This window comes from Dromaius novaehollandiae, chromosome 3 (assembly GCF_036370855.1).
Source record: "Dromaius novaehollandiae isolate bDroNov1 chromosome 3, bDroNov1.hap1, whole genome shotgun sequence".
In the NCBI taxonomy this organism is placed as follows: domain Eukaryota; kingdom Metazoa; phylum Chordata; class Aves; order Casuariiformes; family Dromaiidae; genus Dromaius; species Dromaius novaehollandiae.
Genome location: NC_088100.1, coordinates 62,960,331 through 63,031,932, shown reverse-complemented (window position 1 = coordinate 63,031,932; position 71,602 = coordinate 62,960,331). Strand labels below are relative to the sequence as shown.

The following is a 71,602-nucleotide window of genomic DNA, read 5'->3' as shown; positions in this document are numbered from 1 at the left end:
GCGGCCGTCTGGGGCTGCGGGAGGAGGCAGCAGCGGCGGTGCAGAAATTAAAAAAAAAGAAAAAAAAGGGGGGCTCCAGGCAGGGGGAGGATGGGGGCACATTGCAGCTGGAGCCGCTGGCCGCAGCCCAGTGCACTTCGCTCAGATCGCGGGGCGAAATAAATGCCGAAATCACTCCCCGTCGCGTGGAAAGTTCCGGCCGGCTGCGGCGCGCCGGGGCCCGGCGCCGCCGGGGCCTCCAGCCTGGCGGGGAGCGGGGACGGGCGCGACGCGGCGGCGCTGGGGGCCCCCACGGCCGCCTGCGCCCCCGTCACACACCGGCCGCCTCACGTGTCTGCCGCAAGGAAGCGAATTGGTAATTAAGTGCTGGGTACATGGTGTACCCGAGTGAGCGTGCAAAGTGGAAACAAAAATTGGGGGAAGGGTTGGTAGTTCGCTTTTTCTCTTTTTTTTTTTTTTTTTTTTCCTGTTTGCACTTGTGCCGTCCTGGGTCAGCTTCTCACCTTTTCTGGAAGCAGAACTCTCCTCCTCCCCCGCCACCCTCCTCCAAGTTCAGGGAACTGCATTTTTTGTTCCTTGTTTTCCTTTTCGGCATTAAAAGGAACTTTTTTTTTCTTTTTTCCCTTTTCCCTTTCTATAATGTCCCAGACGGGATCAAGGCAGTGCGCTGAAGGGACGTTTGTTTAAGGTCGTTATTGAAAACCAGGCAGGAAATCTTGTTCTCCTGAGTCACTGAGGTTCCTTCACGCAAACGTCAGCGGCCCTTATCGCTGCTCCCCGGGGCGGGCGGCCCCGCCGGCTGCGGCCCCGGGAGCGGCCGCGGCCGTAGCCGGGCTGCGGGGGGCACTTGAGAAAGAGGTGCACGTCCGGCCGGAGCGAGATAAGAGCTTTATATAACCGCATCTTTAGGCCGGAAAAAGAAGGGGGGAGGGCGAGGAGAGCGAGCTGAGGCCGCAGGGGTTCGCTGTGCCAAAGAGAGGGGTTTGGTGCTTCTCGCTGGGCTTGTTAAGAAACTCTGGGCAGCTGTTGGCTTTGGTGCTTTGCCTTCGTGCTTGCGCCGCTGTCGGGGGTGGGGGCGGTGGAGGGGGGCTTGTGCCCCAGGCCGCAGCGGTTCCCTTTGAAGCTGCGGGCTTTGCGCGACGGAGTGCCAGCATTTGCAAGCAATTAAGGGGGAACGCTGGCTGGTCATGCCTTCGCCTCCCGCTATTGAAATGCGCCGAGCTCCGGGCGAGAAAGCAGAGGCAGATAGCGGGGGCCGCTCGTAGCTCGGGGGGGCGACGGGGGAGCGTCGCCGCGGGGGCCCGGGGGCACAGAAAGCCGTCTGCGGGGGAGGCGCGGCCGCCCTGCCCGCTGCAACCCGCCGGCGGGTGGCGGGCGCTCCGCACTGCCCCGGCGCCGGGGGGGCTCCCACGGGCGGCGGGGCGGTGACAGGCGCCGGGCGGCCGCCCCCGAGCGCGGCGGGGGCGCGGCGCCGCCCCGGCCCGCCCCGCGCCGCCGCCACTTAAGCGGCGCCAGTGGCGGCGCGGGGCACTGCGGCGCCGGGAGCCGGGCAGCGCCGAGGAGCGCCGCCCTCCGCGATGACGGTGAAGGCCGCGGCCGCGGGCCCCGCGCTGAGCTACGCGAAGATGAGGGGCATGGTGGCGATACTCATCGGTGAGCGGCGGGCGAGGGGCGGCCGGCCTCCGCGGACCCGCTTTTCGGAGGATGCTGGGGTGTCCGTTGAGGGGGGGGGATTGTGGTTTTTTTCTTTTTTTTCTTTTTTTAACAGAGCAGCCTGACTCCGGTTGCTCTTAACGCTTTTACCGCTGGCGTAACGATTTCCCCCCCCCGTCTTTATTTTTAGCTTTCATGAAGCAGAGAAGAATGGGGCTGAATGACTTCATTCAGAAGATAGCCACCAACTCCTATGCATGCAAGCAGTAAGTATCAACAATTTCAGCCAGATTTCACTAACAAATATCGCTATATATTGTGAGACCTAGCAACAAAATGTTTGTTAACTGTGATGCCTCCAGCGTGACTATTACAGAAGAGGTAATTGCTCTTCTTAGGATATTACTCACTTCCTAACAAATCTTCATGGGCTGGCTGTGGGACAAATCAGTTGGACTGGATTCCCACAGCCCAGTCCCTAATCTGAGCTGTACTTACAGTACAAAAAATTTTGCTGTATGGTGGAATTTACCTTCTCCAGGTTCATTTTACTCCTTAAGTCGAATACGTTGTTTCAGTCGCCTTCTGTAATACTCCAAACTGAAATTCATTTTTCGCAACCAAAATTCATTTTTTGCAAGTGCGATACTTGCTTGCCCTCTAGTGGGAAGATCTGCATGTCTGAAGCTTACGGTAACTGTTCTAATAATGGGTGCTCTTATCCTTGCAGCCCTGAAGTGCAGTCTATCTTGAAAATCTCCCAGCCTCAAGAGCCTGAACTTATGAATGCTAATCCTTCTCCTCCAGTAAGTAGATTTTACTGTGTGAAGCATTTTTAGAATGAACCAGCAATGGAAACATGGTTAAACTGGCATCACCAGGGTTACTTTAGTTCATGTTGTAGTGCACAAATGTAAAAAAAGAAAAAAAACAATCAAGTTAGAGTAAATATTTTCCCCCCATACTGAGAAGAATACTCACGTAAGTTTAATTAGTTGTAACTTCATTATGGAATGTGACTAAGAGTCAACAAGATTTTTAAGAATGTAACAGCATGGAGTTTATTTTAGGCAGTACAAAACAGTTTAATGCAACTGGCAGAGGTCTAGATTACATTTTTAGTGGTATGGAGCATTCCCATCTTCACTTTCAAGATCACTTGATTTATGTTTAGAAAGAAGTCTGTCCTATGGTCAAGAGTCTCACTGCCAAGCTGTTTTAGTAAATGTAGTGGTTTTTGTCTGTTTGCTTCTCTAGCCCAGTCCTTCACAGCAGATCAATCTTGGTCCATCATCCAACCCACATGCCAAACCATCAGACTTTCATTTCTTAAAAGTGATCGGAAAAGGCAGCTTTGGGAAGGTAAACCTTTTTTTTCCCTTTCTTTTCTTTTTTTCCCCTGTAATTTAATTACTCTTCAGCTCCTGTACACAATGCTTGAGCGTTGGGTTTGTACTGGCTTTGGTAAATGAAATTTAAAACATATAAAACAGAGCCAAAGCATGCCCTCCTCCCCAGCGCCTGGCTCCCTTTGTAGCTGTGAGGTGTTTGCCCTGGGGTGGTCAGCAGAGCAGGGTGCCCGTTTAAGGAAATGGTCATGAAAGAGCAAGTGAGCATGAAGGCAGTGGTGCTTATTCAGGTTGGAAGAATACATGATTTGCTTTTGGAAGAGAAGGGCCTGCTAAATCTAAATAAACCTCCTGCTAAATCTAAATCTGCAAGGGTGGTAGTAGTGTCAGGCATTTCCAGCCAAGTGTTTGCACATTCAACCAGAGGGCCCTAGTGGGGCTCAGCAGTTAACATCAAGGATTGTTTCTAGTTGTGTTTACAATTTGGCCTGCATTTCAGTGTGTTCAGTTGTGGGATTTTAACCTCTTCCAGGTTCTTCTTGCACGGCATAAGGCAGAAGAACAGTTCTATGCTGTTAAAGTCCTGCAGAAAAAAGCAATCCTGAAAAAGAAGGAGGTAAGCTGCTCCTGAGTGATGCTGTTGCGATGTCCATGAAATATACTTTTGCTGCTGTTGGTAAGCAAATATTGTCACTAAACATTTATTTCTTATGTTTTCAGGAGAAACACATTATGTCAGAGCGCAATGTCCTGCTGAAGAATGTGAAACATCCCTTCCTGGTTGGGCTTCACTTTTCCTTCCAAACGGCAGACAAGTTGTATTTTGTCCTAGACTACATCAATGGTGGAGAGGTAAGCATCAAGAAAATGAGGTAGTATTTCCTATAATGTGCTCATGATGGTAGTGTAGACTTTTTCTCCCTGCCTTTTAAATAAAGCGTTCCAAGGGGAAAAGTCGTGGGGGAAAAGTTATTAAGAGTTGCCGTCTCCAGCCTGCCAAGCTTTGAACGACCAAAGGATCGTTAGGCCACTTCCTGCTATTGTTCTCTCTAGCTATATATGTTGAGTCTAATTAAATGCATTGTTAACAGGCTTTGGCGCCGTTTACAGAACTTTGTTCTTTCTGTCTCCTGTAGTTGTTCTACCATCTCCAGAGGGAACGTTGCTTCCTGGAACCGAGAGCCCGTTTTTATGCTGCTGAAATAGCCAGTGCACTGGGCTACCTGCACTCCCTGAACATAGTTTATCGGTAAGCAATGCCATTCAGTTTGAACTAAAAAAACCCCACATACTTTGTTTAACGTGCATTAAAAAGTTGATCTTACTTAAAAGCAATTCTGAGCTAAAACTATTTTTTGCAACTTTATGAAGATATGGGAACAATTGCACCTCACATATTCTCACTGTAGCTCTTTAACAGTTGTGTTCTTTCATCTGTTACCACAGCGACTTGAAGCCAGAGAATATCTTGCTTGACTCTCAGGGGCACATTGTCTTGACCGACTTTGGACTCTGCAAGGAGAACATAGAGCACAATGGCACGACCTCCACCTTCTGTGGCACGCCGGAGGTATGCTCAGCATTAGGCACACACAGCGGTAACAAGCCTTGCCCTCGTTAGCAAAAACTGCCATTTCCAATGTAGATTTACAGCAGGTTAGATCAGGGGGAGGTATTATGGGTCTCAATGTCAAAACTGTCCATGAAGACATGTAGGATGCATGCAGAACAGGCAGAGTGAGAGAGAACAGCTTTCAAGCTGTCTCCCTGCTTATGGAGAACATAACATTTGTCAGTAGCTCTTGTCCAGTTAAGTGTCTGCTTTAATTCAAGAATATAGGGGCTTTCCTAATTACAAAGATCCTTTTGGCTAACAGGGCTCTCTTCCTTCTCTTACACAGTATCTTGCTCCTGAAGTTCTTCACAAGCAGCCCTACGACAGGACTGTCGACTGGTGGTGCCTTGGAGCAGTTTTATATGAGATGCTTTATGGCCTGGTAAGTAATGAATGGCCCTGGTGGCAGATGAAATTAGCTTCCTCTTGCTTATTGTGCCGTTGGGAAACATGTGCCCACATGTCAACCTTATGAACTTCAATCTCTCCTCTGCCTTTCCCACAGCCGCCTTTCTACAGCAGAAACACAGCAGAAATGTATGATAACATCTTGAATAAACCGTTGCAGTTGAAGCCAAATATTACCAACTCTGCTAGGCATCTCCTGGAAGGCCTTTTGCAAAAGGATAGGACCAAGAGGCTTGGTGCCAAGGAGGACTTTGTAAGTGCAAACTGTCCAGTTCCTGTACGCAGCACAGGAATATGACATGTTACTTACATTAAAGTGCTTTGTTCTGAATTAGTCTATTTTTCTGTCCATTACAGATGGAGATTAAGAATCACATCTTCTTCTCTCCAATTAACTGGGATGATCTTATTAATAAGAAGATTACACCCCCTTTTAACCCAAATGTGGTATGTATCACTTCTAATTATGGAATGTATAAAGGATGTCTTTTCTCCCCTTGTCTTTGTGGAGTGCCCAGAAGTCAAAGGGAATATTGCATATTGCTGTGTTTAAGGAATACAGTTTTTCCTTTCCTTGTTGCTGTCCAGACAAGGTTAAAATAAGCAGTAGCTGACTCTTTGTTAATAGATAGTCTCAATTTAGCTGTTCTTTTGGCCTCACACAAATGCTTCATTTGCATGGCTATTTTAAAATAATCTCTGCCACCCCCATTTTACCAAAGAGGGGAAGAGAAGGTGTGGAAAATGGCTTCCCAAGCATAGAGTTACATTGGGCTTGTCAAATCTAACATGCAGGAACAGGGGTCTGTTGCAGAGGTTTCTCCCTTCTTTCTGAGCACTTCTTAAAACTACATGTAACTTGCTCAGAGATCAAAGTCCTCCCTGTAAACTGCTGCATGGGAGAGTGACGTATTTGCATTTGGCTTTTGTTGCATGAGCTTAGTTGGAGGGTAGTGTATTAAATTGAATCATCATCTTTTTAGTAAGACAATATGCAGCAGGATACAAAAAAGGTCAAACTATAACTGGCAAAGGCTGTTAAACAGTGAGCCCAAGGTGACAACACTTTGAGTCTCCACACGAGGGTTTTCGTCCTCATTTTGGATTGAACTGTGAACTCATGCAAGTTAGGCAGATTTGGTCTAAACACTTTGTCTTTCCTTTTCTCGTTCCACAGAGTGGCCCCAGTGACCTGCGACACTTTGATCCTGAATTTACAGATGAGCCAGTCCCCAACTCCATTGGCCAGTCTCCAGACAGCATCCTCATTACTGCCAGCGTCAAAGAAGCTGCTGAGGCTTTTTTGGGCTTCTCGTATGCCCCACCTGTTGACTCTTTCTTGTGAACACTTTGTGTGGTATTTTTTCTCCTTTAAATAATAATAACTATTATTTTTTATTTTTGTTTGGCCTTCTGGTTGAACTGCCAGTTGACCAGTCATCTTGAAAGAGAATTTGCACATTTCCACCATGGCAGCTTTGCAGCCTTAATTTCAACTACACTGTTTGCTGGAAGCTTTTTTGAAGAAGACATCACTCCCTAAATGAGCTTCACAGGCTTTTCATTTCCATTCGTTCTTCCCCCAAAGTGGTGCTGTCTCCTTGGGAAAGAAAAACAAACAGAAGTGACTGCTGCCATAGACTGCTATGGCAGACTGTAGGAGTAAGAACAAGCTGTTTTGAAATCATGTTCTGAAAAGCCTTGCCTGAAGATCTGTCTGAATGTGATAAGGATTTATGAAATGTGCCTTTTTCTGATGAGATCTTGTTAGCTCCAAAGCTTTCCCTGTTGCAGTGTGTTTTTCAGTTCATTTATGTGGGTTTACTATGTGAACAAATGGCATGTGTGTGGTCTGAGTACTACAGATGGACATAGATTAAAGCATCAATGTGACACTTGCAGGATACCACAATGTGGGGCATTGTTTGTTTCTTCCATATTTGGAAGATAAATGTAATTTTGAAATTTTTTTTTGTAAATCTATACAGTCAACTAAAATTATTGAAATGGGCTCACAATTACTTCTGTCCAAATGCTTGAAGAAAGCATTGCTGCTATGAAAAGATTTCTATTTTTAGAAAGGGTTTTTATGGACCAAAATGCCCCAGCTGCAGTCGGTCAAAGCTGTTGGTCTTTTTCTTTTCTTTTTTCTCTTTTTAATTTTAAAAGATGTCATCTGTAAAATGGGCATTATTTATGGTTTTGGGGTTTGGGGTTTTTCATTCCTGATTGTATGTATTGTAAAATATATATATATATATCTGTACATTCAGTTGTAACTCTAGATGTATATTTAAACTTACAAACTTGTAATGTATACCATCATTGTAATGTAATATAATTAACATGGTTATATGTATCATATTTTTTTTGTGACCAAACCCATTGGTTTGCAGTAAAATCTTGAAAAATATTTGCATGAACTGTAGTTATCCTTTTTTCCATGAAGAGTTTCAGCCAGCATTTTCAGAGAAAATGCCTGTGTAATTTTACTTAGGTAGGTGATCGTTATTCTGTCGAGGCACACCCATACGTGTCCTACCACAGATACACCTTGCCAGAATACTTGGTTTTCCAAATGTGAGTATCAGGGTGAGTATATGCTCTCCTATAAAGTAGAATAGCGTTCCCACTTCCTTAAAGTGGGTGTCTCTACCTCTAACAAAACAATGGTACTGCTCTCTGATGTAGACAAAATATAATTACAGTTGCAGAATCAACTCCTTAAGTCAGCTATCGTGTAACAAAGGCTTGAGCAATTTTACCGCTATGCTGCAGGCATACGATAAAAGCAGGTTTTCATAAGGCTGACGGAAACAGCTTGCCCCTGTCCACACTGGAGCACAGGCCATTGCTATAGCTGTTGCAGCAACAGTAGTGTGCTGCATCCTGAATTTCTAGTGGTAACAAAACTTGTATCAGGAAGGCAAATTTCACCAAATGATACTATACTTACTTGGATAGGGTACACACTTGTCTGAAGTTGAGCTGTTAAACCTAAGTTTTTATTACTGAATACTACTGAGTGGTCTGTAAGAGGGACTTGGGATCAACTTTTGGCCAGGAATTGGAACTATCACTTCTTTTGGGGTGATCCCACTTTATTTATTTATTTATTTATTTATTTTTCCTGCATGGTGATGGATGATTTCTTTCTGTGAGGGACTGAGCATCTTATTTACAGGTCCCACCACCCACTAGTTAGTGCAGTTGGTGGTCTCAGCAATTTGGAGAATCAAAATGGTAATTCGTTCAGAAAAACCTGGGCACAGAATCGACTGCAACTCAGGCCACTGCAATGAGTACAAGTCAAGTTCTCGAATGGGCTATTTTTCTGTTCACTGTATTTCTGAGATACAAGTGTGCAGTAACTTCCCATCTTTTATTATCTGTTGGAGATATGAACAAAAAAAATGTATGCCTTCAGCTATAAACCATGTCTCTGGAAGACCACATTTTTAGCTGAAAATGCTAACTTATAGCAGCTGAGAAACTCCTCTGCTTTTGGATCATGTTAGTATATTAAAGAGATGTAGCCACCTCATCCTCAAACTCTAACAGCCCCAAATTCATTCATTCTTTTAATACTGTACTGACAAGCCCTGCAAAGTCTTTCATTATTATCATGTACCCAAAACATCTTTTGTCATGATGATTTCTAGGCCAGAGATGTTAAAATGCGTAGTACTCATTTGCACCTACAGAAAATGAAACTGCACTTGCTAAGTGACTAAATTTTGTGATATGCATTATCTTTGCCTCACAGCATTTCCCAGGCATTAGCAAGGTGCTATGTGTAGATACACAAAAGGAGAACTGCAGCCTCAAGGTAACAAAAATTAATACTTTCTAACATATTTTTAAGAAAAAAAAAACATGGAAGGCATGGAACGTGGAACTTCAGTGACCCAGAGATCTACCTTGGAGAATTTCATCTGTGCCAAGTAAATGGTGTAATTGTAATGAGTTACTTTTAAAAGCAATTGCTCCCATTGTAATCTTAACTGTTTTACCATGCATTAGCTAATTGTACAGTTGCTGTTTTGTGCACAAGTCTGCAACCATTAGCAATGAATATTCAGCACGTGACACCACCATGTCTGAGTGTGTTTGAAGAAAGGTGAATAATCTGTCAACATATCTCTGAATCTAACGTAGTACAGTCACACAGAAAGGCGCTTGTTGTTGAGGGGGTTGTGTGTTTGCATATGTGTGCACACGTGTGTGTTTCTTTTTTAACAGCTTGCCTTGTGGAAGGTCTAGGTTGCCTTTGGAGAAGAGTCTCTGGACTTGGAAGCAAAGGTCCAGGAGTCTTGAAACGCTAGCTGTCACAAGCTTTATGTGTCTTTTGACTAAGTGCTGCATCTGAGGTTCAGTTGTACCCATTTGTAAGATGGAAGTAATGCTCCAAATTTTCTGCTGGTGGCAGTGTTGTAACAGAGCTTGGGTAGTTTCAGTCAGCAGAACAGCTGACCCAACGAGACTTAAACTAACATTATGCTGTATGTTGTATGGTGAATGACCCTGGGCCCTCATATACACCTTTGATGGAGTGTATTGATACACACACAAACATTCAAAAGCACAAATTCAGGCATTTCATGTAGTTTAGTCTGTACTACTTATCTCTGTGTACCACAAGTCACATTCATTTCATGATCCTTAGGAAGTTAAGTGAGACTTCTAAGTAAGGACTGCATTTTTCTCATATTCCCTCTAAAATCAACAGAGTGGCAAGTATTTCTGGAAGGCAGTTTAGATCTTAAGCAGGAGTAAACAGGAGGTGCCTGTTTCTCCCCCAAAAGGTTTTCAGACCTTAGTCTGTGCCCCTCTTCTGTACACTTCCCATAAGAAGCCTATCGAAATAATAAAAGCGAGACTCTTGTACAGCTTTGCACCTCCAGTGAAAAATATCTAAAATGAAGGACACTGCTCAGAAAAGAGCTTTGGATGATGATCCTAATTAAGCATCTCACCTGAGGTACCAAAAGTTAGCTGAGATGAATCTTGGCCCCTGGCCCATCTGCACTCAGCTAAGAAGTGAACTCAAATATTCCACTGCATTACTCTCCTATTTTCCTGTAGCACCAGCTCTACAGATGTTTATGTGATACCACACAGCTATAGTTAACCCTTGCAGAGCTAGTAGGATGGCTTAAAGATGGTTCCTGACACACCCCACATTTACAGTTTCTGATACAAAGATCAACATATAAAGACTGGGATAAAATTTTACATGCTGGCTGGAACTGTCCGTGGAAAGTTTCTGCAAAATGCTTCTAAAATGAGAGTAGACAAAAAAAAAAAAATGTTGTTTTGCCATTTGAAAAAGAAAACTTTAAACAGTACAGAAGATGCATTGCATTTATGTTTTGATTCAGAGACAATCTGGCCAGTGGATCACTTTATTGTCAGGTAAAGCATCAGATGACAGCTTTCTTCAAGTAACCAAATTTTAATAGTTTGTGGCTTTTCTGTAAAGATATAGGTACTACAGTAACGTTACATAATCACTGCATATTTCCATTTGGTCATCTGCAGTTTTGTGAAGTAAGCTTTCCAACTTTTGATATTTACAAGCCCTGAAGAGACCAGGGGTCTTTTGTTTATTCAAGAGTTTCCTTCTCATGTGGCCAAATAAAATAAAATAGAAAAAAAAAAAAGTACACCTCTCCACTTATCTATAGTATAGGTACAGTACACACAGCCTGAGTGCAAAACTTGCCTTTCACTGACTTGCCACAGGGCCTTTGCTCTGCTCTCAAAGGGCTGCAGCAAGGGATGAAGAAGGTAAGCAGCATTCATGTCCTTGCAGTCCCTGGTCATTATACTGGGGACCCTTGCCTTAGAGTTGCAGTGGTGGCACTTTTCTGTGTGACGGTTCACCTGGAACTGAACAGGAAATACCTTTGAGCTCTCACTGCTAGTGACAATATTTTATAATTACTGATCTTTGAACTATAGCTAGCTACAGGTGAAAGACTGCCTTTTGCTCTGCTGCCCAACTCAGAACCCTCTGATCACCCAGGGTTTATTCCCCTTGGAGGCATCCAGGGATCCAGTGCAAGGAGGTGGCATGCGCTCATGAAATCCAATTTAGACCAAGAGTGACATCATGTGGTCACAGCAGTGCAGAGTTCAGCTTCTTTCTGAAGGAGGAAGACAGAGTGACTGAGTACTTGGTGACACGAAGGTCTGGTAGCTCATACATCTGGGAAATGATGCCCTTCTGCATCTGGTATATGGATTGCTTTAAGCTGCTATTAATTAAGAGGCGGCAATGATCTCATAACTCCAATTCCTCTTCCACTCAGACTTTACCTCCCACAGAGTGAGAGTTTTCCTTCCTGAAGCTGTGTGGACCTTCACCAACCTTTCATCAACTCATCAAGGGTTCATCAACTCTTCTGTCAGATGCATTCTCCTCTATAACGTCTCTCACTGGATCCACCGACTTTTCAGATGCACCAAGCTGACAGAACAGTTTCAGTAGCTTATGACAGTATTGTTTATTCATTGCATAGATCGCTCAATTACTACCAAAATACTGTTTACTTGTGGTCTCTTTCCAGCAGGTGGGGATAGCCATCTCAGAGCTGCACCAGACGAGCACCAGTAGGCAAGAAAAACATGCACCCCCTATCCATGGCCTTCTTCAGTGCTACCTTGTCTGGGAAGGTCTGTTTAGTAAATGGGCTATAGCCTTAATCAATTTATTCATTAATGATCTGTTCACTAGGAGGATCTGAGAAACTCAGTATACACTGAATGGTTTCTCACACATTTACAAAGAGAAGATATCCCAGCAAACAAATCACTCCTTATGAATGTAGTATATGAAGCACACAATTAAGTGGTTTATAGGATAAAGCCTAAGCCTTCTTAGACTTCATCCTTCTTTTTCAGCACTCGTAAACATCCTTCCTTCTGCTCTTTAGAGTCCATATTCGTGACTGTTTTCCAGTAGTTTGAAATCCTGAGATTTTCTATATTGGTCTTCTGTAGGCTAGAAAACATAATATGCCTTACAGTGTATTTCAATAGAGATATAGTACATAGTCATACATTCTTTAAAAAATATATGGCAGGTCAGTTACCATTTTTGCTCTTCCCAGGGAAACCAACTCATTAGTTCAGGTTAGTTCATGCACAAACAACTCTGAAGACAGCTCTGCGGCTAATCTCTCTCCAGTTAAAATGTATAGGCTATACAGAGGAGTCTCCTGCTGAGACCTGTACTGTATCTGTTCAGTTATGTATGCTAAAAATGGCCTTTGAGTAGATTTACACAGAAGTAACTGCAGTTAATGACTGACTGTGCTGAGCTACACCGAAGTAAGAAATGGAGATGATATGTGGATATAAATGCCTTTTCTGAAGGGACAAAATAACCCATTTGCTTCTTTTAAGTGATGGCCACCCACAAGCTACGGGACATGCTTCATTGACTAATGGTGAAAAAGGATCTCAGCTGTGACTTTTGTTTCCAGATTTGGCTCTGAAGTTTCTCAGTGCTCCAGAACTACGCAGCTTCAGGGGTCTGGCCGTATTGCATAGCCTGGGCGAGAGGCTATCCTTAAATTCAAGAACCAGAGGTTGGTGCTGTGGATACAAGCAATTGTATCCATCAAGCACAGCTGACAGGTTGGTTATTTGCAGATGTATTTTAAAAATGAATTTGTAGGCTTGGGTTAAACCTTGTAAGAACCATTTCTGCTGAATAAATGATTATCCAGCCACTATTATATTCAACTCTGAATATGGAATATCATCTCACTGAGACCTATCAAGCCACACTTCAGTTAACAGTCTATGGCTAAGTTAATTAAATCGTATCACTTTCTAAATATAGGTCAGACATGAGCTAGTCATCCAGTGTCCCTTTTTAGTGAATGGAAAGAAACAGGCACCCCTGGAGGGCAATAGATCTCACCTGCATTAAACAGGTGGTGCGTCCTCTGGAGGGAATGGTTTCTTCCCATCACTATAAAAGGAATTTTAACCAGCTAGTAAATGCTGAAGTTGAAGCAGACTCATCCCTCCTAAGTGATCACTTACCATGCATGTATTTTGCTCAGTATAGATGTATATTTAGCAGTTTACATCATAGGCATGTGGAATTGATATCAAAGGGTGCAGAACCAATTGAAAATCACACAGCTAACTAATAGTTGAAGTATTTCACCTTTGCAGGTGCTGATAAGCCTCGTAAGCAACCAAAAAAATCAGCAAAGAAAAAAAAAATTTGTTTAAAACATCACTGCAAGTCAGTTGAAGGCTTATCGGATGTGACTAGTAAGATATTTTCAAAGCACAGAGTTTTAAATTACAGTTTACACATGACTAGTGATATATTGCTCCTTGTTCTGTGGTCATTAAAATGAAATATTTCAGTAACTGAGAACAAGGAGAGAAGAAGAGCAAGCAGCCTATAGAATGAAAAGTGCTGGAGAACAAGATGAATAGGAAGTGAAAGAAAAAAAAATTGTATTTATTAAGCACCTATCATCTTGGCTGTCTGCCCTGAAATATAGACAATATATTAAAAATGGTTATCATGACATTGTATCTCTTGGCATGTTGCCATCATGCAAAATACTGTGACAGATAATGTCAGAGTGCTGGAAATGGATAAGATATCAGGACACTCCGTTAGATAATTATTTGCAGAACTTTTAATGGAGGAGTAGTTCTTGTGTGAAATAATGCCAAAATCTACAGAGAGTTATATTAAATCATGTAAACCTCTTCCTGGCATTTTTTCATACGACATGAAAGCATAGTCAGTAGAGCTATTCAGCTAACATGAGTCAAGCCAAACATTTGATGAGGGTATGTTACTATCTGGGTCAAAAATAATTTACCAACTGTTCATACTAAAATACATTTGTATTCATTCTAAGCCAGCTTATAGAGGTTTCCAACACATTTGTGGCACATATTCACTCCAGTTCTCCCTTTGTTTTCAGTGGGACTATTTATATGAATAAGAGTTAACTTGAACGCATATCTGCTCTACCACTGAGTCTACTACAGACTTTGCCAAAGCATTCAGATGAGCATTTTTTTATGCCGTTGATTGTTTGCCTTCAGTCCACTTCAGCTTTTGTTACCTTGGGTAGTTCAGAAGTATAATTTCTGTTGTTTTCTATGTTCTCTTGATCAGAGCTGCTGGTAAGAAATAGTGACAGCAGACCTTACAAGTTGCCTCACCTTAATGAGTTATTATTACTCATGAGCAGAGCAGTAGTAATGAACTGCATGCACACCATGTATCCTTGCTGGGGCTGCAAAGTAAAACTTTCATGTTTAAGCTACTTATGTGGAGGTTTACTCCACAGCTGTGCTGGGCCAATAGTGATGATGTATTTTCAGTGGCAGCTGGGCCCAAAAAGCAGTTCATTTAACCAAAATGGGAGGGCGTCCCACTTCTGCCCCTTTCTATCCTGCCTTTGGACTGGCACTGAGCAAGTGGCCAGCAGGGAGCTGGAGAAGGGAAGCTGTGAGGGGGGCAGGGCCCCACTGTTTGGGCAAAAGTGAGATTTTAATTCAGCTCACTGTATCTTATAGATATGGCAGAGCCACTGATGGTCACTCATTTGGGCTATGGTAAATTGATCATTTTCAGTCATATAACCATAACTGGAGGTTACAGGTGGTGATTACGAGATGTATGTGGGCTGCTAGCTGTGGGCAATGAGGCCTTTTTTGTTATTTTGCCTGTACATAACCCTGCATGTCAGGGTCCAGGACTATGGACCACGACAGCAATGTTCCAGCACACGCTTGTGATGTTCGTGAGCTGTGCAACATTTTCAAAGGGGTCCTGTGTTTGAGCCATTGTGTTCACACAACTTAAACTTCCAAATAAATAAGCCTCAACTGAATCCAGGTAATCTCCCCTTAAGTACATTCATACAGCTGGTTTTTTTTTTTCTTCTTCTTCTTCTTCTCATTATGTAGTGAGGTCTCAAGTCCCCACTTCCCTGGATGAGAATTCAGGAACTCAATTTTCAGTGCTCTTTCTACTCCTGACAAAGTGTGGTTGCTGATGGATGACACTTACGTATACCATATTAGTCATACATGCACATGGAGTACCCAAGCCCATTAGATGCGGAGATAAAATGTACGCTGCTTATCATCATTTAATATCCAACACTTATCCATGTAACTGCATATTAAAAATAGGATTTGTTATACCTCTGTATTTATCCACCACTGAGTAGCAATTGTAATTGTAATTGTAATTCAGTTCCGCAAAGATGACAATTGAAAACCTGTTGATCCAGCTGTCCATGACCCTGTCTATTTGTCTGCCCTTTGTCACATCCCTGTCTCTGTGCAGATTCAGACCAGGATATTTTCTCTGCAGCCAGGAAATCTCATGCCTTCTCTTTTCCCATCATAGATAGTGCCTTAGCTTCCTATACAAGGTACTAAAGCATACAGTATGCAGCTTTCTTTGTGAATCTTTTGATTCAAGTCCTGTACTGATCATGTCATAGCAGGCCTCAACAGCCTGACCCCAAATTTTTAACACTGCAGACAACCTCTCTAATAATACGCTATCAGATGTAAAAAGTAGAGATATCTCCACGGTCATGTCAGCCTTTTCTGCATCGATCATCCACTTTTTATTTACAGGAAAGTTTTTATGCTATCTGAGATTTTGAATTTACGGAATCACAAGATACTTGTTGCAGAAGCATTAGGTTACACGTTAGTCCTGGATGCTCTAAACTCTGTCTCTAATTATTCCTATTTGAAAGACTGCAAACTTTGTTTCAGCCCTTTTAACGCTGGCAGGTTTTCAAAAGGAGGGGAGACACAAAAAATGTGGCAAAATCTGCTCTTGTTTCTGTCAACATAAATTACTGTAATGCCAGTCAGTCATGAGAGCTTACCTGGGTTTACGTAGGTAAAACTGAAAGCAAGATTTGGCCATCATATTTATTACTAGGTGAGCCCTGCTAAAGAACCAGATAGCCTGACACTAATCGGTCCCTACAGTGCTATCTGCTTTCATTTTTAGCTCTAAGCACAATGCTTTTCATTATCCTTCCTAAATTTAGAGTGTCTATCTTTACAGGTTTAGAGTCTCCACTTACGTTCTCCATAAATCTGAAGTCTTTTGCAACAGTCCTAAATAAGGTGAGTCACTAATGCTAAATTACTCTGTGGCTAAGGACAAAGAATACAGTGATTACATGATCAGGATTTAAAAAGGATACAAAGAATCTTGTGAGTGCAAATGTGGTGTTTCCAGGAAGCTTAATTCTCTATAGAGTGCCTTCTTTTTGATTTATTATTGAAATCCTCACTCTGAAAAAAGCAGCTGGAAAAGCACATTTACTAAAATGAAGAGTCACTTCAGAAGCTAGTTCATTACGTCAAATGCAAATCTTACTCCCCTTTCCCTCCTTTGAGTATAGTATCAGCTTGCCAATATATTCCAGAGCTATGATTATAGATCTTTCATGCTATAAATTCTTCAGGAGGAAAACCTTTTAATTCCATTTGTTTTAAATATTCTGTACTGATTTCCTCAAATTAAGCGAATTAATGACAGCTTCTTAATGACTTGAACGACAAGTTCATTTGCGTTCCAAGTGTAACAAAAGTGAATTTATAGACACACAAAACCAAACATTTGGTAGCAGGTGCATCTTGAAATTTGCAGAGGTATACTCTGATATTTTCTCGTTCTTAGTATACTCCTTCTATCTTCAACCTCTGCTGCATTCAAAACTCTAAGGTTTTTCTTACTCCAGGTAACTGAGATAATATATTCTTCCCTTTTGGGTTCAACCAAAACTGAATGACAAAACCACCAGTTATTCTTTTAGGAGGAGGCACAGTATTTGGTCTCAGAGGCAATTAATCCTGATTCCTAAACCATACTGACATCTAACTCTGGGCGTATCTACACCCTTCAACCAGCCTGTGACTGCACAAATGCACAGGTAGCCTCAGACGAGGTATAAAGTATCTGCAGGCTGCTCTCACTGAAGGACCTCATGTAGACCTCCCACATTCTATGCTGGGGACTGCTAGCAGGTCAGTTACCTGGTCAAATGCTTATTCTGCTTTTTAGGGGGTGGCAACCTGCGTTAAATTCTGCTACAGCAGCGCTGCCAGCTTGATCAATGCTTGGCCTAGTTAACTCTGACAGTGACAGCAAGCAAGACGTGACAACTCGGCTCTCAGGCCAGGCTCTGCAAACCTGCAGGGGATATAAGGTATTTGCTTTAGCAATGAGCCTATGCAGAAACCACGTGCTGTGTTCTTCACTACCCTGACACTCATACTAGCTAGATTATGTTTAGTCCAGGTGTATTTCCCTATCCTATCAACACACCTTCTGCTGGCAGCAGACTTTTCACCTTCTTTTCTGATATGTAAGAAAAAATGGTGTCAGGTCATACGTCACTGGTCACATCTAGCTTGTCAGTTCCTGTCATAGGAGTACAGCACTGGTCTCTGACTGTGCCAATGTCTGACTATTTCTTCTCTTAGATCTCTTGTTTCTCTTACCTCTCCTTGATGTCCTAGAATTATTAATGTATTACAGGGGACAGTGAATTATCAGTCCCTATTCACCCTGTCCATGCTACTTGTGATTTTTGAACAGGAAGCTAGAGGTGAGCAAAAGCAAATTACCAAAGGGGTGAAAAAGTGGAATTTTGGAAAAGGTCCATCCTAGCATCTTGCTTAAGCCATGCTCATTGCTTTTGTCTCTGAACAAGAAAGAGCCAAAAAGATGCTGGCAATACCTGAGAGAACTGGAGGACACCACGCTCTTTGGCAGGTTCTTCCATAAGTATATAGGCTTCTTTGCAGATGATAATGCTGCTGAGAGGTGCTAGCTGTCACGAATCAAAGGTAATTGATTCCTGTTAAGTGCTGTGAAAAGTAAAATTATTCACATTTACAGTGGCTCAGCTGTTCCTTCTAAAAGCATGGTGCACATGCAGCCCTGGGAAGAGACTGGCTGTAATTTCTGCTCCAGCCATTCCAGACGTTAGTGACTCTGCTAAACAGGTGTGGGATTTCACTGTCTCTGACACCACTGCAATGCGATTTGCTTCCAGAAACATTTGGAAGTTTTGCAGCCACCTTCTCTAGCTCTCTGCCACACACCCCTCACAGCTGAACATTGCAAGGGGTGACCTTTGTTACATTTTGGCAAACACTCTGTTTACCCACGCAATATATTCAACACACTTGGTGCCCTGTCATGAATCTCCTGCTGCCTGACACATCCTGCTCTCTGGCAGGCAGAAGCTGAATTCCTCCATAGCTGATGGGGACTGTGATGGCACCTAGTTTTAGGTAGGCTCAGATGGCCCCTTGTCTCCTAATGTCCTTTGGTGGAGCGTAGTCAGCATGATGCCAATAGAGAGGGTGCTGTTAGGGAGGTGGGTAGGCCCAAAAATGAAAAATGGACTGAAGAAAAAGGACATAACTGGGGGAGGGCTTTGCAAAGAGTTGGGGGCAGAACATGGAAGAGGGAAATGTCTGCAAAGATGCACATTAACTCATTAAATGGTTTACGTAAGACATCGCTCATGGAGCTGTACAGTGCCTGGCAGCTCCATTTGCCTTTGATATCAGGTGACTCATGAGCAACGTATGACTTTCTGGGAAAAGACTCATTTTGTTTCCTGTTCACTGGCCCCTGACCTGGTCTGGCAGCAAAGGTCCATTCCCTGTCATGTGCGAGGGGCTGTGCACCACTGGCTCTGGGCTATTGTTGCGTGCCGTTATCTCATGGAGCAGCAGGATGTGTGATGGCCCTACTCCCCTCTGGAAAAGCATACCAAAGCCTGAAATTTCATTATTCATGGAAAAATACAACCTTCTAGGAAATGAACCAACATACAAAGCCTGTAGTTCTGCACTACAAACCGATCCTTTTATAGAACAAGGTGTCAAGGCGAGCCCATGTAAAGAACTAGGGATAATGGGTTAAATAGAGTTTGACATGGAGAGATAACTGCATGGGGCATCTCTGGGAGATGAAAAATGGGCTGCAACATTGCTGCAGGGAAATGTGAAGGGGAGCTGTGAGGAGACCTCAGATTGCTGCCAGTGAAAGGTAGGTGGGGTGCTGTCTTCAGGATACTTCTGTCACTAGAAATGGTGGAGAGACAGGGCCAATTTAACCACTGCTGCTGCCATGGCAACATCTGTATGTACACAGTATATCACAGCGAATTTGATATTAGCCAGCTGAGGTACCACTGGCAAAGGAGATGTGACAACAAATAGCTGAGCCTCCAAAACCCGCTAAAGAAGTGGGTAACAGAGGGCACGGCACTACAGCGAAAGTGAGGCCCGACTGAGTTTGTCCCTAATGAACTGAAGCTACTGCTGAGATGATGGGCTAGATACCCACACTGCAGCGAGGATGGCAGTAGAAGTGCCTGGAGACAGAGGTATCCTGCCAGGGTACTGTGAAGTGTTATAGCAAGTCCAACCTTGTTCCACGTACTAATTAGTGACCTCGATGAAGTGCACCCTCAACAAGTTTGCTGATGATACAAAACTGGAAGGAGTGGCTGATCCACCAGAGGGCTGTGCTGCCATTCAGAGGGACCTCAACATGCTGGAGAGATGGACAGAGAGGAATCTCATTAACTTCAATAAAGGCAAGTACAGAGTCCTGCACCGCGGGAGGAATAACCGCATACACAGGTACAGGCTGGGGGCTGACCTGCTGGAAAGCAGCTCTGCAGAGAAGGACCTGGGAGTGCTGGTGAACAAGTTGGCCATGAGCCAGCAATGTGCCCTTGTGGCCAAGAAGGCCTGTGGTATCCTGAGCTGCATTAGGAAGAGCATTGCCAGCAGGTCAAGGGAGGTAATGCTCCCCCTCTACTCAGCCCTGGTGAGGCCGCATCTGGAGGACTGTGTCCAGTGCTGGGCTCCCCAATACAGGCGACATGTGGAGCTCCTCAGGCGAGTCCAGCAAAGGGCTCCTGAGATGAGGAAGGGCCTGGAGCATGTCTCCTACTTGGAAAGGCTGCAAGAGCAGGGCATGTTCAGCCGGGAGAAGAGAAGACGGAGGGCGGGTCTTAGCACTGTGTGTAAGTATCTGAAGGGAGGATGTAAAGACGATGAGGCCAGACTATTTTCAGTGGTGCCCAGCAATAGAACGAGAGGCAACAGGCACAAACCGAATCACAGGCAGTTCTGTCTGAATATGAAGAAAAACTTATTTACTGTGAGGGTGACTGAGCACTGGAACAGGTTGCCCAAAGTGGCTGCGTGGTCTCCATCCTCGGAGATATTGAAAAGCTGTCTGGACAGGGTTGTGGGCAATGTGTTCTAGATGACCCTGTCTGAGCGGAGGGGTGGGACTGAATGATCTCCAGAGGTCCCTTCCAACCTCAGTCATTCTTTGATCCTGTGATAGCCTTCAAAATAGCCAGCAGGCTTGTTCTACAGCCAGGTTAATGCATCCTGTCACAAAACACCCTCTCTGGTCCTTGTTTGCTGTGCTGACAGCAGGAAAGTAGGAGTACAGAATCTACATTCAAATCCTCATTTTAATACTCTCTCTTATTAGTGAATATTTCTTTTTTTTAATTGTGGCCTAGCTACTCCAAAATAACTGCTCAGTGTACTTATTTTGGTATGATTTATCTTTTCTAAACTATTATTTATGGTGAGAACACTCTACTCCAGAATTAAAGGGATTTTTTTTTTCAAAAGAATACTCAGCTTCCAGAGCAGAAATCCACGTGAGAAGTTTCTCCAAAGTGGCTCTCAATAAACAGTAGTTCCGGAATGACTAGTTGGCCAGATTCACCAAAAATGATGTGCTAGTGACATCTAGTGGAATACAAAGACAAATTTTATTCTTTATTCTTTAAAGGCATCTCCAAATATGAGTCAAAAATCCCCATTGAAAGCAGTGGAATTTTTTTCCAATTATGCTAATCTGAACCACCATAAAATGGAAGCTTATTTTGCTTATCTGTGCTTAAGAACCCCAAAACAACAATACAAAAACCTGAGTCTCTGAGCTCATAGTTCTGATGTATTTATGTTATCATTAAGATTATAATATCATTAGTAACAGAAAGGAGGTATGTGTTACTTATATAATACATCTAACTGTGGAATCTGAGGAAAAGGAAAGAAAAATATGCACAAAGCCTATTTTGATTCCTAATGTTTGCTGCTGTTCTGCAATCTGACCAGAGGGTGGAGAGCTTAAGGACAGTGTGTCTCTCAAGGAGACACTCTGAATCGGTACACAATAAATGGTGGTATGTATTGATAAAATCCAGTGCTTTATGTTAGGTACCTTATTTCTGACTGCTTGTAGTCTTAACAAACTTTATCAGATTTGGTCAAAATGAAAAAAAAATGTAAAAAAGACTTGTCCTGAGGTGAATTGTCAATACCTGCTTTGAAGATCCACGCTGCAGCTGGCTACAGGCTTTTGATGACTAAATATATAACAACCTGACTAATATGCTTAATGAAGGATTTAGGGATTGGCTATTTTTGCCCCATTCATAAATACATGAGGCAATCTCAATAGTTGCCCACAGCTATAACAAATGCTATTTGGCTGTAACTGAACTACTACACCTTGCTTTTAAGACCACTTGAGCACTGACTTCTTGCTACTGCCAACCTTCCTTCTTTCTGAACACCCTATCCTGGACACTCTGGTTTCCTGCCCTGGCTTTTTAATATTTTCAGAGTAGGCCATCAGCCCCATAGAACACCTGAATACTCCAGTCCCTGACCTCAGTTTGCCCTGGCTTTGAAAACCCTGCTCCAGACATAGTCATTGGGATCAGTAGGTGCACTGCATTTAAGACCTGCTTGCAGTAAATGTCAGTTGAAACAGTGCTATCTGCACAAACAATGGTGGGAAAAAATATCAAATTTGCCAGTGCTAAAAAATACATTTACTTTCAAAAACATTACTGCTGGGTCCTCCTCCCCTATTCTGCCTCATACCAATTGCTTGAAATTTAGCAAGGGTAACCTTTGTGTCAAGAATGTGTGTTTTCCTGTTCTTTGAAAAACTGTCTAGGTTTGGCTAAATCAGGAGTTAAGGCATGTAGAGGCATGTTAGAGCTTAAAAGCTGAAGTCTCTAAAGGCACTACCCTCAGCAAATGTGGTCCTTCCCTTGCCAGCATCTGATGCCGACCTGGCTGCACCTTGCCCTTCTCTCTCCTGAGGGGGAGAGAGCCTTCTCCACTCAAAGGCCCCAGGAGGCAGTGAACTGAAGGAAGTGACATAAGCCATGGCCGAGGTGCATGAAAGCCAAGGTCCAACCCCAGCGTGTGACACAGAGCTGCTGCGCGATTCTGGGCAAGCTACTTACGCCAGACTCTCCACAGGAGTTTGTTCATTTGCATGTGCCTTATTTCTTAGATGTGTGAAAAATAATTATAGTAGGCAATCGACTTAAAGAGTTACTAACAAAGCGTTGTCAAAATGGAAGAAAATATTCTGTCACTTCCATGGTGATCTGTTCCAGGGCTGCTTCTCTTCCATGTGTTCAGCTCCATCATGCCTGTCATTAATGGATATGCATATTAAATTTGTGTGGGATACCACAGCAACACCTGGCTGGGAGGGGAGCTGCAGGCACACAGGAGGGCAGGAGACTAACGACCTTGTGCAGCGAGTTGAAAAAAAAGCGAGAAATAATTCACTTAGGAAGACCACCAAGGTCTATATTCAAATAAGAGTAATCAATTACAAAATTGCAAAATGGGGCCTGGTATGCCACATAATAGTTCTGCAGGTAAGGAGCTAGGGTTATAGCAGACCCAAATTAATCAGGAGCAACAACATTGTGAAAAAATGTGAGGATCACATCTGGGACGCATAAGCAGAAAAGTAACACATAAGAGGCATGAGGAAATTTTCCTCCCTCACTCAGCACCCATGAGGCTTCGGATGTAGCATTGTGTTCAGTTCTGGACACCGGTCCCTAAAGAGAGGTGCAAGCCAGCCAGGGAGTCCAGGGGTGAGCAGCAGATATTCACGTCTTCAAAACAAGGTCTTTTAGAAAAGACTGAGGGAATTCAGAATAATTCTGTATTAGAGAATACCTCTGTATTAGCAAGAAAGGTTTAGAAAAGAGAAGACTTTGGTAAGACGTAATATTGGTCATCATATGTGCAGCTCCACAGAGGAAAGGAATATACAGTTCTCCATGTCCACTGTTGACAGAGCAAGAAAAGATGGACTAGTTGAAGCACTATTAGCTGTAGACAAAATTATAGGTTTTGTCTAAACGTCAGTCTAACAATGAATATAATTAGGCAGTGGAACAGATATGACTCAGAAGACAGTGAAATTTCCATTTTTAGAGATTTTTAAAAACTGGTTAGACAGGTATCATTTAGCTGTGGGGGTATCCAGAGGAAACTGATACAGCTGACAGTTTTTTGGGGCAGGAAGATGGACGGGGTGGCCTACAGAAGATGGCTGTCAGACCAATTTTTTCTCTTTGCATGATCTAAGATCCTGAAGCTTTATTTTCAGATGTGTTGAAGACAACAACAACAAAAAACCTCCTGAAAACAATGGAAACTGCCTTTGAATGTATGAGGACTTGTATATCACTAAATGACAAGGATAAATCTTAGGTTTCTCAGATTGGGCACCTGAAATTTAGGGATTTTTTGGATATAATACTATACCTATCTCCATTTCCCAACCTCAGTGTAGAGATAAAGCTGTCCACTCATCTTACTGGCATGTAGTGAAGATAAATTAATTGAGGCTTGTGAAACTTTTATATATTACAGTAATATCTAGCATTTTATAAAGAAAATGTTAATCATATCTCCATGGTAGATTATGTCCATTTCCAGGCTTAGGACCACATATTGGGACAAAACAAAATCAAAATACTGAATAGGATTGTGGGTTGTAAGGGCAGCAGTGATTGCTGTGATTTTGCAGTCTGAGCTATAATGTAACACAGACCATCAAATGATTATTACCTAAACGCTCCCTGTTCTGTGTACTGAACAAGGTGAGGGCGTGCGAAAAAGACTGTATGCAATACGGACATTAAACAATGTATTGTGCATATGCACAAAAGGGCTGTATTACAGAGATATGAATAACCTTTATTTCTGGGATTTCCCTACTTCTGCATAATTGCTTTTATAATAGTCTTTCTAGGCGTCTTTGTGCATGAAATAAACCCATGCAGTACTCAAACAGTGTATATAAAATTTGTTGAGAGAAACCTGTCTTGTCATTAAGGCACTCAGCCTAAACAAGAAAAGCTGTTTGCTTCCTTTTCCTGTTCTGTTTAAAGAGGCCGAAGAGGGGGGAGCTATACAAATTGTTGCCGAGACAACTACGAGGTTGCTCTCCAAGTTTGTCTTTTCCCATGGCAGCAGCCCAGTTGTGTAGCAGTGGCGTAGCCAGGGTGGGTGTCGTGCATGCAGAGGCAGTGGTGGCCTCTGGGACCAACAAGGCCGCACCACTCGGCCTGGGAGGCCTGAGACCACCCAGCAATGTCTTCTCTCTGACACTCATAGCAACCAGAAGCACCGTGATTTGACCCACCAGTCTCTCAGGAATAAAGCCAGAGTGATGGCACAGGAGATCTCTGAAAGCAGCCAAGTTAAATCTAAAACTAAAATACTGTCATTTTGCTGTAATTGCAGCCTGTGTAGGTATAATAAATTCTAGATTCTTATCTGCAAGCTACATATTGCACCTAGCAATCTGCGGAGTTACTGTGCAGTGCAACACAGCACAGTATAGCTCAACTACTTTTTCTCCAAGAAACCCCCTCCATATCCCACTTGCTCCATATCACCCTCTTTTTAGGAGGAAGCAGGATTTGACAAAGGTGCTCAGACTGTCATGAGGAGGTTGGCCCCCCTCCTTGCCCTTGGCTCCCCAGGTGTCCAAGCAGCGGGAGGGTGCTGGGGGCAAGGGACCAGCTCTGGGGGAGGATGATGTACACCCGGGGCTCACTGCTGCACCTGTGCTGCTTGGCTTGCTACCACTGCAGGTGGAGAGGATTTCAGCTGGGTGAAATGTTCTCCAGCTACTCTCAGGCTCTCCCTCTCTCAGTAAATTGACTGTTAGGGATGCTGCAAAGGCAGTGCACACCTGAGCACTGTCTCTGGGACGCATGCCTAGCTCTGGCCTGTCCATGTCAATGGGTCAGCGGCTGAACTGTCTGAACTATCCTGCTGTTCTCAGCGGCCAGTCAGAAATATGAAGAAGTAAATCTCTTCTGTTCATGAGCTTGCTTCTCCTCCTCAATTTTAAAGTCACCTATGTTCAAGTCAAAGGTGAAATGTTAAACACTTCATGTGTCTTTCTGAGCAACTACATGTTCAGAATTATGGAGACCTTTATAAAAAATGTCTTTTTTTTTAATTGATCCACATGCCACCTGCAGCCAGCCTTCTGGGTTCAGAAACCATGAGCCAGGGCCCTCAAAATCAAAAGACTTGCTCAGAAAATGGGGCTTTCAAAAATTAAGTAATGTGAAGTTCTTTACATTCTCGTATTTGAGTTTTTATGAATGAGGCTCAGCTAACTCAAGCTTTCCAGTTTTTATCACTGTGAGAGGGCTAGTTGTGTAGATGTGATAATCACAATGCCCCATTAGTTTGGGGCTTTAACATGTTGCCTCTGATTTCAGTGGCATGTATCTGACAATTTGAGAGCTGGCCGAAGTGTGTTCACTTATAGAACTTGCAAGGGAGCCATTGTAATGTTTACTACAAGTATACATATCTATATATGTTGTTAGTCACAGAGAACCGTAAACTATGGGGAAAGCCATTTAAATGTCAGATGTCTTCCAGCTAAATGGGACTTTCCTTAGAAGGAAACAGAAGGGCTGAGTTTCCCTTCTTACTGCTGTAGCTGCTCTGCTCCTGCATGAGCTGGGAGAAAATGGTCAGCGAAGTAGGAGTAAAAAACTGTGAGTGAGTTTGTGTGTATCTGAGGTTGGGCATATGTGTGTGAGGGTGTGTTCACTGGAGCACAAGGAAAATGAATTTCAGAGCTTGTCCCGATCCAATATCGGGAGGGTTTCGTTACGATCCCAAGGATGAGATTAAGACGCTAAAACCGGTCAAATATCATACAACCTTTTACCTTTATTTTCCACGAAGTGGGGAGAAAAGGTGTGTGTGTGGGGGGGAAGGCGAAGGGGAGGCGAAGGGAAAAAAGGAACAGAACAAGGGTAAGGGGAAAAGACAGAGAAAAGTTGGAAAAGTAGAGAGGAAGCCAGCTACCACCACTCCGAGGTCGATGATGTTCCGCTGACTCCGCTCAAATCACAGCTCAAGCTGGGTGCCTCCGACGAGGGACGAGGAGCGAGGGCCGAGAGAGGGGGCGAGAGGGGGGGGCCAAACAAAGAAATCCCTCGGCAATTATAGCTTTTTCAAATTGTTTTCCCACCCCTCACGTGGTAGTTCAGACCAATAGTAATATTTGGGCCTGGGGTCTCCTGCTCCTTATTGGGTCTCATCACTGTCCCTAGGTAGGCCGTTTACTGTTGCCGTTTGTGCTGACAGGTGTGTCTCCATTCTTGGGTCCAGCCACTAGCGCTCAAGGTCCTGACAAAGAAGGTGGTAACTCCAGCAATTAGCACTGTTTCAGCAGTGCACAGGAATGCAAATTGCTGGCAACTCCCTTATCATTCCCGCCTGCAGCAGCTCTGGGCCCTTTCTCACTGTACTAGGGAGTGCGGCCTAAGGCTTCAGCAAATTTAGCCACTCATGCCAAGCAGGTTTTATAGAAGTTGTGCTAAAAACGGACAATAATTTACAGTCCAGATCCCAGAGTCTCTGCCCGATTGTGGTCTCATTCAGTGCAGGCTCGGTGTGTCCCAGGTGGTCGCAGGGAGACCATCTCAGGGGTCGCAGCAGCCCAGTCCTGTTTCCACCAGGGACAGATGGCTTGTTCGGGGTTGTGGCCTGCCTGCACCCCATGCACCAAGAAATGTTTAAGGCAAAAAATTCATTCATCAGTCCGCCACACCACCCTGTGACTTAAACATTGATTGGTATGTCTCCTTCCTGAAGTCTTCATAGCCTTTGTTCACAGTGGTGACATGAGATAGAGATCAGAAGGAAGTATAGAAAGTGTAGAACAAGTCGCGGGAAGAGTAAAAGGAACGATATAGGTTCGGGTAAAAGGTGCTTAACAGTGATTAAACAGAGGTGTTGCCCAATGCAAGTTCATGCTTTAACAATTTTAGCAACATTTAACTTCACAGAATAGACATCAAAATTGAGTTAATGAAGGTAAGTGATTGTTACAACAGGTATAACAGCTGGCAGATACGGTATGGATGTCAATATGCAATTTCCTCCTTCAGGAGAAACTGGGAATGGGTTTAAATGATGGGTACTGTGGTTGGCTGTGGCTGATGGATGGCACGGATTTTCTTTATGTCGTCGGGTGAGGTGGTAGGAACAAACTGCATATTTGACACAACATGTCGGATTAATTGAACAAAGCAAGGAATTATACAAGGTAAAAAACATTAAAGCGGCAACTGCACCTAACAAATACAATATTAACTGTTTCACCCATGGTGCCTCTGGTAACCAGGACCACAAATTGCCACTCCAGCCGTTCCAGGTTTGGATGGGGACGTGGGCTATTTTTCTAATATCTTTGGTTAACTGGAGAACTACCTTGCCTACATCATCTATTTCTAAACAACAGTTGGAAATATTTAATTTCCCACACACCCCTCCCTCTTCAGCTAACAGATAGTCTAAAACCATGCGGTGCTACTCAGAGACCATATTGCAGCTCTTCAAGACACCTTATGTCTCCTGTGGAGCATGCAGTGTACTACTGACAGTTCATTGGCCTTTGCCAATGTATATTTCTTCAATGGTTATTTAAAAAATTAATGCTTCAGTGATTAATCTGAAATAGCGAGCTTTAAGCCAAGTTTAGTAGCATAGAGTCTGAATTCAAATAAGAAGGGAGGAAGAAGGGTGTATTTTGAACGAAGTTGCTCATAGGCTGGAAGGCCAAGCCAGAGAGAAGCCAAATGAGCATACCAGGACTTTTGTAATGTTAGGAGATGACCAAGCCTTGACAATGATGTCTCTTGTTCCACAGAAATAATGCAGCCAAGTAGCCATGCTCAGCAGGTGGTGATCATGGTGCTGCGCAGCAGCTGCCTCCTCACCAGGTGCAAACCAAATGCTATGTCTGCATGTGCTAATAACAGGGAGAGAGGCAGCATCAGCTTCCAGACCAGCACCCTCAGTGGCTCAGGGAAATCACTTGTAAAAATCATGCTATTAAACTAAATAGAAAATTACAGTAATATTCCCTGAAGAGAGTTTGTTTCTTCCCTGAAGATCACTAAATCAGCTTTGCCAAAGGTGATAAGTACCTTGGGCTTTTAGAAAAGCAAATAAAAATGCAAACCGCTGAACAGCAAATGTCAGCTCTTGAACTGCAGCAGATTGTGAGCAGTGCCAAGTGTTTTTGGAGGGTGTGTGGTAGATCTGGTGTGACGCCGTGGTGTTGCCAAAATTTTCTTCCCCACGTGCCCAACCAATTGGGCACACACTCAACCAATTCATGTCAAATAGCAAAGCAGATACTACTGATACACGCAACCTGCCTTCAGGAATTAAGTCAGAAAAGTTGAAGGAACTGCTCTTAATGGAAATCTCTGGTTGCCAAATGGCCCTCCTCATAGTTATCGAGAGAAAACTTCTTGTTTAAATTGGGAAGCGAGAAACCATTTCCCAGCTCCTCCCCTTGCCTCTCTGCCAACAAAGTGCATAGCTGGCACATGGGGCTAATGCGGTCAGAAAAGGAAACCCCTCTGGGACCTTGTGTGAGATTGCTTCCAGCGTATTATTTTCCCTATTGGTATTTCAAATGGCGAGATTTCAGTGAGTGCAGAGTCTGGGAAGTGATTCTGGGGCAGAAAACCTCTATTTCTTCTAAGCTCTCTCTCATAGGCTGTGCTGGGTAACGTCAGACACATCGCTCCAACCCATGGGCTTTCAGTTTCTCCTACTGTAAAACGGGAATAATGTCATCAAGCTCCTTCATAAGCTACTTTGACAAGCATGGATGAATAAGAGCTGCTTTATTTTTTCTTTTGGTGAGGAAGACGCCCCTAGCACTTGCCTGGCCTGAGGTTAACCAGTAGCTGGCCTGGCCCCAGCTGGGACTGGCACTACCAGCTCCTGCAAAGCCTGGGCAGAGAGGGGCAGAGGGAGAGGGGACTTCTCTTGGCATTTTAAAAGTTGGGAGAATGCACTCAGATCTCTGCAGCCTCAGTGCAGAACATGGCTTTTCCCTCTGCTTCTTTCCCCCTGCTCCATTTCTTCTCCTCAAACCGCTGGTAATTGCTCTTCAGAACTGTGGCTGTAAATGTTCAGAGGTGGCTAGTGATTTCAGCTGACTTAAGTTTCTGAGTGCCCAGCTTGAGACCTTGAAGGGGACTGAATTTCCTCTGGGAAACACTGAACATATCAATCCTCTTGGAGACTATCTTTGCTATCTATTAACAAGCCGAGGCAAGAAGTATTCTGGAAAATGGATGATTTTAAACGTCCGTTGCACAACATGATTGCACACTGCTTATTTTTTCACACACACTGAATGAACATGGAATGACCTGTGCATTTGAAGCTGCCTTCATTTCCTGTTTGCCTGTAATGATTTTAAAATTTTGATGGACTTTGGAAAACTTTATCCAGACACTTGATATTAATGAATGTATGCAGAATTCCTTTCAGGTTGCCAGCTGTGGTCAAAACCCAAGAAGTTGAAACACCGCATTAATGATATGTAATTTTTTATTTTTACAATAACAAGATTTTCAGGAGAAAATAAAACACTTTCTCAGTAGAAATAATTAAAACCATGAAAATAACTGCATTTCCTGTGTCACTGACATATTCCATGCGGGAGTAAAAGTTTCCCAGCAACAAAAAATACATTTTAGCAGTTACATTTTTTCTTAGCAATATACATCCCTTTTGCTATAGGAATGAGCAAAGAGAATTACAGCTTACACATTTGTAACAATTCATCACGTGAGGACATAGCAGAAAGCTTTTTCCAGTGAGCAGTGGTCAAAAGGGCTTCCATTTTTTGGCACCTTGTTTTGAAATTCCTAATAGCTGCCTCACTTCAGACAGTGGATGACATGACTAATTCATTGATCCAGGCCCAGACTGTGCAATGGGGCTATGATCAGAGTGCACTTACCTTCGAAAGGAACTAAAGAAAAAAATAAGCACCAGATGCTCACTGTTCCTCCCCTACTAGCTCTCCGAAATGCTTCTCTGAGCTCAGGCTCAAGTATCTGCCTCTACCACTGAAATAGCTGGCTGAAATTTCTCTGATCACGTAAAGCAATATATTAGCTAATAATAAAGATATTTGAAATATGACTCTGATATACCTCTTATTGTTTTGTACTGGTCTTTCTCTGCTGATTCCAGAAAGTTGTATCAAAGGCAAGCAAGAGAAAAATCAAGCCCATAAGTAATTTTAATTTGGGGAGAGAAACTGTTTTGCCATTTTTCACCAAGATTAATTGGATAAAAAGTCTGGACAGGATAAAATTTGATTAGGCATTTTTACTAAACTTTTTGACATTCAATTGTCACTGGCTCCTGCTTCTATTTCAAATGGGAAACTTTCTTTTAAATGCATGGAGCTGCTGTTGCTATGGCTTATTAAAAAAAAAAAAGATAAATGTAAAATATCTGAAGCAAATAGGAAAGAACAGTATGTGTTGGGAAACCACAGCATGTTACTCAGTAACTATGATATGTGGCACTTCAGGTTACCCAAAGACTAGGCAACCTTTCCTTTGACTTGATGGAAAGGCTACACTGTCATGAAAGTACAAATATGAAGTAAATTTCATTTTTTATTACCTTTTCTCAGCTCAATTCTTTGTGTATTATACTTTCCAGCCTCTCCATTCTTAACTTCTTTTTGATTTTGAGTTTTTTCCAAAACATAATTCTTAAAGTTACTGACTCTGGCCACATTGTACTTTTAAAGAGTACTTGTAAAGAAGGTGCTAACAGAAGAGCAGCAGGAAAAAGTAGTCATGCAGCAAGTCAGTGGGTGTTTTTCAGCACTGGAGGGAATTGTGAAGTGTGATGTACTCTTGATTGTGTCTATTATTTGTTTGTTCTATTGAAAAAGGTCAGGAACTTTTCTAAAAGACTTTTTTACAGTCAGATAAAAATAGATGGGTATAATTCATTGCATCTCGAAAAGAGCCAAACACAAAGATCATGGCTTTGTAAGTAAACCAAAGGACTCAGAATGAAGAAACTTGTGTTCTCAGCTGTGACATGAATTCACTATGTGACATCAGACTGTTTTATAATTATTTACTTAATATTATGCATTTATTTATGTATTTAGAGTTATTTGTAAAATGGAGAAAATGACATAGCCTAAATATTGGGTTTATGAAATTTATCTTACATTTTTAAAAGCTTCTTTGCATAGCCAACTCCAGAATTAAAATTCATTAACCACATAACAATAATAACAATTATCTTCTCTATAATCACAGTTTCTGAAGGATGGATTACTTCATTTTCTTGAGATACTTCTCTCTGTCCTTTTTATCTATTTTTCATTTTTCTGTGATTGGAATTTTGGCACATATTCCCCTTTGTGTGTGGGTGTTAATGCGTCAGCACTGATGGGAAAGGCTACTCACGCTTTTTGAGACTGGTACTTGTTTTCTGGAATAGAAGGTATGTTTTTCTTTGTTTTATTGCTCTTTTTCTTTCTTTTCTCTCCTTGCCTTTTTGTTTCTTTCTTCCTCCCAGCTTTCCTCACATTGTCCTGTGCTAGCTATCTTATGAACCTTGTTTGCAAATAGCGAACTATTAGTTTTGAGAGCAAAGATCAGCAATCACAGGTGCAGGAAACAACTTCAGCTGATATGTCAAGCATATACCCTCCATAGTTTTGCTGCAAAAGTTCATTTATTTCCATATTTTAGAAGAAATGAATTCTGTGAGTTTTATTATCTTCCTTCCATGAGTCACAAAATCTACAGGGAAATGAGAGAAACTTCTTTATTCTACCTTTTATAAAAATGGCCTAAGAAAACTAATTCAGAAAGCCTTTCAGCTCTTGATACATTCCTAATGGGTTAACACTAACTTTCCTGTCTCTCCAGAGTCCCAAATTTGAGTTACTCAATTGCTGGAAATGCAGACAAATACAAATCGCGGCTGGGGAATTTAGAATAGATGCTGGCATGGCCCCAGCCTCACAGATTCTCTAGGCAGATGATTCAGCAATTTAATATGAATACTTTATCTTCTTTTTCCAGCCTAATCCTTCTTCTAATTATAAACCATTCAGTCAGTTTTGAAAGCAAGAAATTGAGAAAATATCAGAAAAGGTGATTTCTTGCCAGCTGCACTCAAATATAACAAACAGGGGAATCTCATGATACTGTTGCACTCATACTACTGGCTTGTCTCCTGACCATCTCCTTTTTATTGGCTTTTTTATCTCTTCCAGTCATCTTTTTCCTGAATTGCATGACCTCCTGCTCAGCCTTAAGTTGCACAGTTGTGCAACTAGTGCTTCTCCTGATACTGTCTGGAGTGTCATTAAGTTGCTCGTCTATCCTAGTGCTGGATTTTTTGGGTTTTTTGGAACATCCCTTCCAGATTTCAGCAGGAGCCCTTTCCTAGGCAGCAGTGAGAGGAGCAGAGTGTCTCCCATCTCCCCATCTCTCCCGTTTCAGTCCTCCAATACCAGCATCACCCATTTACCTGTCCCAGCAGCCCTAATTCTCCCACATCACAGCTCCTCTCAGCCCTTTCTCATTTTTCCACTCGTATTTGGTGCCTGAAGTTTCTCGACCTGCAGCCTGCGTAATGTGACTGCTGCTTCCTCAGCCCTTGGTACCCTGCTGGTGCCACCACTGTGGCTCACCCCAGCACCCAAACCCATCCTCCCCAGCCTGCCCTGCACACACTCCCTCCTTGGGCTACACTTACCAAATCTGCTCTGAGTCTTTGGTCTCTCTCAGATCATGGATTGGAGAGCAGTTATCTCAGGGCTGCAGGCCTTATGGCAAAGCCTCCAACTTATTGTTATGAGGGAGACACATCTTAATATCTCACAGATGTCAAGACATACTTAGGTATAGTCCTCTCTTTCTCTGCGATAACTGACAATTTCTCTTCTCCGGTTCATGGCTGGGCAACATGAGCCATGCAACTGCTTTAACAGCATGCACAGGCAAAGCAGTATCAGGAAAATAATAGAAGATAATTCAAAATGAGTGAAACACATTCTCTGCTTTTCTTCCCTATCTCCTTTCATGTCTGGTCTGCTGGATTTTTTTTCTTTTTGCTTGTTTGCTTGTTTATTTCTGCTAGAAATAAGGAGGACGATACAGCGTGCTGTGACCAGGACCCTATGGGTTACCAACCAGCGTGTCCCAGCTGCTCTGTTCCATGAGACCCCTTTATGATCACCCTGGCTGTAGAATACAGCAGAAACTGTTTTGCTTTTCCTCCCTCTGTTTCCTTTTATTGACGAGGACTAGCCTTTTTCCAGTTCCTTCCTATTCCAGCATGCCAGTTAACACCAATATTATTGATGCCTCAGCTTTTCAGTCACAACTGTGAAAACAGATTCTCCCAACTCCCAGCTGAGCTATGGCTTTTCCCTATTAGCTGGCTACTGATGACTCCACAAAAAAACCCACATATCAATTCCATGCCAAGCAGCAGATCTCAAGATAAAATATTTCACATTTCCATTCACTTAATACATTTCTCCCCAAGACTTGATGTAGAGAAATGTTTAACTTTCAGATACAGTGTTTTTGGGGCGGAGTGCAATTTAGGGAGCAAGTCAAAGCTCTCTGGTACCTCCACAATAACTGTTGCTCAGTATGGCAAGCATGTACTACTCCCTGGGCAGTCCAAACTCAGGTTGCCCACAGAGTCCTCTGCCCTTTCAGCACCACAGAACTCCTCTAATGAAGGTCCTGTCTGTCCCGGATGGCTCACATCATGCTTATGACAGCCTTCTCGCCTATATCATGATACTGCCATGGCAGCTGGCACATGTATGAAAGGATCAGCTGGGCAGTGTGCCTGACCCACCTGTGTTTCAGCTAAGTCACGCTTGGGCCTGATCAAAAGACTTATGTGCTGGAGGTTTACCATGTCCTGGAGCAAATTCAAAGCCTGTGACTGCATGTGGCACTGCAACTAGTCAGCATGGATGTAATATGAGTTGGAGTTGGGGTAATGGCATGGACCAGTGCTGGAAATGACAAGAAATTGGTAACAGCCCTGATAGTGTCCTGTACTGTCTGACAGGTAGACATGTTGCATGGAAAATATATCACATGTGGGCAAAGAGTCGGTCTGACTCCCTTAACTCCCTACCAAATGTACTGCCAAAAACAAATTCCCCGCTGGAATCTCTACTCATGTGGTGTCCTAAGTGCTCCAGCTCCTGAAGCTGACAGTGACGTACCTGTCAGATGGGGCAGTTACAGTGCCTTTTTTCAAATTTTCTTGTCAAGCAAACACTGATAACTGTATCTTGTCTGCCCTAATTTAGGAAAAAAATGTTTAGGAATTCTCCTTCCTGGAAATATTGCAGAAGCTACCAGCTTTCCACTCCTACCTTTCCTCCCACACTATCTGCAGATATTAGTGTATTCAAACAAAAACAGCAGAGACGAAACAGCAAGTAATGAAAGAAGGAAAGAGAACAAACAAGAAGCCTGCAGCAAAGCCAGATGACACAACACTGATTCCCACTGGGGATAACTTGGACAACGTGCCTCACTGAGGTCAGTGGGTCTACTCAGAGCGCTTAGCTCTTCCCTCACTGCAACTGCGACTGTGCAAGCCAGCCCGTGTCAGTGGCTCATTTCTGCCCCCTGCAGCCTTTCCCTCCTGCCTTGTCCACCCTCTGCCTGCTGCTTCTCCTGAAGCTGGTACGGACTGTGTCACTCCTAGCAGCTCTCAAAAATCAAGCCCTTTTTGACTCAATACAGCTGAAACTGTCTCAGTTTTCCCACAAATTGTCACAGGAGAGAGGATGGATTGCCTTTTTATTTGCTTGTGAAATAGCACATGCATCTATGGCATGAAAAAATATATTGTTACAACTCCTACCTTTCCCAACCACACAGGACAGATACTGCTCTTTTCTCCTCTCTGCTACTTCACACCATAACTTGCTCACAACTTAAAAGAATGAAGTCACACCGTGTCTGTATCCAAACTTCAGCTGACACAGCACACACTCTAAATCCTCCCCTTGCATGTTCCTTTTCTGTTAAAAACTATGTGTATGAACACAAGAAAGAGAGAAAGAGATCCTTTAAGCTAATGGGTAAAGAATGTGCACTGAGCTCTGCATGAATGTCTGATACCTCCAACTATTTGTTAAAAGGCAAGAGCAATACTTCCGACAGACGGCCCTCCCCTCGCCTGCAATAGGCTCCCAAGAATAGCAACAGCCTGTGTCACTGGAAAGGGCAAAGCCTGCTGAAATAGCAGCAAAGTTGTTCACAAACCACTTTGCGGTTTGCGCTCCGTTTCAGCCAGCTTCACTAACTTGTTGCCATGAGGAAAATAACCCGTGTGCCCCTCACCAGCTGGGGAAGGGCCGCTGCCTGGTAAAGTGCTTCATGCCCAAGGTGCAACGGGAGCACTGGGGCGGCGATGGCACCTGGGCAGAGCAGGGAGGACCTCGGCCAGCAGCGCCAGGCAATGAGAGCAGAGGAGGATGAGGATGACAGCAGAGGCGGCCGCCGTGGCAGCAGCAGCAGCAACCTCCACAAGCTTCCCGCTCCGCCAGGTAAAGCAGCGGGACCTCAACGCCGGCTTTTAGTGAGTGTAACTGCTGCTTGGGTTCGAAGAAAAATAGCATGGCAAAGCTAAGGGAGTCTCAGTGTGTGTTGGCTCAATTTCTAAAAGTGCAAGAGTGGGAAAATGAGACTAAAGGAGGAAATGCCAGCTTTGCTGTGAATGAAGGTATATGTGTTACTTTTCCTGAAAGGCCTTGGTCCTACTGTTCATGCATGCGTTGTCTATTGCGTAAATCTTTGTTCTTTATGAAGATTAGTCATTTGAAAGATCAGACAAGCTGCTGCCATCTAAGATGACAATGCTGCTCCAACCCTTGCATGCTTTGGATCAGTTCAGCCCTTTAAAATGAAATTCAGGGAGGCCGTACAGTCCAAAGAGCATCATTGCACCTGCTCATGCTGGGGGAAATTGGGGGGTACTTCCTTCTGTCTTTTTTCTCCTAGCATTTCATAAAGAAACAGAGTTTCTGTGTTTATATGCTGAAAAATCAACTGTAGAGTTTCTTCTGAAAAAGATTTGTGAGTGCTGAAACCAAATTTCATAGCTCTTCACCTTTGCTGCTCCTCACACAGCTGTTTTTCTGAGTTACATGTTTTTGCATCTCGAATCTCTTTTACTGATGATAAGATCAAGGGCAAATGACCTACAATGGTGGCAGTTCTCACCCAGAAGACAGCTGTGCCTAAACAGGAAAGCACTGTTGTAAGTCAGAAATGATTACGTCCTGAGTGAGTTTTGTTCACTCAAAAATGAATGAACTGGCTAAGCCATGTATGTTCGGATACCATCAGCACAAATGCTTTGTTGGAGTATAATAGTGATGAGGCCAGCAACATCTACTGATATCTGGAAGCAGAGGTTAATCAAACCAGAAGGCAAGTCAGTATGCAGATGTATTTAACATTACCTTAGGATATGAGGGGAGCAGCCCAAATTGTTACAGGACGGTGTTATCAAAGGGAAGCAAAGCACATAAAATAAACAGCAAAGTTACTGCAGCACAGAGGCTACAGTTAGAAGAGTAACGGCAAATTACACAGCTGGCCTTACCCTCAGAAATTAAAGCAGTAATCCAAGAAATTTCTAATTACCTACTTAGGAATTAAAGAACTTGTTGATTCCTGCTGGAAGAAACAAAGCCCAGAATCTCATTTAATGTAATGAAGGGCCAAGCTGCCTGTTTACACAGGGAAAATACATGGGAGAGATGGACTGGCTGGGTCTGTCCGGGACCTACATTGCCTGTCTTTCTATCAGTTCCAGGATGCTTTTGTTCATGAAATTTGAATATTACTCATGCAACACATTCATCTGGTTTACAGTGTACAAAGTACACGATTCCCACTATCCAGTTCCCACTATCACAGAAATTTAGATGTGTGAAAATGTGTGGTACATGAGCTGTCTTGTGCTGTTTTTTTAAGTTCAATTTACTGCCTTTTGCACTTGGGTAGGAAGAATCAAATTTAACAGTCAAGATACCACCTGGCCCTGACACCATTTTTGGGTAAACTTAATATTTTCTGAGATTTTACATCTCTGCTTGCAACATAATTTTGTTCCAGTCCAGCAATTTGTTTCGTCCCCTACAATCTTATTGGATAACTATTTTAGACTCCAGGCCAAACTTCTAGATAGATAAAGTTAGTTCAGATGTATTCTATCTAATAAAAAATGCACCTCTGGATCAGCTAGATCTAGAGAAACCTTGGACATTAGACTATATCAATAAAACAGATTACTAACGTTTATCTCTCTGCCCCACACAACTGGAAGACACAAAAAAGATGATTATGACAGTATGGCAAAAGCCATAATGGTGTGAAAATGGGATAATTGCCTTTCATACAAGAAACAAAACCATGGTTTAATTATGCAGCCATATACAACACAAACCATTACATATTACCATGTGACCCACTTGCTACACATGTGTTAGTAAAATGCTGTTCTGGAAACAATTTGGGGAATTTTAAGCACTATTTCCCTGTAACGGTAAACTTTTTGTATGTCAGTCAGTGTTCAGATTGAGAAGAAATGAGCCCTTAAAATTGCTTCAAATTGATCTTCAGATAGAGGTGCTGTAGTTTTAAGATTTACCAAGGACAAAAGTAAATGCCTTGTTCTATTGAAAAGGAAGATCCCATGCTGTGGATTCATATCTATGCAACATCACAAATTCCTAAGTGCCTGACCTGTGCTTATTAAACAAGGATTAACAGAACTTGATCTTGCATTCCGAACATCTAAACACATCAAAGAACCCCCAGGAATTAAAAAATATATATTCAGTCTTCCTGGAAAATTGTGAAATTTCTCATTCCAAATTACATCTAAGGCAACAAAAGAAGGCACTGTGTTCGGAGGCACCATGTTTATTCCCCTCCTATTAAAATAGACTGTACTTGCACAGGCCGTACAAACAGACTACCCCCCCCCCCCACGCCCCCATGCACACAGTCCCACTAGAGTTTTCTGTTTATACACTGAATGTTCTCTTGGGAGAAAGTGGGGGGGGGGGGGGGGGACTGCATTCTGCACCAAAGAAACCTCCATACCTGGGCTAATGTGACGTCTGAGGCTGCCATGGTGAGCAGAAAGGGGCTCTGAAGCACCTTTCGCCATAACTCCTGCACAGGAAGGGCGGGAAGAGTGCTCTTTCGCAGCTCAGACTCCCTGTAAACCTTCCCTGGCAAAGATCATTTACACATAATGTTCATAAAATACATGCAGAGGCAGATATTTTGCCTTTGGAAGGATTGTATTTTCCCAAAATATGTGTTTGAAAATAAGTAGAAAGGGACACACCCTTACTAATCTTTGCTTCCAACTTCCAGTCTCACAAGCAGAACACGGTGCTATACTATGACTGCAGTTGGTCTCCTTTTCAGGCACAAAGCATAAACATTTCCAGCAAATGTTCTTAAAGATAAGTTTGTTTGCCAAGTAATGCTGCTTTTGACCTGAGTAACAGTTGTGAGAAACCATTTTGTTTACGTGGGGAAACTAATGAATAGACTTTCCAATCACTTGTCACATATCAGCTATACACCCGTTAACCATCGTGTTTATTGAAGGCAAAAGGAGAAATTTTTCTGGAAGCCATCATTAAAATATTTTTTTTCCCTTGGGCTGCACACTGCCATGTATTTTTCAGACATCTCATAAAAATAAGGGGAACATACATTTTAAGAAGCTTTTTTTTTAAAAGGAATGCCTAAGAACTGCCAGAAATATCATTAAAAATGACACTTAAAAGGATTGTGAGTACAACTACTGCAACGTGTTTTATCTTGAAATGTTAAAGCAAAACACATGCTGAAGTCAAAGGGAATTTTGTCTGGAGAAAGACCATGGTGGAAAACTGAGCAGAGATTTGGGGGTTTAAGTTACTAGGCAACTCTGAGCAGGCAAGTCTCAGGCATAGTGAATGGGATTACTCCCAGTTATGATAAAACCTCATAGTTGTATAAGGATGAAAACTATATGGCCTTGGGTGCCTCACTAGCACCTTCCCAGGTTTCCAGGCTGCATCCCTAACTTGTACAGTCTCTCCATTTAAACATAAATTATCACCACCGTAGCACTGATCTGAGGACCACAGGCTGAGGAGAGGACAGTCTAGGTTGTAAAGAACAGTGCTGATGATAGACTCCTTTAAGATATTTGGCTTGTCACTGTATTTTGACTAAGAAACTAGAACCATACAAAACTGACATGTTGCACATTAAAAGAATTAAAACCCATATAGGATACAGATCTCATAGGGTAAACAGGGGACACACCCATGCTGCTGTTTTTCTGCACAGGTTTTGTCTTTCTGTTAATTGAGATATTTATCAATTGCTTGGAAGAAGATAATCATGGATAATAATATTTGCAGGTGATAAGGGTGATGGGTGAGCAATAAATGGTATATGTCATTGGTCTGCTGACTGCAAGTGAATATGATGGCTGGGGTTCCTCTTGGCTAACTTTAGACACCTGCACGTGAGCAAACCATGCAGATTCCTTTTATAGTAAATGGAGAGAAATAAGCATCTGACCTATTTTAAACATCTAGAAGTGCCTATTTTTCTCAAGTGGTTACAGAAGAAGTCTAGACATGTTATAGATCTCTTGTGGTTAGGTAAGTTGAACCCCTCTTTCCTATGTATTTTAATACAGTGAAATACAGACTAATTAGCATTCATAACTAGGATACAAGAATGCAGGCTTTATTTAAAGGAAAGGCAGTATCTTGAAAAGAACCCAGTCAGAAAAGAAACTGTTTGTCCTGAAGTTTAACCGTCTGCAGATGAGCTCCTGTACACTGCTATGAGAATCCATAGATGAGTATGCAGGCAAATCTGCACCAGGAGTGGGACAAATGAGGAAACTTTGTATTTGACACTGTACAACCACTGCAGGAATACTGGGTCCAGGTCACAATTTATTAGAGAAACTGATAGTCTGGGGAGAGTTCAGAGAACAGGACTTTGGATAGTTAAGAGAGTGGTAAACTTGTAAAGACTCACAAGCCAAGGAGACATCTGTGGGATGACTCGATGACAGGCAATAATTTTGTACTTATGAACAAAGAAAAGTGCAGGAAAATGGAGAATGGGATCTGATGGCTGGAAGTCGAAGCTGCAGAAATTGAGTCTAGAAATACTTTAAAGATATTTTACAGTGAAAACTATTAACCGCTGCAGCAACTTACAACTTAATGACATTGGTTTTCATTCACTAGAAACTTTTAAATCAAAACTGAATATTTTAAATGGCCTAGTTGAATAAAAAGTCATGTAGATGTGTCCAAAGTGTTATATAGTGCTGTTCAGAAGTGTCAGACTAGATGACGACAATGGTCTCTCTTGGCTTTGTAATATATAAATCAAAGCAAAATCTTACATTAAATCTATATAGTTCAGTGAAGTGAAATACAAGGATATCCAAGCAAACACAAGTATCAGCCCTGAGAAGCGGTGTGGTTTATTCTATACAGAGCATTGGGATAAAACTAACGATATTCTTCTGATACCCAAGCTCATTCATTAAGCACAACACTGTTTTGTATCAGAACTGATTTGCAGCCAAGACTCATTGGAAGGATATCTTTTCCAGATCTAGTGATACATAGCAAGGAGGCAAACCAAAAAGGCAAAAAGGGGGAGGGAGAAAGTAGTTTCTGCAATGATAAAATGCATATTGGGTGCACGCATTAGAGAATGGAGCATGGGTAACTCAAAGCAGCCTAACTGAAGTCAATAGTACTTCCACCAAAGGTCTGGCTCGCACTGGAACCTTGTACTAAACCCGGTTTAAATTAAGTGCAATAGTCTTAGATATTGCACACATAGAAGAAGAAAAAGCTTTAGATATAATACAGCCATGGACTACCACAATAAAAAAGATTGTTCCATCACCAGTGTCTTGCAAATTTGTTTCTCACAGATTTGTGTCCTGTATGTCTTACAACCTATCCCTTCTCTATCACAATAAATCTACCCTTCACCTGTCGTCTTCTGAAAGACTTCTCACAGTACTCCCGTATCCCCCATATTGCTGTGGCCCATCACAACAAAATCCTCTGCTTTAGCTGTATCTGTTTGTCAGCTACCAGAGCACAGAGGAGGAGAGCGCCCTGGCGAGCCAGGAGCAATGTGTGCACTCACTAGCCAGAGCCTGCTGCAACTTCACTTCTGGTTTGGCTCTCAGGGAACAGAGAGCCAGGTAGGAGAGCTAATAGGCTGTATCTATTTTAATAGAATTAATGTGCTTACATGTACTCTCTGACCATGGAGCACAGCTCACTCTACACAGCTAAACTCCAAAATAACATGGCCTCATGTGGGTTGCCTGCAGGGAGTGATCATGCTGTTAGCCAAGTGGTGTCTGGGAATTGTTAGAAGAGTGCTAGGTGGCATGGAGCAAAATGATGCCAGGACCATGCTAACAGTTTCACAGGACAGGTGGCCCTGTTCCAGGGTCCAGGCCTGCGCTAGTTTAGTAGTACAGACATATCCCAAGGGTCTCTCTCTTCTTCTGCTACCGATTTTCTTTAGAAATGTAATATCCTTTCTCAAATGGGACTGGTTCTCACCAATGTACTCAAAAGTTATTGGCAAGGAGCATCAGGCAGTCAGCATGATCAAAAAGCCTTAATGCCTTAGAAAAACAAGCTAAAAATAAACAAAGCCTAACATCATAAGTTAGACCTTATACCACTTTCCAGCTAAGGAAGTACTTGTTCCAGGAGAATTAACTGAAATATGGACTATGTTAAGCTGCAAAAATCACCTCTCCTCAGATACATGCTCTCTCTCCAACTAACCACAAAATCAGAAGTCAATTTATTCCTTTCCTAGTTGTATGGCAGCCAGCTTCATGGTGAGAGGAAAATTATGCTGAGAGAAAGAACAAAACCAACAATAACAAACTGAAATATTCCTCAAAGTTTAGGGTGCAAAGGCTTCACAGTTAGTAGAGTAGGATCAGTTAAATGTATCTTGCAATAATAAAGAATGATTGTAGTTGTATAAAATGAGTTTACTTTAAAGCAGACATTCAAAGGCATCTAATTTCCACTTGGTTTATGTTTTCACCATCTGTTTTTTATTCCTGACATTGTGGCCATTACAAACTATGCAGGATATCTGATCTTGATATTTCAAAGAATCTGAGATTAGTGATGAGCAAAGTCCAGAGAGTTTGTGAATCTGTACCTCAAAGACTGATTTTCCTAGAACATCCAGGCTATCTTAATCAGCCTGATGGTCAGTGGATGAGTTTCCATACAGCAAAGAAACTCCACCGGCACTGGCAGCCTTCATAGCATCCTCAGGTGAAGTAAAGGAATTAGTAAATGGTGAGGGAAAACTTACCTTATTACTTATTCAAATTAGTGTTGAAGCAATTTGGCTGGAAAATTAATGCTTTTCCTTGCCCATGGTGCATTAGTTGGGTGAAAAAGGCCTGATGGCCTGGACAGTTTACTCTTTTCCATGGCCCCTCAGTTCAGCACATGAAAAATACTGAGAATGTCCCAAGGCAAAAATTGCTTTCTTACCAAAAAGGTTGTATTGTCAATGTTACCTGTTGAAATGATATTTTGAGGCAGAAGATTTACTGATTTGGAGCCTGATCAAAACCATATTGACTACTGCTAGATCAGAAGCCTAAAAGCATTACAATTAAGGAGGAAATTTTAAGAATTACAAATTTTATATATATATTTGCTTTCAAAAATCGCACCTTTTATGTGGCAACTTCTCCTGGGTTCCTATGCAATTAACTGCTTTGCCTAAAGTTAAAATAAGTTTTTTAGGACTAGTATATCAAATAAACTTCATGTTAGTTATCAGAATGTTGCAAAAAACATGGTTTGATTTTAAGGGTTTTTTTCTCTTTTTCTCTGATTTCAGGCTGTGGAACATTTACTTTTCTGTCATCTGTGATTGCTGCCATAAGTGGACTTCTGATGGGTTATGAGTTGGGACTTATCTCTGGAGCTCTTCTTCAGATGAGCAGCATACTAGCGCTCTCTTGCAAAGAACAAGAAATAGTTGTAAGTTCCCTTCTTTTTGGGGCCTTATTTGCATCCCTTACTGGTGGATTCCTGATAGACCGATTTGGAAGGAGATTTGCTATTATTATTGCATCTTCTTTACTTGTTTTGGGGAGTCTGATCTTACTGCCCTATGAATCATATGGAATACTTATTGTGGGACGGATTGCCATAGGTATTTCCATATCATTATCATCAATTGCTACATGTGTATATATTGCTGAGATTGCCCCACAGCACAGAAGAGGCCTCCTCGTATCTTTAAATGAACTCATGATTGTGATAGGCATTCTTTTTGCCTATATTTCAAATTATGCATTTGCCAGTGTATCTCATGGCTGGAAGTATATGTTTGGCCTTGTGATTCCATTAGGTGCCTTGCAAGCTATTGCCATGTATTTCCTTCCTCCAAGTCCTCGGTTTCTTGTTATGAAAAATAACGATGAGGCTGCAAGAAAAGTGCTGGAGAGGCTACGGGAAACTTCAGATGCTACCAAAGAACTTTCTGTGATCAAGTCTTCCTTGAAAGATGAACACCAGTATAGTTTCTTAGACCTGTTTCGTTCAAAAAACAACATGAGGGCCCGGATGTTGGTAGGACTTACTCTAGTCTTTTTTGTGCAAACAACAGGACAACCGAACATTTTATTTTATGCATCTACTGTTTTGAAGTCAGTTGGGTTCCAAAGCAATGAAGCTGCTAGCTTGGCTTCTACTGGAGTTGGAGTGGTTAAAGTGGTCAGCACAGTCCCAGCCACAGTTTTGGTTGATCAAGTTGGAAGTAAAACATTTCTGTGCATTGGCTCTTCTGTTATGGCAGTATCATTGGTCACCATGGGGTTAGTGAACCGTAACATACATGTGAATTTCACCAGCGTCTGTAAAAGCCAGTCTCTGGAGGATTCCTTTCTTCATAGACCAGGAAACCTGAGCAGTCTCACCAATGATAGTCTCAAGGACCTCTTTGCTAGTATGGCTTCACAGGAAAGAATATCATTCAACATGCAGAGAAAACCTGACATTGCTGGGACAGGAGAACAGAACAGAACTGCTTTGGCGGGGGGCAAAAGCACTACAGGATCTCACACGGAAAGCGAGGAAGTTCCTGTTGTCCTGAAATGGCTCTCACTGGCTAGCCTGCTGGCTTATGTTGCTGCATTTTCCATAGGTCTTGGACCAAGTAAGTGTTTCTTATTTTTTCATGTTTTCGTAACTCTTTGTAGTGATTTATTTACAAGTGAATTACAGGCTGGTGTGAGATGTCCAGCTTGGTATCAGGTAATTCTCAATCCAGGCAAAGCAGTGTTTTCCACTAATATGCCCTGGTCTTGTTCCCTGGTCTTGACCTGGTGCGTACTGTTTAGGAAGAGGTCCTGCCCATTGAGGTCAATGACCTCGTCCTCCTTGAAACCTGTCACCTTCAGTGAAAGCAGGAAACAATGTGAGCTTCGTACAGCAGGATTATGGGTCCCCAGACTCTCTTTCCTCTTTATATTCTATTGTGCCCTTACATTAGAAAGGTTAAGATGTAGGCATTTGCTGTTCCTATCTCATAAACCCAAGGTAATGATGAGCTCTAGACCTCTGTATGGTATGGCACCTTCATCTCCATGAAATGTCAGCATGTTTGAGTTCAGTTGAGGATCCAGCCCTCTGGCCATATAATAGTCTTCAGATATAGCTAAGGAATTCAAGGTGTCATAGTTCATGAGCAAACTTTAATATCATTGCCACTACCAATATTGAACAGTACAAATGGCAGAATACAAACAGGAGTCACTGTACAATCAACGAGGCACTATTCCAGCTACCATCATTCTTCAGGATCCCCACTCTCTCCAGAGGAGAACATTTCTGACATTCCCAGGCAGTAGGAATCAAATCTTTTCCTTCCTTTTTGTTTGTTCTGGGTTTTTTTGTTTGTTTGTTTTTAATAGCACTTGCATATTTTTTCACCTTCAAAGGGCTGATTTTTTAAGGCATGTTGCAGAAGACACATGCACGGAGTCCATTATTTATTAACAGACTTTATGTGCTTTTGTGCACCGGCTCAAACTTGCCTTGCAAACACACTGTACTCCTGTTGCTGTATAATGATAAAAAGTTTGCCATAAGAATAAAACCCAACAATTGCACTAACAGCAACTACCCAGCAGTATTTATTTATTTTAAACATTACTCACTGGGAGAGCTGTGTGAGATAAACATTCATTGCCAGGGCAGCAAATTTGACAATGTTATTGCAGCATTATTCCCTTCCTTGCAAACCTGCTTGCGGCTGGATTCTGCTCTAAGTGACCTGGTGCAAAACCAGGGGTGCATCTCTGAGAAGAATATGTTACCTGAGCTTTTACCTGGCTCAGGGGCATGTATTCAGGCTTGGACTCCTGTTGAGAGCTTCTTTCCTGCTGATGTGGCTATAAATAGGTTTCTTGTCATTTGAGGTGGCATGATATGATGCTAATGATAATGATGTCCACTTCCTTGTGGGCTGCAGACTCCCATGCTTGCTTTCTGACCCCTTTCTTGACAGAGAGCACAGACACTCCAGATGAGCAAATGGGAGGGAATGGACACCATCTCAGCTCCAGCATGCTGAAGTCATTGATGATACAGCCATGGTGAGGGAGTAAAGTGGATTTAAACTGATGGATGCATCTGTGTAGCAAGTTAAGGCCAGGTTTGCCAAGAGAGAAACAGATGCTTCAAAGTGGAGATAAGCACTTGCAAGATACTTCCATCCTTTAAAAATTCAGTGTTCAGTTCAAACTGACAATGTATAGAAAATGCAAAGATAAGAGAGTCAAGGAAGTGCTGGAATCTGTAAAGGATCTCTTGTAATTTTATAGTCTGGGTTGGACAGGGAGGTTATGGTTTGTGTTTCGTGTCTAGCCTTCAACATTTTCTGCTTAGAGCCTTGAATATATTTTAAAAGCCTAGATTTCTTATCCTTCGTGTGCCTTTCTTATTGTAAAGAATAAACCAAACCCTTTCAGTTATATGAAATAAGTAGTTTGTTCATGTTTATTTTATCCATCTTCTAAAACTGGTCTGTGATCTGGAGCAGACCATTGGCCACTGTCTATTCTGCAAAGTGAACGAGGCATCAAGGCTGCAGCATAGGCTCCAGCACTGGCTGGCTGGTTCAGCCAGACAATGCCCTGGGAGCCTAGGGACAGAAGCGCTATAATCTCACCAGCACCACTATATTTTCAATCCAAATGCCTCAGACTCTGCATTATGTTGGCCTGCTCTGCTGGCTGAGGAGGTGCTGGGGATGCATCTGTCCATAATCTATAGACCAAAGCAAACTCTTGTAGACACAGAGCAGAAAGTTTCTTGCTCTTTCCCCCTCCTCACTAGGCCATTTCTGTAAGAAATTCAGCTGCTTTATTTTGAATCCATGCTACATTATGGTAGGTGGGGATAAAGGAGAGCATATGTAAGCACCATTAGAAAAACGGCACACTCTTCATAGGGCAGATCATGCAACCTAGGCTCCATCATCTTTTTTAATTACTTTTTTCTTGTATTTTCCTTCCTTTCTGGGGATAGTGTAAGAGCTAGTTACAGGACAGACTTGCACAGCAAACCTTTGTAAATATCAATTTTTTCCATAGTTTCTCCTTTGTTCCCAAATTATTTGAAATAACTGAATTTTTTAATGGACTGAACATACACTAAATATATTTATTGTCATTTATCAAAGCACTCGGGCAGCACAGTGATGAGCCCCAATAAAAATAGACAGTGAGAGATAAATGCCATTTTTGCATTATAAAAGAATTCACAGACTAGCAAGCATCTGCTTAATCTCTTTTTTTGATTCTAGGGTGTTCTATATTTATATCATCAACCCTTAGGCAAGATAAGAGGAGTATTTCTGCTGCTCTGTTTGGGATTAATTATGTTTGATGAAATGCAATCCAACTGCTTGTTCACACTCAATTGCACACAATTATAAGGATGTTTTATAGGTTCAACAGGTAGGTGTTGCATCACGCCACAGAACAGCACAGACTGTCTCTCCAGGGCTGTTTACAAAGGCATTTCAATGCAGTTATTACTTGACACCCACCTTTGTTTTGAGTTACCTTTGTCCATATATCAGAAAAGTCAAATGAGGATGAACTGCTCTCAGCAGGGAAAGATACTTGCAAAGCCCGTCAGAAATGTCTATCTGGCTGCAACATGAAGGGTAAGGAGTGTGAGGGGGACTCTTGACTGACTTCAGAGAATGTCTGCAAGGAGATGCAGTCTCCTGTGGTCAGGCATACGAACTGGCTATATGCGGAGGGAGGGACATGGGAAATCTGAGCCTCACAGGAATGATATGCCTTACACAGGATGCAATGAGCACAGGCAAATAACATGACTGCAGTGCAGAGGTAGATCACCAATTCATCGCCAAAGCTAAAAGCTAAATGTGACCCTGGAAATGAATAAAACACAAAGAAAACACAGAAATTCTTCTAGTCACAGCCAGGTGTACATATGACCACTTACTAAATGAGAAACAATTCACTGAAATAGTTGCAGAGCAGCTCATTTGTGAGATGCTATGTTCAAACCATTTGGGGAGGCAAAGTATAGTGGTCCTTTTTTATAAAGAAATATCACCTGCTTCACTGGTCACCACTGTTTGGTACAACGTACAGAGATTTAGGAAACGTAGGAAAGTCAGACTTCTGGAGTTTCAGACTTATTTTCCAAAACAAGGCTGTAAATATGGAACTCTTCGAGCTGGATGTAGCATGTGCAAGACAATTCTCCACGTAAAAAGCTGTAGGGCACCTTTAGCCTGCCTGAAACAGTGTGAGTGCCCAAAACCCTGGTGCTTTCCTCAAACATCTGACAAATAAAATTCATTTCTAGTATGGGATGGCACCTGTTTACCAAAGAGCTGATTGTCTGCCCTGATCTGCTCCTTTCACACCATTTAAGATCAAAGTCTAAATCACACATGGGTTTGAGCACCTTTCTTACATGTTTTCCTATATATCCCCCGAATGAGGAGGTCTTTGAAAACATAATGTCACACCTTTGATACAGGGTTATCTCGCTAAGGCATCCATGGAAGAGAGACTGTAGCACCACAAACATCAATACAGAAACACAGTGTGGACTGGGGTCAATCCTCTCCATCTGACAAAGTCAGAGAGGCTCCAACAAGTCCTGGGCAGAGAAGCAAGTTATGTTAGCTCAGTGCAGACCCGACAGAGCACCTGTTTCCCAGGTCTGAATTTGTTGTAACAAGTATAAAGCAACTGAGCCAAACAGGACTTAGGCATTAACTGGGGAGCTCTGCACGCAGTTCAGGGAGGGAGGAGATCCATGCATATCACAGGGATCTTTTGCTGTGGAGTGGGAAATGCTTTTGTGGAGAGGTGGATGCTGACTGTCTCCATTTGGATTGTGTGTATGGTACTGGTGCCTTGCTCAGAAGAGCTCCTCCTCCTGTGTCAGTTCTTGACGGATTTCTGTATAACTGCAAAGGCTTTTAAGCAGGTGGACAATGCAATTCAGGATAATCTTCTGCTGGTGCAAATTGCATCAGCTCACTGCAGTTCATGCTGAGGATGTGGATACAAATCAATGGAAGAACCTGCAAGTGGGACTGAGGGGCATTTTCAGGCACCTACATGAGTCTTCCTCAAAACCACTTGGGTGCATAAAGTCCATAGGTATTTATGTTTTTGCCAACCCAGGACATAAAATGTCCCCAGAACACACCCCAGAACAGCTGTCAGCTTTGTACCACTCTTCTGAGCCAAGGGCTGAAATCTCAGAGCTCTTCTCTTGAAGGCCATTGCAGGGATGGCATCTTCCAGGGAAAGAGCTGCAGGAATGCCCTGGACCCGAGCACTGGGAGCCACCCAGCACACACACACCTATGGCCACAATGCACTGGGGAGGGGGGGAATGTACCTGCACAGGAGAAGACTGTCTTCTAGATCTTGAAACTTAACAGGAAAATACCACATATATCTGTCCAGATAAACATAAAATGTAAAAAAACCCATTTCTTACATTTTTGTGGTGGACAAATAGATGCATACCAGTGTTTTGGAGGGGGGGTTAGAACTTACTGCAAACCCTTCTTTCCCAAGGAACCCTTCTAATTTCAGTCCCATTGAAGCACAACTCCTGTAAGTAGGTGCTTGTAGGATTGGCATTACTTCGTTATTGATTACACCCTGATATATGCTGGAATATAGTGGAATAGTCTACCCATAGCAGTTGTCTGAGTTTGGAATACTGTGTCCTTTGTTGCTGTCTGGTAGCCTCAGTCATCAGATGAGTATTTCAGATTGGAAAACTACAGAAATATTGCATGCTGATCACTCCATTCACTGCAGTCTTTCCTGTTAACTTCTGAAGTCGAGATCATTAGCCTGTAAGCTGGGACTACCATCCTGAGTAAGATCACCTTGCCATGTGCCCAGAGCACAGGCGAGGAGGATGGAGCTATGGAATTTGGATCCGTGGTGGGTGTGAAGGTGTCTCAGAGCCATGTACGTGGGGCGGGAAATCCCTCCTGTCTATGCAGGACACCATTCTCAGGTCTCATGCCAGATCCAGCAGGGCACAGGCCCCTCTGAGGTGAGGGGGAGTTTTGTGAGCAGCAGCAGGAGGGCAGCGTGGTTTACCTCCAGTGTGTCTCACCACTGGATCCTCAGCTGTTGATTCAGAGTAACCTCAGACTGAAGTTTCCCTTGCATTTGGGAAGCCTTAACATGGCCCTGCTGCTGTCCTCTGTGTGTCCAGATGCAGGGACACATAAAACTATGTGGCTGAAGTTACCAAGCAGTTTCAAAAGTATTAGGGCAGGTACAAGACAGACGGACATATCCCCACCTGCACCCACACAGTTAAACAAGCAAGCAGGTTGTGATCACAAAAGTCACTTTCTTCACTTGGAAACTCAGTCTCACAAATGAGCTTACCAAAGGGGAATGGCTTTCCTTCAGAACTACATTTTGTTGAGGACTTTTCTTTATTCGCACAAGGTGTCTGCTCTCCATTCAGTTTTAAACCGGATGTTTGAACCCCTGGTTTGAGGACCCATACAACGCTAGGACAGGACAGACTGGCAGGCTGTAAAATCAGCCTTGGGTTACTAGTTTCACACTGCCAAGGTTCCTCCCACATGAGGTAACTGGGATTTTGGCTTCATGTCCCCAGACAAGGATGATAGTGCCTTGGCCAGGGTCCCCCCGTTGTGACTCTGTAATGACATGAGTTTGGTAACTTTCAGGTAAGCCCTGGTGTAATGTACCATCTCACCCCAGTGAGAGCAATCTGTGTGGGCTCGGAGCCCCATGAAGAGCAAAACCCAGATGGGGAAGTGTGTAAAGACAAGCCCCTACCCAGTACAAATATGAGTAAAGATATGCAAATTTTTATTGAAACTTGAGTTTGGGATGATAGATGCCTGTTTCTAGTTTAAACCTGGGCAGATTTACCATATTGAATATAGCTGAGTTAAATTTAGATCAGCTTGAATCAATACTTTAAAACTGAGCTAATTTATATCTAAAATGGAACAGATGTTTCTACATGTTTGGACATTTACCTAATGTGAGAGTCAGACTCCTCTGACACCAAAAAAGGGAAATCTCCGCCACCTACGTGGGCATTCAGACTCCTGCACTCTGACCTGTCCTTTGGACCAGCCTTCCTTTCTTCACTAGCTGTTGAGGGAGTTAGGATGATTAGGCAGCTACACTGGGTTGTGTGATGGCATTGGCATGTGAACCCACCTGTTTCGTCTGAATTTTATTGTGAGTTACTGAAGTCATATCAACATAAAGTTTTACAGCCATATATTGGGGACAGTAGGGAAGAGGAAAGAAGGATCATGTTTAAAATGAAAGTTCAAGGATTCTCATGAAAAGTGAAATCTATGAACATGGTAAAGGAGATAAGTCCCTCATTTAATCCATCAGTCTCCTTCTTATGAAATATCATGTCATCTGCACATGTATGTATTTAAGCATGTTATTGGATTGTGCAAGCCAAAACCCAGACTTCTAACATTCTCCTAAAGTCCATAGAATTACATTAGAGACAAATTTAGTCCACTGGACTTTGCTTCTGTGATTCTCATATTAATTGACTACCTGAGTTAAAGCATGATTCATTAGCATAGTTAAATGGACAAGTCTTTCTGTGCATTTCGGGGGTATATTCTCCTCAGTCATTAAATGTGCCTGTAACAAATAACAGAACAGCTGGTTTCATATATTACACTGAATAGCCCAGGGATCACAGAGGTCATATCTCATGCCACCCAGATTGCATAGAATTGTCTTTTCTCTGCTACACACTGCCCTTGGATGTGTTCTTGGCCTCCAAATACCCTACCAGAAACTGGAAAGTATTGTAGGAAAGATAACTGTTAATATGGAAGTTCTATTTCAGAAAATGCCAGTACCCTCAGCAGATTTAGTTAGTTGTTCCTACGTCTTGAAATACTGTAAGCCATATGGCCTTGTACTAGGAAAACACTGGTAGAAGATAGGAACATCTAGAATTCACATCAATATTTTTGACATTAGAATAGTATTTCAGGCTTTTACAAATCTTGTGGTTATTGTATTAATTTATAGTGCATATACATTTGAGGTTAACAGGCATTCATGCTCAGCATTGCCTTGTATGATATTTGTTTGCAATGTTTTATTTTTGAGCTTCTACATTTTGCAGAGTGCCTGTGGCCTGGCCTTAAATTTCACAGAAATGAGCAGCATCAATTTTACATTGTTTTGGGGTTTTCTTTGGACAAGGTGGTGGGGGTGGGGATTAAATCAAGTGATCAAAAATAAACAAGTGCTTAAATGCTTTGTTGGATCCGATCCAGAATAATAAACCTGGAAAATGTGTATGTTTCACTAAGGATCAGTACAGAGAGTCCTATTTTAAATAATTTTAAAATGATCATGGATTCTTTATTTTAAGACAAGATTCCTAGAACAATTCATTTGTCCCAAATCATCTGTTAATGCATGCATACCTGCGGTTTAAATATGACACTTCTAGTGTTTATCTAGTGCATTATTCCTGTGCTATTCAAATGGTGCCTCATGTAGCCTTCATTTCACATTGTGAAATAATGCATACTGTACCAAACTGCAGTAGAAAGACAAGGCATGCCAAATGAAAAATAAAGGTTGGATTGTGAGTTGCTCGCGCTTTCTATTGCCTTGCCCCAGGCAATGTTTATCTGAAGGCCCTTGTTAACATGTAAGAACATCAGCAATCGGTTTGCCTTTTCACACAATGATTGACAGAAGTGAAGTGAAAGCCAGTTTAAGACATTTTTGGACATTTGGATGCTGAATTATAGGATTTCAGACTCCAGCAGGTGTTCTTTAAATTACCAGCAAGATAGGTTGATCTTATTTAACTTGATAGAACCTGTGAGTTTGGGAGGATTTTTTTAAGTGTAAAAAAGGTCATAATAAGGAAAAAATATTCCTCAATAATAAGATTCCTTAATAATGTCAATGTCATTAAGAGTTTCTACTTAATTAGTTTAGAGCTCCATTTTGCAAGGAGCAGAGTAGCCTTGTTCAACCCAAAGACTGTGTATACTGAAGTGCACAATGAAATCTAGGAAGTCATTTTCACTGACTTCTGTGTTCCTGTTCATAAGTTTACTTTTAAGTACATGAGTGATGAAATGTCTTGGTAGGTCAGGCCAAGTGCTTTGCCTTCTGAAAGGCAGAGCCCTCAGTACTATGAAAAGAGGGAGTGTGTAGTGAGAGGCACCCTCATGCCCCACAGCGTATTGCTATGTCACCCTGGTGCCAGCAGTTTTGCCAATGGTTGCTGAGCACAAAACTTGGTCCTGAGAGAACACACTTGGAACAGTAGAAGACTGCCTTTTGGCATACTATACTGGACTTAAACAGTGATTTAATTCAATATTTTGATGTTGGTGCTCTGAATTATATAAATAAGTCTCTATTAATGTTTGTATTTTAATAAACCTGTTGACACAAAGGTGCTGCTTGACTTAAGAGGAATGACTCTTGTGCTTAAATTTAGGCATAGCTTTAAAGTACCTGGTTGACCCTGGTTAGTTAATAGCTGCTGGCCAAAATGAAGCATTTTAACTCCAGATGCACTTTATAAAAAGTCTATGTAGTGAATATTGTTGTGATACTAACTAGTAATTGAACCTAACAATTCATTTTCATTCCACAGGGACACTATCTTTGCTAGAGTGGTGCACGGTCAAGTGAATCTAGCATACCATCTTGTATAACCTTTCATATGATAAACAAGGCTGGCTGTCATTCATTAGCTAAATTTTCCCTTCTTACATGGTAGATCAAGTGTTACATTTAAGCATTCAGTAAATGGTGTCCTTTCATAATCATATCAAAGAAAAAGAAAGATTTTACATCGGGTTTTTTTTACATTGGTTTTCCTTCACCATATTCTTGCAGAGGAGATCATCATTGTGACACTGAAACCTGTTTATAGAATGTATGTCAAGGATATAATTTTATAGGGTATATGTCAAGCTTCACAAAATCCAGTTTCCTTAGGGAGCAAGGGAGGAAATCTTTTAGAGGCAGTTTGCTCTTGGGCAAGCTTTGTGAAAGAGCTAGAACTCTTTAGTAGGACCTCAAATACAAAGACAGTGTTTTATTTCACATGTAAAGGTTATCAAACCAAAACATATATTATATAGTTAAAAAAAGAGAGAGAGAGAGATACCAGAATGGTAAACAAGTGAAATGATGTAACTTATTGCCACTGCTGAGGAAGATGGAAGCTGGCACCAAAGTGCAGAGAGGATGGTCTAGTAGATAAGCCACTGCATTAGAATTAGGAGCCTACTTTTTCCCTAGGCAACTGAGTTTCATGTCACAAATCTGTATTTTGCAAGAGCAAAGGCTTAAATTGCCCCTGGTTGTTGTGTCCCAACAGCACACTTTTCTGTTGCACAGCTCCCTCAAGGCCTGACATTGCCGCTTGGATACTGGAAGAGCAGGTTCATTTACACCACCCAGCTGGGTAATTTCTCCTCTCCGTACCTTTCAGGAGTGAAATATGTGGTAAACTGAACTAGTTCAAGCACAACTTCCTCCTGAATTACAGCCTCTGGCTTCTGCAACCACTCCTCTGCAAATGCCTTAGATGATTATCCTGGATTCAATTTTCTGTACAAATAAACACCTATAAATAGGAATATACATTTCAGGTTTTAATTAGCATGGCCTTTTTTGGATGACAGTATGTGATTTGTTATAATCAGGCACATTTTCCCTTGAAAGGTTGTTTTCTTTTTCTTTCCTTTTCTCTTTTTTTCTTTTTGCTTGCCCTGCAAGCTGTTCTGTGTTGATGGGACACTATTAGTGTCTACATAACAAAGGATGAGAGAGAGACAGTGCCTGTGAAATTGAGTTGCAAACAGAATTGTCATTTCATATATTGGTGTAAAGCAACTGAAAAGAGGTGCAGATTATTACATATCTGCCTTTTGCCTAGCGATAATTCAGATGGAAATCACAGTTTATAAGAAAGCTATTCTTATTTGTGACTGTTCTTTTAAGCTGAAAATAGGTCAAGGTAATTAAAGATAGCTGAAAACAGACTTAAGAATATGTTGAACTGCTTACATGAAACAGGAAAACCCATACCAGGCATTACGTTTTTTTCAGGCTCATGGAGATGAAAGTTAGAATATTAAATAAAAATACAAGTTAAAATGCAGGTTTAAATGCAAGGTCACAGTGGTGAGAAGGTTAGGAGAGGAAGGATGGATAGGGAAAATCAGAGGTGAAGTACATCTCACCACTCTCCTCCTTAAGTGGCCAAAAGGACAGGAGAAGGAGCTAGCGGGCTGGTATCATAGTCCTGTCCCCAAAACCCTCCTACTGTTCTAACGTGAAGGGGAGGAGATGCTGGAGAACTGAGAATTCTGTGTTCCACCAAAGGTTCCCTAAAAAAGGTATATGTCAGTGTTCAGTCTGTCTTTTGAATAGTGATACAGATTGAACACTGGACAGCTGTTTTTATCTATTGTAATACAGCCTCAGAGAGAAAAGAAGTGGATCCCACTTGTTTTACACATGTAATTTCAAGGATTCAGCCTAAAGGATTAATCATTAGAAACAGAAATATAGTATATCAGAAGGGAAAGAAAAGAAAAGAATTTCAGATTAGCCTTGCCAGATCACCACTCTTTGGTTCATCAGTCCCGGTGTCTTGCAACCAATAGTCATCAAAGCTGCTCAGTCAGAGAGAAGCTGCAATCAAACTTTTTTCAAAAGCTAGAGAGCTTTAGAATGAGGTGCGCACTGTTTTCACCTGCAGAAATCAGAATATAGCCAGAGACAGGAGATTAGCTGAGGCCTCTCCTGGCTCCCTTATCTGTTAGCAATAAAATTGTTCCACTCCTTTTCATGTGCGCACAGGGAGTTTGACTTGGCCTTTGACAGACAGGGAGACTGCTGGCCAGTTGCGCACTCTCCAAAGTAATACATCCTTTCATTGGCTCCATATCTGTGGGCTATTAATTTCAAGCAGCCACTTCAGTCATATTATGGGACAGAGCCAGAAAGAAGAATGGTTTTCATTAAGCAGATCCATTGATTTTTAAGGCCAGTCATGATCATCTGCTTTGGCCTCTTGCACAACACAAGTGGCCAAATTTCAGTCCATTATTCTTGCATTGCACCTCTTTTACCTGGTCTGGAATAGGAAAAAATCCCTCCAACTCTGTTTTCTTTCCAGTCTAAACATTCCTCAGTTTTTCAAGCCCCAGAAAACCTCCAGCCATCTTTGTTGTCCTTCCCCAGAGCTGCTGAGAAAGCATTTACAGAGGTCACGTTCTGCAGGTGGCTATACTGTGAAAACATTGTCGGGAGATGTTAAACTCCCTGCACAACCTGCAGGCATGCTTGTCCACAAAATATTTTCTCTTTCTTTCTGAGAAGAGTTATAAAAATCATTGCCTGCAAGAGCTGAAGAAAATGAAGAAAGGCAAGGTACTGATAGAAATAATCCATGTTAATATGAGGCAGCAGCTAATTGATTCTGCTTCGGAGCTGAGCTGTAGGAAGGAGCCCTGTCTCTCGCCCTGCAAAAGCAGTTTATATTACAGTGGGAAGAGGCACTGCTTCCCAAGTGAGGCTGTGGACACTCGTCTTCTCTCCCTCCAGTGGCCCCTGGAGGAGCTGGGCCTGGTTCAGGGTCTCTCTGCTGTTTACTGTCTGTCCAGGTTACCCTGACCCTGACCTGCTGACTCCACTGCTTGGGTGATCCCCTAAACCATTTCAATCACAGTGAGCTACCTTAAAAAATTTTCACATTTTTCTAATTTGGCTCATTTTGACTGAAACTGCCCAGGGAGTGAGCACAGACCCACTTCTCCAGCAGATACGGAGGGATGGAATACTCCAGTAGCGAGGCAGCAATGAGTGACGGGACATGGCGTGGGGGCAGCAGCCTCTTCACGCAGCACAATGCCATCTCAGTATCCAGCTGTCCATGCTGGGAGCAGTGTGGGACAGAGCTGGTGTGTTACAGCAGAAAATCCCCGTTTGGTTCCAGCGCTGTGTGCACTCACGGGCTCATCCCTGTGCACACTGCGATGGCTTGTGCTGATGACTTCTATAAGCACACCCGTTGAAATCTGCACTGCGAGGCAAACCACATCTGAAGTTGGTCCTTTTTGAAAAGCATTTGGCCATCTGGCTATTTGTATTAATACTCAGTAGAGCCAGAAAACAGGTAAATAAGAGACCTATTGGGTTTCACAAGCCTGGGAAAAAGTTTGCTCTCAGCAAACCTAGTCATTGGCCATGTCCTTTGACTTCCTTCCTCCCTTGGCAGCTTCATAGTTGCTTGCCTGCATCCTTCCTTGACATTGTTAATTTGCTACATGTTCTTGGATGTTCTTGTATCCCACATTACTTGTGGGATAATCCCTTCCTTATCTTCTGTCGGATCTCTTGTTGCTAACAACCCAGTCTGCTCCTTTCAAAGTCTTACATACTTCTGCCTACTTCTCTCCTAAGCTGTAAATCCACTTAATCTCTTTCCACCTCAGAGTGGGAAGTTCTGAGCTTATACCTTAGAAACCCTAAATTCTTTCAAGTGTTCCAACTGCTACTCTCTAAATCTCACCATAAAGAACTTGATCTCACACAATACAGGTATAGGAAAGGAAAAAATGCTGAGCAGCGAATGAATACCAAGAGAATCTAATATTTCATTAATGAGAGCTGCTGTGCAGCTTCCAATTTGCTTCTGCCTCCTGGCAGGAATGAGGTCAAAATAAGGACATTTTTCATTCATGTACCTTACTTCAATGTGGTGTACCTTCAAGCCCACAGTATGTCTCAGATGTTCCCATTTTCTGCTTCTCTGATCTAAGTCTTTACCTTCTTTTTTTTTTTCTTTTTTTTTAACTGCATAGTTGAAATAAGGAAGAAGACACACAAGAGTCTAAGACATCTCTTTGCTTATGGCCAGAATATATAGCTTGTTAAATTCTCCACATTGGCTCATACAGAAGGGCCACACAATCAATCTGTTACCCGGTCACCGAGAACAGCCAATAGCAAATGCTTAGGGAAAATACATGAGAATAAGCACATCCAGTATGCACAGTATGTCCTTCTGGCTATCTGTAGTTTAGAGAAGAAAAACATTGGGGGGTTATCTCTGTTGCTGTGTTTAATAGCCCTTGATGGATCTTTTTCCATGTGTACAGAGAAATAATATTTTAACATCCAGCACTTAATCATTTTTAACTGGCTAACATTTTCCACATCTGAAGCATCCTGTGAAAGTGAGCTCCATAGTTAAAGTATGCATTCCCTGACAAAGCACATCCTCCTGTTTCCCCTGATCAGTTGTGCCTGGTAACTTCAGTTGGTTTCTTTTTGTTTGTATCCTATAAAAAATAATGAAAAACTCTTCTCTATTCACCTTCACAATGTTGTCAGCTTCAACTCTGTTTCCCCCAGCCATACATTTTCTAAGCTGAAGAGCCCTAGTCCATTTAATTGCTCCTTGCAGGGAACCCCTTCCATACCTTTCTCCATAGCTCATCCAGTTCTGAGAGGGGATGACCAAACCTGCAGGCAAGGCATCAGGCATGAGGGCATAACATGCATACACAGGGATGCAGGAACGTCTTTTGTCTTCCTTGGAGCTCCTTTCCCAATAATTGCCAAGCCTCTGTTTGCTCCACAACCTCTGCCTTAGATGAGCTGATACTGTCTCTGAACTATCCACAAAGGCTTCATCCCCTGAGTCATGATGGCATTCAGGTATGGGTGCTGGGGGTCAGTTTTCCCCATATGTGGTACTTTGCCTTTATTGATAATGAATTGTATGTGTCATCTTACCAAAGTACTTTGGGATCCTTTTGCAGCTCTTTGTGATCCTTTTTCATTATTATTACCTTGAATAATTTTGTATCAGGAGTAAGTTTTGCGCCTCCAGTCACCTCCCTTTCCTGAATCATCTGGCAATATTCTGAGCAAACCTAGTAATCTCCTTCCATTGTGAAAACTGGCCTTATCCTTTTGTTTCCTTATACTGCAGTTAGAAATAGTCCTTCAGGATTTGTCTCCCATAAACACAGGCTCTGCTTTGGAAAACCCTTAAACTTATTCAGAGTGAATACTGGGGTAAACAGCATACCTGCATTTTTCTTCTACAGCCTGCATTACTGAAGTACTGCCCCATACACAGGCTGGTAGAAGCTCCTGCTTCTGGCATGCTATGCTCTTAGACAATACATTTTCAAAATATTTGCCTTCCTGGTTATGGTTTACAAATAACTTCTCAGGATTTATGCTGTATTTTCTTTGTTTGGACACAGCTCATACCTTTTTTGGAAGGAATTTTTCTGTTTATAACAGCTCGTTTCACTTAATTGTTTAACTGTGCTGAGCTATTTCTGTTTATTTTATTTGGTTGCATATATATTTTAAGTTTCCAATCAGATAAGTTAAACATTCTCTGTACCCCTTCTACAGCATTTACCCTTATAACAAGCATCCTTATTTTAATGTTCTCCTTTTGAAGCTATATGTTACTATGGTAGAACCTTGGCTCTTCCATTTCTACAGGAATATTGAGTTTGAAATGTTATAACCAATATAACAGAGTATCTTTGTGTATTTTGAACTAGCTCTGCTCAGCATTAAATCAAGATGTATTTTTCCTCATGAATTATCAGGCAAATTGCAAAAGAAACAATCATCTAAAATGTAGTCTCTGCACTGTGCCCCACTATGAAATTTGTTCATTCTGAATAAAGGTAGCTAAAGTCTTCCACTGTTACTGTCTTCTGCCTTTCCAGTCCCTCTGACTTTGTTTAGAGGTCAGTGTCAACATCCTGGTCAAGTGATTGACTGTGTATCCGAACCCTCTGTTCCTCCTATTTGGGCAAGCAATTTCAGCACATCAGCTGAAGTGAGTACTACACAAACTGACTGTGGTAGTTACTGAAACACTTAAGCATTCTCATCCAGTGTGATATTTTATTTGAATTAAATTCTACATCTACATATGCAGTGGGTGCTTTTTTCTCTAGATTTTGCCATAATAAAATATTCAACTGTACATTTATTCTTAACCACTGTCAACATACTACTCATTACAGGTCAGCAAAGGTAAGAGTTACCTGCAGCCGCTGCATGAACAAATGCAGCTGAGAGACTCATGGGAGGCTCTTAGCCTTGTTTCTTTCCCACATTTGAACTGGAATTCATCCATTCCACAAACACCAGCCAAGGATTGCCAATGTAGATATCAAAAAGTATTGATTGTATGCAATATGATTACTACCATAGCATCATTTGGAAATAAGGTTAGATCATGTAGCAGATGAAGAGGGGAGGGGGAGCTTTTATTTGGACTTTGTTTTCAAGGATGGGCTGCTTCCCACTATGAAATGTAGTGGCTGAGGTTGATGGAAGTAGAGCCCGCAGTTTACTTTGCAGTGACTTCGGGAGTCTGCTGGTTAAATATCTGCCACACTGTGTACACGCTTAAAGGTAGCAATCATTATTATGAGTGGGAGTGAGAACCCAGTTACTGGCTTCCCAAGAGAAAGCCACATCCCCTCTGTACCTACAGCAGCTGCTGCTTTTTGGCAAAGGTACAGATAGTAAAAACAATTCCAGAGAGGTGCTAAAAGCAAAGATTTGATCATTATCACTGGTTCAGCTTGGGGAAAGGGATAAACACACTGTAGTACGTGTCAGATTTCTACAACTGCTATTTCTGCCAGGGAGAAAAAAAAAAAACCTATCCCCTCCTTGCCAATGAAGTAGAGGTCAGGGGTATGCCAAAGGAAGCAGCTACCATTAGCAAACATGAAGAACAGATCTGGTACACTGAAGGGATCTTTCTGAACTAAAATAACTAGTTGAAATAATAGTAGTTAAACACTACTGTGGCTGATGCAGATGCTCAAGTATTTTGGTTTCTGAACAGAAAAACAAAATCTTATACTTCCAGACAAATTGTATTTAGCCTGAAAGAGCCTCTCTGTCCTTGGAAAAGTACATGGTACTGGAGCTACTGCAGTATCACTTATTTTACATGTGCCATAAGCAGTCCCTCAGTGCTCATAACACTGCTAAAACTAATCCAGCACAGGGCTTGCCCAGTGCATCAGAGCTGCCGTGTCGGTGAACAGGATATGATCCATCTAGTTCAGTGCCTCTGTGAGCAGCTGCTGACAGTTGCTTGAATGCAAGAAAAATCTCGGATAAGCAAATATAGAACAAAGTGCCCAGAGAGAAAGTGTATTCCTAATCCTGTCATCTGTAGATTGGTTTATGCCCTGCAGAAGGGGGTTTGAACTCTTTCAAACTTTGTTTTAATCCTATCTAATGTGACTATGAATATTCTCTTTGCCAGTCTTTGCATATAATCATTTTTCCAGTCCCGCTCAGCTTCTCGGTGTAATGCTATCCTATGGTGATGAATTCCATAGGCTGTTTAGGGACTGCTAAAAACAGTTTCTTTTCATCTCACTTTTGTTGCTTTGCATTTTGGCTAGTGCTTCCTGTTGTGACATGTTATATCATCTATGACTAACGATATATGTTTCAACAGCCCTGATGCTGAAGAGGGACAAAATACAATAATGAAATTCCCATGCATTGCCAAGGCCTGGTTTTGCTCAGGAGCAAGACTAGCTGGCCTGATGGTGAAAAATATCTACTTTAGAAGCCAGTAATCTTTTCTTTTTTTGAAATCATGTGTAGAGACCTCACAGAACACATCTAAAACATTTATTTAGAAGAGTTTGTCATGTCAGCAGTGGATATATTAAACTTTGCTGTGATCCAAATCAGCAAAAAAGAGGTCTCTGTACAGCTATTGTTAAATATGCTTGTTATATTATGACTGTGTACCATTTGAATATGTGTAACAGTATTAGTATTATGGTCTTGATTCTCTTTCCTACTTCTGGAATAAGGTCACCACTTTGCCAGGTCACTCCCAGTGTGGAAGTAAGGCTCATTATATTTTTCTTTTTATTAAAAAAAAAAAGGATATCTGTGTCAGCTCCAAAATATCACTAAATTTGAATCTCTGATACAAAGAGATCTAGAGCAGAATTTGCATGAATCTTCTCTGTTAACACAAGATTCAGTTGTTTTTTCCCTTTTCAGTTGGTCCTTCATACTCTCTTTCCACACAACATTTTTTTCTTTTACATCTTTACTAGTACTGTTAAACAGGAGCCCTAGAAACGTCTGAAGTGTGACACACACACTCAGACTCACAGTATTCTATTTTTAAATTGTAACTTTAAAATTGTCCAATGTAAGTGTCCTGAGAAAACTCCCATTTGTTATTTTGCAGAAACAACATCACACAGGACCAACCTTAGTATGGCCATGTTCAAGGATCTGAAGACACAGTTCATCTGCCTGTAACAATTGTGTTGATCATTTGCTAACCCATGACCTTTCCATAAGTTAGAGCAACCTTGTGCTGATGCCTCTTGCTTATGAATGAAAGGAATTTTTTTTAACATCAAGGAACTGCCATGGCCCAGGAATGTGGAGTCTCTTTTTTGCTTTTGGTGTCAAGGTGGTAACCCAACCAGGTCTACATGACTGAATTTGTTATTGTAGGCTAGAAACACCAGTGTTTAGATCACTTGTATTGTGGTGTGGTATGAAGCAGCCAAAGATCAAGACCTCTGTCTTCATTTATACTTCAGCAATCTAATTGTATGTAGCAGAGAGCTGGAAAGGCAAACCTGCTTCAGTTTGGCAGGCTGATTTACAAGGTGGCATAAACACATAGAGCAGCTCTGAAACTGAAGATTACTTTGGTTTGCTGCCCCAATTCCATTAGCGTTATGTCACTTGCGAGTTATTTAGTCAGAGCTCCCTTTCATACACAGATGTGCAGTCAAAGCTCACTTCCCCATAGTCTTTCATATTTCCACAGTTATGTGTGCACTGGAAGATCCAGCTCACGGCTCTGCCCTGCAGTGCCACCCATGCTCTCCCTAACAGAGCAGCCGGCTGGGACATCCCAGCCTGCTGCCGACTGTGGCACACTCTGCTTTCAGAGCACAGCCCAGCCTCCTGGGCTTCGGGCCACAGCTACCTCACATCCCTGAAAACCACCTTATTCTTTCAGATGGCTTCATCTGAATTTATGGACTGCCTGAATTTATAGCAGGGAAAGCTGTGCTTTCAAAGATAACATCTTCTTTTTATTTTATTTTTTTCTTCCATTTCAGTGTCTTGGCTGGTACTGAGTGAAATTTTCCCTGGTGGGATCAGAGGACAGGCCATGGCTTTGACCTCTAGCATGAACTGGGGTATTAATCTCCTCATCTCCTTGACATTTTTGACTGTAACTGGTAAGCCTTCTCTCGGTCACTCCAAGTTGATGTTCTCCTAGTGGGCATAACAAATCTTTCCAACAGAAATACTATTGCTAAAACTTCAGGCATCATGCCCCGGGAGCCAAATTTAGGTGCTGTTTGTTTGTATAACTTTAATGTTTCCTCCAGATCCTTCTTATGCTAGCAATTTCAACTGTTCTGTGGACCCTACAACAACACATTCGTAAAGAGCACACAGGAAGCATAGTGGTGGAGACTGAGGATGTGGGCTCATAATCACTTTATATGCTCCCTGCTGCTTAAGGCAGCAACTCCACTTTCCCTGCACCACTGGCTGGAAATCTCTTTTCCCCTTTTGCTCTCGCATGGTATTGTCAGCCAGATCAGGGAACAGCCAAATACTGGCACCACAGAAAAAGAAGATAGTGTGTGGCTGGGTGTAGAGGGGACACTTTTCAGTGGCAGCCCACAAGGACACTGGCTGAAGCTGGTTGTGTAACTACAGCATCACAGCATTGCTCTATCAGAACAGCTGATGGATCAGCTGCACAGGCTGTGAACCTGTCTTTCAAAAATACTGTTTTTTTAATGAGTTATAACTGCATAATATTTAGGCTTTAGTCTACCTCTGAAGTCAGTGAAGTTCTGCTCTAGATCAGATGGCAGCTTTTCTGATCAACATTTTTTTCCTTCAGAAAAATATCGTTCCATTAAAATCATTCCATTGTATAGGAAGGTCCTGAATTTGAGAAAATTTCATTTAGAAAAAGGTGCACTTGCAAGGTAAAAATTTTTCGTGTTTTAATATCACAAAGTAGATTACCACATAACTAATTATAATACAATGATGAACAAGGGAAAAGACTAAATGTCAACACTGAAATGTGTTGATTGGAAATAGTTTTTTTCTAATTTTATTTCACAAGAAGTTTTTCAAATTTTAATTTTCAGGCTTAGTTGGAAGAAAATATGCACTGTAAATCAAAATCTAAGAGGGAACAGAATTTCCAGGTTTCCCTTAACTCTACATTACTCTCCAACAGAGGCAGAGACAAGCAAGCAATTGTTAGCAGACCCACAAAGAGTTCAGAGGTGGATTTCATTCTGTTAGATGTGTTTTGAGATGGGTTATTTAAAATGAAGGTGACCTATGACTAAAATGTGTTTCGTGCTGGCATTTTCTCTTTTTCTTTCTTTTCCCCCTTTAAGAGGAAACATTGAGTTCTTCCTTGATTAAAAGTAAGAAAAAGGTATCGGGCCAAAATCATTATGTCTACACCAGCACGTTAGGTAGATCAAGAGTCCTCTTCAGAAGCAAGTCTTCCAGTTGTCCTCATTTACTGCACTTGGGTTTGCATCATAGAGCAGTTCTGAACTGCACAAACTTTTGGACAAAACTAATCCCCCTCCAGCTGCACAGTGAATACTCCCCAGCTGCCAAAACTTGCTCAAGTCCTTGGACCAGAACAGAACTAGTCCTAAAGAAATGTCCCCAAAAGCAGGTAGTGTGGACATTAGGTTTTTGGCATCAACTGTTTCAGCTTGTAGATCTCCTATTGTGCAGCACTGCTTGTTAATGCATACATAGCCATTATTTTGTTCTTGGTTACAATGAATGCAAATCCACAGTAACTCTGTTGGCTTAGCTGGATCTAATCTGGATTTATGCAAGTGTAACTACAAGCAAATATGAGTTCCTAGTTTTCAGCAGAAAGGCTTAATTTGAAATTCTGTCTTCAAATAAATATATGCTGATCTCACTGAAGCCAGCAGGACCTGTACTTAGGTATCTGATGTAGAAGATACTGGCTGGAATAGCAGCTTCAGCTGCAATTTTTAGCTCATGACACAATTGGCAAATGTCTCACCTGTCTGGTGCAGATTTAGCAGGGGAGAAGGCTATAGGATTGCAGTAGCCTGTCAGTTTCATGCATATCCCACCCTCAGGCACATGCTGTGGCTGCAGCATGTCTCCCTTCAGCCTGGGGACAACAGCTGTCCCTGGACTGCAGTATCAAAAGAAAAATAATTCTTGGCTGGACCCATTAGGAGTTAACTCTTTGATCCCTTTCTGGCACAGAACCCATGGCTTGCAGTGGAAATGCTGGGAACTGACAGGTTGAAAGGATTAACTGGAGACAACCAGAACAGTGTAAAAAATGGCTTTTTTCTCTCTCTCTATGAAAGAATTTGCAACAAAACCAGACACGGGTGGAATTTTGAGGAGCTTGTGGCTCCCTGTGCCTTCATACAAACTGGTAACAATGATTACTCACTGTTTTCATCCAAAGTGGCAGCAAACATAATGAATCAATAGGCTTACGCTAAATGAGCCAATATGGACTCCTCAGTTTCCTTTCATAAGGACTATTAGAAAAAGCAAAAGCACACTTCTTTTTCAAATTATAGCTAGGCACAAGTAAGAGGGCTGAGAATAATAGCCTAACTTCCCTCTGATTGTTCCTGTGCACTAGAAACTGTACCTGTAAAATATAGCTACATAAAAATTCTTGTAATATTTGAAAATAATAAATATGTTTTCTTCTTTTGTAGACCTTATTGGCTTGTCCTGGGTGTGTTTCATTTACACAGTAATGAGTCTAGCATCCCTAGCTTTTGTTATTGTGTTTATACCAGAGACAAAACGATGTTCTTTGGAGCAAATATCCATGGAACTAGCTAAACAGTAAGTATTGAATGTGATTGCATCCCAGTGGTGCCAGAGGTACAAAACCTTTTAATGCCATGTGTTAAAAAAAAAGAAAAAAAAAAGAAAAAAAAAAAAAAAGGAAAGCGATTTTTTTTTCCTGGAAGAAACAGACTCTCTCAAGGCTTCAAGCCTGCAAGTGCTGATCTTGGTGGCCAAACAAACATTAAGCTGGTAAGGATCAGGCCCAAAAGGCATGGTGGTTTCATCAGTTCCACTGTGATGAATATCCGCAGCCAGGCCTGGCTGCCCATGCTCTTGGCTGATTTGCGTTCCCAGAGAGGAGGCAGAGCACATAAGTGACCTGAGCCCTCATGTCTAAGGCCCTGTCCACGTTGGCCAGCATGCAGGAAGAGGGCAAGAGAGAATATCTGTCTCAAATACTTCAAGGCTTTATGTAAATTTTTATAGTCTTTTTGGATTGGGATTTTTAGTGTGTTTCCTGAGTCCTGTGGCTCTGTAAGAGATCATACCCAAAAGAGGTTCTTCCAGCATGTTTTGTGTCCCTATCTCATCAAATAAATAGGGTGTAACAGCAGTGAGAGAGACAGACATATATGTTGATGATGTGAATGGCCCCGGTAACTTTTGCTTTAATATGGCCCATTCTGACCGTTTTTGTGTGACTTGACTCCATCTGTTCTTTCCCATCCCTCAGAAGCAGAGAAGTCTTTGGAATTACGTATCTTCAATAAAAGTAGAACATCAGTTTGGAGAATAAAACTAAACAGTCCTCTGGAATATGCCATGTACTCACAATCTCCAAATGCAGGTGTCATTGCCATAAATTAACTAGCAATTTTTATTAACCATGTGCTGCTGCCCCCTTCCTTTTCAGTTGTTTCTGGCCATAAAAATACAGACTAAGCAGGCCTGGTATGTAAAACACAGGCGTCTTGTGATATGTTCGAAGAGCCACTCTGCACTAGCTGTTTGCTTTCTTGGATTGGTCTCACAAGTGTTCAGCATAATGAATAAAAAGGATGAAGAAATCACAGGGAAAATAATCTGGTGACCAAATTTTCTTGAGGCTCAGGGGTGACAGCAGGGCTGCACTGCAGTGAGTGGCCATGCTGCTGCCAGCTACTGCCAAGCAGTGTCCCCTGATTAATCAGCAAATCCTAACTTGAGCAGGCAGTGCAGCCTCTTCCACTCTGTCCCTTCTGGGCAACAAGATAAATTGTACCCGGAGAAGCAGGCTTGAAGACACAGGGAGAAATACTCTGACTGAAAATAAGACATACTTTTTGATAGTGAAGCTAATTAGCCTGGAAACAGCCTACTGTGATGAGTCATTCTGTATTTGGATTTTTTAGAGAGTATGCTGCAACTTAGCCAGGCTTGAAGGAGTTTGTTTATGGGGTAGGAAAGAATAACTTTTTTTCCACTGCAGAAAGCTTGGAGTTAATTCTGCTGCAGGAACAGAGGATTGCTGCACTTTCTGCCCTGAAGGTCTCTGATCTCCCTGGGAGCACAACAGGGTGATTACTGCTTAATAGTCTGAGAAATGCAGATTTCTTATGAAGCCTATGGCTGGCTTTTCCTTGCCTCTCTCATCTTGGGGAAAAAAAAAACCCCACAAAGTCAAAGCACGGTTTCAGTGAGCTAAAGAACCTGAAGCTGGGATGGTGCTAGGGGCAGGGAAAGCTGTGGGCAAATCTGCCATCTCGTGGGGAAAGGGGGAAGACTGCAGGCGGGGGCCGGCGTGCACCTCGTGCCACAGTGGGAACGCAGCTGGTTTTGGTCTTCACCTTGCCAAACTGTGCAATTGCACTGCCAAATCCATAGCTAGCGGGGAGCATATTCTGCCCAGTGTATTAAATGGCAAATGTTTTCTTCTCCTTCAGGAAATATGTGAAGAGCCCCTTGTGCTGGGTGAGCCAGTGCAGAGAGAAACTGGTGCCAGTGGAACCTCCTCGGAGGGAGAAGGAACCGTTCTACTAGAGCCAAGGGTGGCCAAGGCAGATGCGGACTGATGCAAAAAACGTTCAGCGATGCTTGCACTGTGATGGGACACTCCCTACCTTTGTTATACACAAGATATTCTCTCTATCATTCTTTAGTAGAGCTTCTTCCAGGGGGCAGTTTACAGGCAATGTTAAACATTGTTGCAGTTTATAACTTATTAGAACCCTAGGCTCAGTCTATTTTAAGGCAGAATCTCTCACCCCCCCTGCATTTACTCTTCTATTAAAAACAGGAGGTGAATGGAAACTGGAATTTTGTGCACAATTCTAGTTACCCATATTCAAGACGAGTTCTTACTGGAACAGGTGGAAAGAACTACTGGGATGACAAGGAGAATGAAAAGCCTGTCTCTTAGCAGGAGACTGGAAAAGAGAGATCTGTTTAGCCTAGCAAAAAGGGTTAACAGCTCTCTGTTAAGACATTAGGGAAATCAACACCATGGAGAAAAAATAGACAACTATGGAAGATACTGTTTGATGTTAGTACAAAACAACTGGGTATGAACCATTTATGGATGAATTTAGGCTTGAACTTAACAAGACTTGACAAAGAGGCTTATCCATCAGAATTTGAACAGTTATAATACAGAGCATGCTCAGTTTATAAAAGGAAATTTTACATGTGGTTTCCTGAGATGGCAAGGGCCAGGATTCAGTGACTTAGGTTATACCCCTAACATATTAAACAGTCGAATTTTTTAATGTGGGAACAGTCACATCATCAACTATTTTAGACTGAGGGTAGCCCTACAGAAAGGGAGACAAGATTTCTTTGGCTTCCCAGTCCAGCAAAGTTGGAAGCTGGAGCAACCAGAGTTGTCTCCAAAATCATTTTATTTCTCAACATAGGCCACATTAGACTTTGACTTTTGGATTCAGAAAGAATTATGTGGTACAGGACAGCACAAAGGGATTTCTGAAAGAGTAATCACTGCAAGTCATAAGCTAAGTGACTCTAAAAGACTGGTTATTGCTTAGCAAATGCATTCTGAATACTTAACAAGCCTCTGCAAAGGGTTATCTACACCGCTCCCTAAAAAGAACTTAGTCTATTTTTTCTAAAAGATGAATACATTTTGATAATATAGTCATCAATACATAAATATTTTCTAGAAGATAAATAAATGACCAAAGAACCTACAGAACACTTTAAAAGCTTGCTGGCTGTCTCAGCAGCCACACAGAGGCATTTCTTCCAGCATTTAATTGAGGAAGCAAGACTGACACTGTCAGCTGGAGTGTAGATACTACTTTGAACCAGACACATGATCCCACTTTATTTGCTGTCTCATAGCATTAAAACCACCTGACTGTGTCCTGCACTAAAGGAACAAGAACTTACTCATGTAGGCAAAGTTTTCACCAGATCAGATCAGTCCTGATCAGATCCTAAAATTATCACACTTCTAGATACTGACATTGTAAAATTTGAAAGAGAACATTATTCATAGATGAGCTTATGCTCAAAATCTGAAAAGAATCTAGTGAGGCTAAGGACATGATTTATCAGAAGTCACTGGAAATTTAGCTACCTCAAAATGGGATCCTGCTGATTCAGATCTGTACCACAACTTTCCTGCATCATGAGCTTTTAGGGAACTAGTATCTAAAATCTGTTGGACTTCCCTTATAAAGGTCAGGTAAATGGTCATCACAATGCAGGACTATGCAGATCCTGTGTCATCTAAGACAAGGGAAACTCTGGACAAAACTTCCAGAGCTTTTCTTGTTTTAGATGACATAGGATTTGCATCTTGGACCAAACTGCTAGGCAACTGGCCAGCTGGTTAGTTTATGGGTGCCTTATTTCTTCTGTCCTGATCCTAGTGCCATCAGTCCTCACAATAACCTCATGAATGCCACAAGCCTGGGCCAGTTTCAAGAATGCTTATGATGGTATACATAAAGCTCAGCAAGATAACCTTTTTGGCATCCACAAAATAGCAGGAATTAAGTAAACACTCTATATTTCTCTTCTGATAAGGGTACATATGAGCCCTTTCAACATGTTGCATAAGAAGCAATAAGAGACCAAGCACATGCAGGACACAGATGGCAGGGCTGCGCACCCGAGCTGTAGGCAACTCAGACTTGAAGCCTCATCAGAAGCAGAAAGCATAAAAGTCTTTTGTTCTTATTCGCTGAAGGATTAGCCAAGCTGCAGGGAATCTGGTGGATTGCCATCCCAAATTAAAATTTCACCTTGGATCTGAGACGCTTTCCCCTTTTGATAATTTTTTCTTTTTCCTCAAAGCCCTCTGTGTGTTTGGTCGTGATTAACTGGAAATTTTCAGCAAAAATTGAAGATGTGCTTAGAATTTTGTTTGAGCTCTACAGTTCTGATACTGACCACAAGAGGATAGAAGAAAAGATCCCTTTGTGCCTGTGTGGGAGAGATCCCCTATAGCATTCCTCTTCATATTCCCCTGACCTCACCAGAAACAGTTTACTCAACGCTGCAGCACCAGGAATTGGCAAGGAGTATTCCTTTAACTTCTAAAAACCACCAGAAAAAGGATGGAAAAAGCACTAGTGCTCAGCCATGGAAAAGTATCATGGTAGCAGGGAAGGGAGAAAGCTGGAGAGCTGGAGAATAGAAGGGTTCGGAGCAATGGGAGAGAAGCTGTGGATGAGGAAGGCACATGGAAAAATGGGTGGACTTTTGGAAATGCAAGAGGACGTGAGGTCACAAATTGACTCTGGCAGTGGGGGGAAAAGGGCAGCTGTTTTTCGGTGTAGTTCTTTTATACAAATAAGGCTGAATTTTTTAACTAAAATATCAGTTAACTCAGATATATCTTGTCAGCAATTCAAAAAACAGAAGGTGGCCCAAAACTTACAAGATTTGTGGTTATTTTTTTTTTTAGTTTTGTAATGCTCTGTTCAGAATTCTGATTTTTGCACTCTTGGGATCAACTCACTCTGTGACAGAGTCTTTTTGTTTGTTTGTTTGTTTTTAAAACTATAGTATGCCCAAGTGAAGAGTAAAAATAGTGAAGAGTTGAAAAATATCAATGCCTTATCGCTAGAGAAAATAACACATTCTATTATTGAAACTGAAAGAATAATAAAATATGGGACACACTGTCAGTGCCATGCTTTGCCTCATGTGTGTCAAGCCTGCTAAGGATTTGTTTAAGAAAAGCAAAGGATCCAATTCATTTTTCTCTTCTCAATCACCAGCAAAGGGCTGCAGACAAGGCCTGCAAATATTGTAAAGGTTTTTATGATAAACAGAGACATTTTCTTTTTACAAAATGAACATATTCTACTATCAGTTCTAAACAACTTGTAAAATCTTCTTGTTAAAAAACAAGTTTGAACATTTTTCTGAGCTTCTGCATGTTAGTACCTTTCTCAGTTTTTTAACATTGATGTCTACAGAAGCCTCTACATCTGCTTCATTTTTATGTTGGAAGATGATTATCACAACTTCCAAAACAAATCTTTGTTGTTGAATAGTTAATAAAACCTGTACATGTTCTCACAAAAATAAATTTGACTCACAAAAATATCACAGAAATTGTCTCCCAACCTTATAGACTTTGGATTCTACAGAGAACTCTTACAAACTTCCCCCATGACCAAATACTTTGTGCAGAAACAAGTAAGTAAAAATTATC

General features: G+C 42.0%; 2 protein-coding genes across 7 annotated transcripts in view; both read left to right on the top strand.

The window, feature by feature from the left end:
- SGK1 (serum/glucocorticoid regulated kinase 1) overlaps positions 1–7,438 on the top strand; it is a 9,179-nt gene extending 1,741 nt beyond the window's left edge. The window contains exons 1-12 of one of the 3 annotated variants that reach the window (XR_010388374.1): positions 1,499–1,653; positions 1,844–1,919; positions 2,384–2,459; positions 2,911–3,015; positions 3,535–3,618; positions 3,723–3,854; positions 4,139–4,251; positions 4,449–4,572; positions 4,904–4,999; positions 5,123–5,278; positions 5,361–5,472; positions 6,203–6,346. Coding sequence is in view for 2 of the 3 variants with exons in the window: in XM_026120823.2 (XP_025976608.1) it covers positions 1,578–1,653; positions 1,844–1,919; positions 2,384–2,459; positions 2,911–3,015; positions 3,535–3,618; positions 3,723–3,854; positions 4,139–4,251; positions 4,449–4,572; positions 4,904–4,999; positions 5,123–5,278; positions 5,383–5,472; positions 6,203–6,370 (1,296 nt within the window). In the remaining variant the exon portion in view is untranslated. Of the gene's footprint in view, positions 1–1,498; positions 1,654–1,843; positions 1,920–2,383; positions 2,460–2,910; positions 3,016–3,534; positions 3,619–3,722; positions 3,855–4,138; positions 4,252–4,448; positions 4,573–4,903; positions 5,000–5,122; positions 5,279–5,360; positions 5,473–6,202 lie in introns of those variants that run through there. The other 2 variants (XM_026120823.2, XM_026120829.2) reach the window with 2 other exon arrangements.
- Positions 7,439–35,515: 28,077 nt separating this feature from the next.
- Positions 35,516–71,083, top strand: SLC2A12 (solute carrier family 2 member 12). Of its 4 annotated transcripts, none has more exons than XM_026121135.2 (5): positions 35,516–35,881; positions 43,299–44,621; positions 63,198–63,320; positions 65,859–65,991; positions 67,860–71,083. In XM_026121135.2, the coding sequence occupies exons 1-5, from the start codon at positions 35,746–35,748 to the stop codon at positions 67,954–67,956; spliced, it is 1,812 nt and encodes a 603-aa protein (XP_025976920.2). In that variant the 5' UTR covers positions 35,516–35,745; the 3' UTR covers positions 67,957–71,083. The 4 variants fall into 4 exon arrangements, with proteins under 4 accessions (XP_025976920.2, XP_025976944.1, XP_025976937.2 ...); XM_026121152.2 differs by having other exon boundaries at positions 35,775–35,913; XM_026121145.2 differs by lacking the exon at positions 35,516–35,881 and adding an exon at positions 35,927–36,057.
- Positions 71,084–71,602: the final 519 nt, after the last annotated feature.

What these genes read in the sequence shown, in the direction of transcription:
- SLC2A12 (XM_026121135.2), top strand. Translation starts at nt 35,746, where the DNA reads ATGGCACCTGGGCAGAGCAGGGAGGACCTCGGCCAGCAGCGCCAGGCA. An exon ending in CAAGCTTCCCGCTCCGCCAG is followed by an intron (nt 35,882 to 43,298) that starts GTAAAGCAGCGG and finishes CTCTGATTTCAG; the next exon opens with GCTGTGGAACATTTACTTTT. An exon ending in TTCCATAGGTCTTGGACCAA is followed by an intron (nt 44,622 to 63,197) that starts GTAAGTGTTTCT and finishes CTTCCATTTCAG; the next exon opens with TGTCTTGGCTGGTACTGAGT.